The following is a 60948-nucleotide window of genomic DNA, read 5'->3' on the forward strand; positions in this document are numbered from 1 at the left end:
GTCCCACACAGACAAAAATTGAAGCATGTATGTAGCCTCAAGTGTAGAAGTTGCAGCAAAGATTCCAGCATTTGAAAGCCAAAAAAAAGATAACCACATCAGGCCTCACCCTGAATTATGTGGTAGCTGTTAATACACGTTTTCCTCAATCATTCCCAACAACATTCCACACATACTATGCTGTGAAAATTACTTTATTAATTGCTTGTTTTATAGCATGGTAACAAGCAAAACAGATATTACAAAGCACTTCTGATTTAGCCTAGAATAAATACACTGGCAACCTGGTTCTCCCTGGAAAACAGGAATTGAGACTGCTATGGTAGTAATAGTAGTGCAAAGAATTTCTCTCAAAAAAAAAATGAAACTAAACAACTTTTGCAATAATGAAAGCAAGAAAGAGCAAATTCTGAATATATATAATAAAAAGACAGCTTTCTTTTCTTCTTCACCAAGCTTGTGAGAGGTCAGCTAGCTTACTGCATCATTTCGGGTAAACAATGTAATAAAGTGTAATTGAATCAACTCAGCACAGTTGATAAAATAAACTGTTCCTTAAATTAAACCAAGAGTGGAATCGGTAGAATACTTTAGACCTTCCCTCATGTACAAACTCATCTTTCAGACCTCCCTTATCATGTACAAATACATCAGTGACATATTATCAGTTCTCCCACAAACATAATGAACACCCCAATACAGATGCAGGTAGCTAAAAGCAAGCCTAAATTTATTCAGCAACCTACTCAACATTGAAGCCCCACCATAAAATGCTCAAGATTCAGAAATTCTCCTCCCTAAAAAAATCCAACACTTAGCAATATAAAAAATAATATACATTGAGCACTAGGAAAAAAATTTTTCTCCCTAGTTTTTGAAAAAATGACTGAGTAGCTTAGGGTGACACAAAAAAAAAACCCTAAGAAAATAATGCAAAAGATACTTCAAAAAAATACCTAATTATCCTCTTTGTAAAACAGAAAAGAGAATAATATACTAAGCAATTTAAGAGCTTAGAGTAATTTAGCCCAAAGCCAAGGCACTGATTAACAGGAGGGGCTGATTAGTTAAAAGCAGCTGGAGAAAGACTCAAATAAGATTTTTCAAAAGAGAATGTTTAGGTCATGTTATGATTTCACAGGTTTTAAAGAGGTGAGTGATATGTTTTTATAGTTTAACATATGATAGAAGTTGAATACAGCTACAGTTTTTTAAAGTAGTAAACTATTGCTAAGGTTGTTACCAGGTCTGAGGGTTAGAGGGGTTTTTTAATGGTCGATAAAAACTCAGCCTTGTTATAAAAGGAAGGGTTCAGGGTACAGGTATTTGATTTAGACCAATAATTAGTAGAATAGGGAGGAAGAATGTAAGTGTGAATATTGTTGTTTTATTAATATACAACTCATAAAAGTAGCATGTTCTAGGTAAATACTCAACTGTTTCTCAGTTTATATATTTGGGACTTTATATTAGGTGTCTTGAGATTGTTAAGCAGATCTGAAAAAACAAAACAAGCATTCACATCTAGCAATTCGAATATATCTTTTTATTTTTCTATTGAATAAAATATTTTTTTAAGTGTGACAGGAATACACCTAGTTATTTAGGCAATAAAAACTTTTTGGCAAAACAGCAGTCTTCCTACTAGATTAGCTGTCCGGGTTGGTTTTTAAGATTGTGTTTAAAAAAAAAAAAAACCAAAAAAAAAACAAACCAGCTGTTTCCTGGAAGTGTTCTGGTCCCATTTTTCTTAAGAAAAATGGTCATAATTTCAAGTTTATGCTGTTGTAATAAAACAAATGTTGTACACTCACTAAGAATCAATCAAGGCTGACAGCCTATTTTTTAGTCTAGTCTACTGTCCTTAGTCTGCTAAACTCTTACCTTGCTTTTGGATTATCTTTTGCAACGAACAACAAAGTTTGAGTAGTAACTACTGCAAAAAAATAAAAACATCGTTTCATAAAGTCATTCATCATGTGTAAAACAAGGTCTCAGCTTTAAAAAAAAAAATGGAGCGGGATTTGCACAGGTGGTGTGTCCCTAATGCATGATTTCCATTGTTTTCACATTTCTTCACAGAAGTCCTCTTTACTAGATACATGTAATTCAGTATACTCAGCTTTTATTGAAAAAAAAACTGTAAAACCACCAAGTTAAGTCCCACACTATACTTAAAAGCATATTATATATTGTTTTGAATCAGTCTGCAAAGCCCAGTAGTACTGTTTACTCCCTTATTCTGAGTTAAGTCCTATTCTTGTCACATTTTCCTCTGGTGGAGGGAAAAGTTTCTGGTACCAAGTGACACGTTAGTTGAAGTACAAAAGTACAACCTAAGCCATGCACGTGGGAAACAAGCTTTGTTATATGCTTGGAGTACAGGTAAAAGCTCAGAAATCTAAAAAGCCCAGAGGCTAATTTGTTCTTCTGCACTTGCTACAGATAAACACAGTTTAACCACAAAATAAAACTGGAAAAGTGCTGGTAGTCTTTCACATGTGATGAGGCCTCTACGTTGGTTATGTGTGCTCAGCTCTCCATCTAGTGGGGAGCTGCTGATTTTGCTCCCACATTAGGGCAGACCCCAGCTGAAGCAGGAGGGATACCCAAGCCAGCAGTGTGGCATGGGCTAGGAGGGGTTAGCACTGCCTTGTTCACATGTTCTGTTAGCTGATCACCAAAGGTCATCTTGGTTTTGAGGCTAGAGTTGGCCACTTGGTTTTCTCCTCTCAGAAATGGTTCAGTTGATTTGTTTATTGCTTTCCAGAAGTCACTCCTGGCCTACAGGGAGAAAAGATACTCCACAAACAAGCTGTGAACACACCTTGTTATGGCTTTTTAGAACTATCTTCTCCCTTAAGTAGCAGAGTCAAGCAGCAAATGCCCTAAATTGGGATGTATATGAATGGCACACATAGCACACCTCCATCTGCAAAGGGCATGCTCCCAAGAGCTGTGCACAGAAGTCAGCGTGACTTGCTTTTCAATATAAAAAAAAATATCTGTAAGACAAGAAGAAAACCAACAGGCTCCAGACTAATAGTGACTATGTTCACAATTCTCTTGAAGGGAGAGAAAATTCTAAGCCAGTACTACTTTGAACAAGTTACAAGTAATTTCACTTGAAAACAAGCGGTCAAAATACTCATCAGCCTTGAAAAGGAACACCATTTATGTCACCATTTTGCTTTTCTTTTTCTGATGCTGTTGGACTAAGATTGTCAAGAATACTTCCATAGTTAAAAATAACATTATAATTGGGTCTAAACTCACTTGACAGTTTCTTACTGAGTAGTAGTGGCAAGGTTGCCTTGAAACAAGACACTTTTTAATGAATCTAGACAAGTGTTACAAGTATACCACGTGAGCATGGTCTCTCTGTTCTTTCCTGTATTAAAGAATTTGATTTGATAGCAATTACTTGCTGCTGTAAACTTATTTGAAAGAGCAGTGATGTGCTGTAACCCTGAGCTTGACATCCTGAAACCGTGTGAATTCCTTTCTTGAGGGATGTGTCTTATCATCCAACTTGGTTTTGTTCCTGTAACCAGTTAAAGAATTGAAAAGTATGAAGTTGCTTGGATCCAAGGTATGCAGCTAGATATGCAATTGTGTGAATGGAGTTTCCAAAAGAATGGAGATAACAAACCATAAAAGCCTCTGACGACTGAAATGTTTGTCGTGTTTTAAACATCAACAGCAGAAATGGAAAACAAGTAGCTAAGTCTATTACAATTCTGTGAATGTCAACATCACTAAATGTTTCATTTTTTTTAAAGAAAGTTACATAAAATGTTTGCTAATAGGAAATATAGGAAATACAGCTGCATGAAAATTCTAAGTTAGTTCCAGTACTAGGCAAATCCTTGTTGGTGAAATGGTGGCTTCCTCTACAACTGTTGCTTTCGTATTTAGATAGTTCTGAAATTGTTTTTTCTACCACATTGGAAGAGTGGAAATGAGTGAAATCTTGGCAATGAGTTGCAATAGGGCTACATTTTTGTTATTGCAAAACCATGAATTCACCTTCTTGTAGGATTCAACAGGTAAGAGCTTGTGCATCCAACTTAACCTTTAAATCCTTAAGTAACATAAGTTTCATGGGTCACTTTAGTACTCCAGGGCAAAAGGGAACATAAACAAAGTCAAAACATAAGTGATGATAATTCCTGGATAAGCCAGGCAAACAGTGAACCTGCTCTAAAAAAATGAGACAGGATGTCTGATCCTCTGTAGAACAGCCGTTAACCAAGTTTACACTGCAAATCTCTAGCTGTAATAGTATGACTAGCTAAGGAAGTGAATTTACCATTTTAATTATGAAGTAAGTCCCTGCACTTCAATGAACTGATCAAGAGGTTAATCACAAATTTTTGAATCATATATTTTTTCCTGCTGATATTAGATTAGATTACTACTTGAGTTATTACTAGATACCATGTATCTGTCTTGCACTGTCTACATAAATGTTTTGACACTATAGTTGCCTTTTAAAGTAATTGGGAGAGCTTAGAGGAAATAAGGTCATCTAGAAATAAAAGCTATCCAATGAATAGCCAAAGCCATCTCTGAGTTCTGACATTGTTGACTTGGAAAAAGCAATACAGCAAAGATGCATACAGAACACTTGGGACTTGCTCATGGTCAGCTTGGCTTTTACTGCCATCTACTGAAATACCAGCATCTCTCCCGTAGCCAATAAATTATTTACAGCTGCTGTGTTAGAGGGTAATGTCGGAGGTCACTTAGTAAGACAGATGACCCTTGTAGGCATTGGAGGTGACCATCTAGAGTGCCAAACATCAACTCTAGTAGACAGAGACCCTTATATTGGACTATGCCAGCCCCCACTGAAGGACAGCAGCCACTCAACCTCTATCTGTAATGAGGGTCTGGAAAGTCTTCCACATCTGCTCTTCTATAGTAAACTTATCAAGAGGCGGGCAGCTCCTTCCTGCTCCCATTGCTGCTCTGTCACCACCCCACCCCCCCCAGAGAAACTAAAGGATGCTACCAACTGGGAGCCATCGTAACTTACTTGGCCAGTTGTTTTAGGACTCAGAAATATCACTTGCCAGGTTGACAGAAGTCTATCCTATTTATGGATGATCCACCTTTCACTAGGCTCCCAGCTTTTCTAAAAATCTAGTAGCACTACAAATATAAATGCATAAACATGTTGTTAAAAAAAAAAAAAAGTCAAGGTATTAGAGCCGTGGATTGAGCCAAAACCTTTGACGTAAGAAGACATCAACATCCTTCAGATTTTAAGACAAAAAGACTAGCATGAACAGAGACCGAAAACAAATTAATCGTATTATTACTTGACTGAAGCGAAAAAGGAGCTAAGGTAATTCACATCAAAGCTGGAATTACAACCTGAACAAGATCACTTCAAACTAAAACATAACCTCTGGAAAAGAACAGCTATTGATAAAGCTCTGCTTTGGCTCTCCATTACCAGAGAGCTCTCTGTGAAAACCTCGGCAGCAAATCACACAATAAGACTCATATCTGGCAGACCAAAAGGATGGGTCGGGAGTGCACAACCCCAGACTGATAAACATCAGAAGGGCCACTTTGACACTTCATTGCTGTGCATAAGCATTTCAAGTTAGTCCTGCTTATCATGACATCTTTACCAAGTTGTTTCATCTCATTCCACACAGCATTCTCCAGCCACTCCAGTTTCAGAAAGTGTTTAATCTTTTGTAGTGCAGAATCACAGAACGGTCAGGGTTGGAAGGGACCTCTGGAGATCATCTAGTCCAACCCCCCTGCCAGAGCAGGGTCACCTACAGCAAGTTGCACAGGATGGCATCCAGGCAGGTTTTGAATGTCTCCTGAGTGACTCCACAACCTCTCTGGGTACCTGTTCCAGTGCTCTGCCACCCTCAAAGTAAAGAAGTTCCTCCTCATGTTAAGAAGGAACTTGGAGCCAGGCTCTTTTCAATGGTTCCCAGTGACACGATGAGGGGCAATGGGCGCAAGTTAGAACACAGGAAGTTCCATTCAAATACACGGAAACACTTCTTTATGGTGAGGGTGACAGAGCACTGGAACAGGCTGCCCAGGGGGCTTGTGGAGTCCCCTTCTCTGGAGATTTTCAAGACCTGCCTGGATGCAGTCCTGAGTAATGTGCTCTGGGCAATCCTGCTTTAGCAGGGGAGTTGGACTAGATGATCTCTAGAGGTCCCTACCAACTCTGAAAATTCTGTGATTCTGTGATTCCTATGTTCAAGTTTGTGCCCGTTACCTCTTGTCCTATCACTGGGCACCCTACCTGTTAAGAGTCTCGTTACACCTCCAGTTCCAAAAAAACACTGTAAAATTGTTGGAGTGGGATCGGATCCGGAGTAACGACACGCTCTCAATGTGAGTATGGTCGTTCTCATTTGTTAGCTATTTTAGCAGAGTATACATAGACTACAGCGCAAGCATGCATAATAAACAACACACAATTGGTTCAAGCCTTGTGTTCACGCGCAGCGCTCTGCAATATGATTTGCTAAAGTCTCTTGTCCACACGCATAGCATACACTGTTTCTTGGCTTCGATTCCAGGACTGAATTCCATCTTCTTGATAATTCAGGACTTTCTTCTTTCTCCTTTTACGAGTCAAGGCCAGTTAAAGACAGTGTTTCTAATTATGCTCTGAGGCCATCCCATAGGCCTCTTCTCCCAGCTCAAACCCGGGATTGCTCACATCGATTAAATCGTGGCCTTTTCCTTTCAGGAATTCCTCCACATAAAATTACCAACCTAGAAAATAAAACAAAGAGCATGCTTAGCTTACCTTCCTTGGCACGTACTATGTTCTCATCACTTACCATGTCACTGCAACAAGCTCCCTTGAGAACACTGGTCTTCACCCCATCTCTCAGCACAGATAACTCTGTGTCCTGCTGTACCAATGCAGGACAAGGGTCAGTATTTCCTTCAGTTAAGATTTCAGACGTGTTTTATAAACAGAGAAGAAGGAAAAAAAGCTGTTTTTCATTTAACATTTTCAGGGGCTGAAACTGACAATTTCAAAAATTCAACTTATTTCGAGTTACTGCTTAAGAAAAAAAAAAAAAACAGGTCCCTGCAACACTTACACCAAGTGGCTCATTCCAGCCTTTATTAGAATAATTACAACTAAAATAAACATGGCACTTATATTTTCACAGCAGAACAAGCATCCTAGGAAGTAATGGGCTACAAAGCTGTAGTAATACAGTGGAAAAAAAAAACCCAAAATTAAATAAACCAAACCCAAAGCTTGCTGCAGACATTACAGCTGCTTCTGCATGGAAACCACAACTTCCGGACAGCAGAGTGCCATGCAGAGGCAGCGACAGCATCATTCTATGCTCAGAGAACTGCGGGACTGTCACACCAAACATGGTATCACCTAATTGTGTCCTAAGCCAGACTGAAAGCAGAAGGTGGAGAAATGAAGGTGGTTCACAGTCCTACTCAGCTCCCTTCTTCCAGCACAGCAAGCAGTTGATTGCCTCCATTCAGACAATGGGTATGCAATCACTGAGCCATCTGGGCTTCCATTGCCTGAGCTGTCCATTCTGGGGCTGTCTGACTTATCTTCTCCAGCAGGTTGTTAACCTGGAAACACAGTGACTGAATTTGCTTGTCCCAAGTCGGCAAAGCTTCACGAGCTGGAAAATAAAAAAAAAACAAACAAAAACAACCCATACAAAACAAAGTAAGTCTTAGCAATTCCCTTGCCTTTTGAACTCCAACCTTTTCTTCTGCCATTGCCCTCACCTACCTCACAGAGAAAGCCTTCCTTGCAGCTACATCATGCTCATTTCTGTATTTAAAAGCTACAATGATTTTGGCTGTCTGTTACAAGCCTAACTCCTGCATTGCAAAGTAGAACTAAACAGAGAACTTTCTGGTGAACCTGTTCCTACAAGGAGACTGATGTAATAAATTCACACTTTCCTGTGGGTAAGAGAATGCACAGTAAGGAGGCTGGGTGAAGTGTGATCCTCCATTAAGGCAAACTCTGCCACCTCCTGGCCACGGCAAGACACAGCGAGCTCACTTCAGATGGAAAATAAACTTAATTTCCTTATCCTGTAAGGCAGCAACTCAAAAAGGTCACTCAGAATGGTGCTAAAATAAATAAATTACTGTGGTCGAACTTACTCTCAAAATGAACAATTCCGTCAATCTGATCAATGAATCCATTCATGCGACCCTCAGTTATCATCTGAGAAGCTATCTTTTCTGCCTGAAATAATGAAGAGAAAGATGTTAGAAACTTCTTCCACTCTGAAAGAAGTTAAAAATTAAGAATTCATAGTCCTTGTGGGTTTTTCAACATCTCCACACATGGAGGGGGGGAATCCCACAGACAACACTAATTATGAAATTGTCCTGGTTTGAGTTGAAACAGGATCAATGAGGGGAGCATCTGTCGGTTCCATCTGGGGTCCCCCACGTCCCCAGTAGCTGATTTGGCCTAAACCACGACAGAAATGATTAGACATACTATCAGAGGCATCTAACTCTACTATTGTTCATTCAACATCACATACCCTTCCTTCTCATAAGACGTGCTAGACATTTAACCTTCCTTATAATATGGAATATTTAATTATTTCATAATATTGAAAAAAAATTCCTAATATTTACCACAGCTATTATCTCATGTCTTTGATGCTCCTTGTTTTCACAAAAGATGTAGAAAACTGATACCTTAGCTGCAGGGATCTCTAGTAATGCTCCAAGCTCTTCAAAAGTAATGTTGTTGTAAAGTTTGCTCGCAGATAGTAAGTTGTGTTCAATAACAGCTCTGTCCAGGATACTGGATCCTTAGGGGTTAGATGAGAAAAAAAAAATCCACTATTATAAAGATTGAAATACTCGGTTTATATAGTAAAGCAGATGGAAAATGCTTTTTTTTCCCAAGGGTTATGTGTGCAGGTCAAGATGCATCTGCCTTGCATCAGTGTTATGCTATGCACAAGAAAGTGAACAAAAAGATGGATGGCACGTGGTTAACTTTAAGACAGCTAGCTTAAACTCTTTTACTTAACTTCTAGAATAATCAAGTGGAGCCCTTGGTTTTGCTACAAGACTTGAGGGAGTTTGACCTCCTGCGATCAGTTTCTAGTTTGCCAAAGGGAAAGGCCATTGCTTTTTTTTTATTTTAATTCACTACAGCTCTTAGGGGTACAATTAACCTCTCTCTTACTGTGCTTGTATGGTGATAAACTCTCATCTAATTTCTCTCTTCTTGATTTAACAATTTAACTCATTTTCCCATTAACCTCTACTTGAAAATAAGCACATTATTAAATACCAATTAACCTGCACTCTAGCTTATACAGACAAACAGTACAGTTTATAAATAAACAACAAACTGATCCAAGGAAAGGACTGTAGCTTATTGTTAGTAAGTACCTTTAACCAGTTTTCAACTCTGCAATAACACAGTTGTTTATTTGTCCTTAATCAAGTATTGTTCATCAGAAGTTTTTCCGGATTAAGAGGCATTTCGTGCTTATGTATTTTTTCACTTCAATATTCTTCTAATTTAGGAAATTAAGACCAGTGTGTTTAGGATTCCAGTGAAGTCATTAATTCACGTTATTTCTCACTGTTCAGAGGTTCCAGGAAGAACAGAGCTAGTAAGACGTGAGTGAGAGGGATCAGAAAACAATTTGGAGACAGTGTGAAGTCCAAGTCATCCTCTCACTACTTGTCATCTTCCTGTCAAGTCAGGAAGCAGTTCAAATAAATTTATCATCCGCGCAGACCATTTACAGCCTGCATGCACATCACGTGTTTCTAGGCATCCTATTTATAACAGTGCCTTAGAACTGGAGAAGCTCAAAAGGACAGAGACTCAAAGTGTAAGGCATGGTTAGAAATACTGGGAGGTTGTCAGTGAAGAGGACTGTACTTGGATAGAGAAACAAGATTTTTACAAGTTATCTTCTAGAAGAGTATTTCAAAACCTTAAATAGCCAATGAGAAAGATGAACTATGGCTAAGAAGCTTTACTATTAAATTATACTCATGAGGGTAACATGCTGGGAAATAATTTTAAAATAATCATATAAGCAATACTAAATTATTTTCCACCACACTTCTTGACTGCATTGTCAAGAAATCCAAATCCTGTGGATGAACACCTAGCATTACAAGGATTTAGAGGAATACGTACCATCGGCTGTAGTTGCTTTCTGGTGAGGCATTAGCATAGCTGCAAACTCTTGGAGTTGATTTCCACGGATAATTCTGTCGAGATACATTTTCTCCAAGATCCCATAGGCTGCAAGTTGCTGGCATCTCTCATCCTTGAAGAGTGTAGCAAGCATGCGAGAACGCTGCTGTCCTAGGAGAGTCACGAAGAATCCTCATAAATGATCACCAAAGCATTGAGTATTCAGAGGTAAACAACAGAAAGTCATCATCTTTTTTCTCAATATATGCAATTAACCAACAAAGCTCTACTAATGAAGGAACTCGGTTGTGTTCAGTTCCAAAACACTGTTTGCCACTGACTATCTTTTGCGTCTTTAGCCAAGATGTCACCTTATCACTGGCAAACACATGGAAGTAAACCAACTCTGAGTTAACAGTATGCCAACAGGTAATTTTGACACCATGTTCACAATTTCAGATTCTTCACCAAATCTTAGTGACAAGATTCCTCCCCACGAGTAATGCACAAGCTGACTTGCTTCAGGGGATATGAAACACCTATGTTGCATCTTTTATACCAAAATGTGTATTTTACCTGCTGATGCCAAAATAGTACAGTGCAAAGCATGCTTCAATGCCTCCAGTCGCTCAGTTTCATGGACTATGCTCTTATAGGAGAGTTCATTGTATCTTTGGGCAGCCTCAATGAACTTTCTTCTGTAATCAAGAACCCGAGCATAGCAAACCTAGAAGGAAAGTATGTCTCAAAAAGAAAACTAACAGGGGTGGCTGCATAATATAAGTGTATATAAATTGCTACATGACAGCTCTCATAAATATTGCTTTACTGTGTCCTAGGGAAATCTGTGTCTTTGAACAATTAGCTTGACTTGTAAAGCTGTTGCTTAAGTATACATGGAAAGCAACTGAAAGGGCATTTCCCAGCACTATTCACATGTTAAACACTGCAAATGTCTGAACACCAGAAACTAAGTAAACGAAATATTGTACAGCTGATATTTTACCTATGTAAGCTTCCCCTTCACTACTGACATTGACAGCTAGCACTCAGGTAGCAATTTACATGTTTCAATTGTTTGCTTTCCCCTTTCAGGGCTCTAACAGCATCTGGTATTTCTCACCTCCTTTCCTTTGTGTTTTTCTAATGCTTATAGAAAATATTTACACTTCCAAAGGAGCACACACTTTAAAACACAGCAAGCAGGGAGACAAAAAGGGAAAACCAACAAACCAAAATCACCACACCCTGAGTTACAGCTCATGGCACATCTGCTTTGTGTTGTAGAATTTTAAACACCACATTTGATTGGTACTGTCACACTATAGTTATCACTCACTGCTCTTCCTAGTTACTAAAATGGTTTGAGAAATTAGTGTATGAACTATGTATGCAGTTAACCCACAAATAAGCAGAAAGACCAGCAGTTACTTCACCAATTGAGACTGAAAGCTACTTTTATGGATGGGACTTACTATTTAATTACTGTTGGGGGTGGAGGGGTCTTCCGTTCTCCCTAATATTGGACATGATTTTTTTCCCTCTTAGATTTACAGACAAAGGTGTAGGCAGTATCAACAATATTTCAGGTGTTCTGAATCTTAAGTTGTATTTTCAATCAGTAAAGCTGGTATTTAAGGAACCTTTACAGACATCTCCAAATCATCAGGAATAAGCTGTTTAATTATTGCTAAGATGTAGCTCACAAGCTCCCAAAACCATTTAGAAACTTTTCCCTTTGCCTTTATTCTCATTATGAAAGTTTTAGTGTCATTGCATAAAAACATCTCAATGTGGAATCATCTCCCTTTAGAAAGAGAAAGCAATAAAGCAAGCTAGACGACCTTATAATGGATTTGCAGCTGTTCGTTAGTTGATTCATTCTGAAGCAGGGAAGCTCGATTAATATAAGCTTCTGCTTGAACTGGGTCATCATCCTCCAGATACAGCCTGGCAATTTTCAGGTAGGTCTCCAGTTTATAATCTACATTGTATTGTCTGTAGAGAAACAGAAAAGCAAGTGCTCAGAGTTGCTCCACAACTACCCTTGCTCTTAGCTGTTCTAAACATATATTAGATTCTTAAGCACTTGGCAACATTTGCTTTACCCTCCTTTCTTCTTCCCTAACACCAAAATTAGTGCTCCCTGTTCGGGGTAAGGAAATTTGAGATGAATACCAATATAGAACTGGCTCCTACAAATACCAGTAGAAATAATGCTGTTCACCAAGACACAAATATACACTCTAATAATCTATTTTTAGTGGATTGTAAGTTTGCCATAAGTGGTGAGCCACTTGAGTTAAGAAGCAAACTGGCAGTGGAACAAATAGGTGCTAAACAGGCAAAACCTACAGCAATTCCTTCTATGTGTGTACAGAGAAAGAGGATAGGAAGGACAGACAGAGAAAAGTAACAGCAAGGGTTCTAGGCTTAGAAAAAAAAAAAAAAAAAACAACACAGAAAACCCCACAAAAAATCTCAACTGCATTTGTTAATACCCTATTTCAAACTATGTCTGCATTTTGAACTGTAAAGGCAAACAAATGGAAGAACTGCCACTTTTCAAAAACCTTTCAATAACCTTAAAGGCATTTCTGTAAAATAGTGTCAAAAAGGCTTTTTATCAACAAGATTAATAAATAAGCAAAACTTCTGGTGCAGTATTCTGATTTACTAAAGTGCTTACTGCAACATACAGTCATCAAGCTATACTTTTGTCATCTGGCAAGAGTTCTGTCCTGAACTACTGAAACTCTAGGAAAATATGCAACCCCAAAATTCTCACTCGCTGGTCTAGTTAAGTACAAAGGGAGCAAGTATATTGAACAACGCATACTGTGACTAGCACAGTACTTACTTTTGCCCTGTTTCCAAAGGGATCCCCACCAATACTTGTGCTGCATTTCTCCAGTCTTCTTCTTTCTCATAGATTGATGCAAGATGTTGCCTTATTGAAGCAACCTAAACAATAATAAAATCAATAGCAAATGCTATAGAAGTTGAACGGTTCTGTATTAACTTCCACAGTATTTGTTCTTGTTCATTAATCCCCTCAACCCATACCTCAGCTTCACAGACACAGCAACCTGCACACACGCAACCATGTGAGGAGTCCTGCGTTGGACTCCTGGATCAAACTTTAATACCAACCTTTTTAAATATAAGTGCTGATCTGAAGCATTTCCACTTAAGCTTGTGACCAGATAAAAGGAATTTATGTTCAGGGAATGAGAAGTAATAACGTTTTATAATGCTTTTAAAAAGATGAAATGAGGCTTTCAAGAACTAGAGCACCAAGACTCACAAGCCATTTCTTGCAGTTATAATTCCTATCATGCCTGTGAGATATAAATGCAGGAACTTCTACTTTGTAGAGCAGCTGTCAACAGCTAAAATATCAGTGCTTACAATCTCGGGTTTATCAGCAGAAGTGTGGCTAAAAAAAATAAACCATCTGACGTCTTGGATTTAATTTATGCATAATCATAATAACATATAGACAAGCATATTCAGTTAGTACTTAGAGTAAAACCGGCTTAAAATGACAAGAGATAAAGACGAGCAAATACAAATCATGACAGAAACTGCCTTGCTTCTCAAATACTAGATCCTAAATGCTTTTTATATAAACATCTGTTAAGAACTCTCAGATGATGGTGAATACTCATATAGCAAAACCAAGAACTGAACTGAAAAAGAACTGCAGCACTTTCAATAGTTAACTAGAATTGGGTTTTCAAGAAAACATTGTTTTCATGGTGAAATGATTATGGCTAAAATACACACACAGATACTTATTTTGAAACAAAAGCTATTTGTCAAGATGCTTCTCTCTTTAAATCACCTGCTTGTTCCATTAGTTGGGTAAAATGCAATACAATGAGTACCAGTCTGTCTCTGGTACCACCAGTAGCTCAAGTAGCTACAGTACCTCCAGTAGCTCAAGTATTGTTTCATTGTAAGAAGCCATTTTCTGGTAGCAGAGGAATTACATGCCCAGCATCCTGACAAAGAGACAAAGTCTGTATTCTTTGCATAGTCCTAAGCTCAGGTTTTGCATGTACAGGAATGCAAAATGGGATGCTAAGTAGGAATATCTGTTTTGAATAGCTTTTTTAAAGACTTAAAATAGTCAGCAGATAAGGGAAAAAAAAAAAAACAAAGCCAAGCCTGCAAATCAAGAAACCCTCGCCATTGATCTCTCACCTGCTCTTCAAATGAAATAACTCTAGGCTGTATCTTTTCCAAGGTGAAGTGGTAAATTTCTTTGGCCGTGCTGTCAGGAAGACTCGGAAGATGGGTACAGAAATCTGTCAGTAACTGACGTGAGATCACTAAACTGACATTCTCATTCACCACTGGTTCAGAGACACATGGAAGAAAAAGACATAAGATAGATGCAACGCTTGTCAGTGCCTTCACTGTAAGTGATCATTTGATTTTATATTAAATTTGAATATTTCAAGTTTTTAAATCTGTATCTGTGATGGAGGGTTTTTTCTTTGTTTTTAAAAGGTGGATTTTTTTCTCTCGGGAACAGTTTGTTCATACTAGAAGTCACCAGAGTTCTAACCCCTAACAGATAATTATGAATTTCTCACTTTGATTTATAGTTTAGAGAGATGTTTCATTCTGAATCGCTGTTGTCAGTTGCTGAAACATCTTGGACAGAGTAAACCTTTATGCTAAATTTCACTAGGTTTATTCTCAATTTAAAAAAAATACAACAGGTATAATTTATAGAGGTATTCAATAAGCCAAACGTCCAGCACAACACAAAAAAATCCTAACCATTTCTTCTTGACAGTTTTTCAAACTAACTTGACACAGGGGAAGAAGAGGGTTGTTAGTTTAAATACCGCCTGGCTTCCAGTATCAATTTTAGCATTCAACAGAGACTACTTTATGTTTTCAACTTCCAACACTGTCACACTGACAGGTTGAAAAGTTATAACTTACAAAGCTTACAAGTCCATTCGCCCTTAACTTCTGAATGTGGTGATGATGGTTCCTCTTCTAGTTGTGTTTGAGTTCCAGTAGGACCAAATTATTATATATTTATGTAGCTTCACGTAGAGTTAACAAATATGCAATCCCACAGACCTCTGGCCTTCACTCAACGTGCAACCGATTACACCAGATGCACTTACTTGCTTCTACAAAAGCTTTCAAAGCTTCAAGTTGTTCTACACCCGGCAGCTGAATGGCTTTTTCCAATATTTGACGATATCTGTCCACAGATTTAAAAAGAAATAAATTTTAAAAAATCACTCTCATAGGGCACATTTTTTCACTACACGTTCTGTTTTCTGCTTATTTTCTATGTCAGAGACCTACTTTTGCTTATATTTTCTATACCTTTGAGGTGGCAATTTTCCAAAGTGTCTGTGCTGAAATGTCAGGAACATTCACCTGGAATTAGTATCTGGCTCTTTTTAAATCCCAGGACTAGATTCTCAGATAACATAGCTCATCAATTTGCTCTTTGTGTATGTGTGTAATTTTGAAGGGTTAAAAAAAAAAAAATCACAAACCTAGGATAGTGCACAGAAAAAGTAATGAAAACTACATGGCATGCAGATTAAGATTAATAAAGTTAGTCAAGTGTTCAAAATGCCATATTCAATAAGAATAAGAAACAGTGATGGGGGTGGGAAGTAAACAGTATGTTCTGGCCACTTGACATGAGCATAGGTACAGACTATGCATTTTTAAGTATTTATTCCTGCAAAAATAGCAATTTAACTTTGCTTGGGCCATAACCTCAGTGTGTGAAATACTGAAGTACTACATTCATGTTGAAGCCACATTTTGAGGTGAATGTTTCCAAGTTCTTAAATGAAACTCCTAAAAGTGAAGCAATTCCTCTAGAAAATAAGCAACTGGACTGGGACTTGAAGAATTTCAGTTGACTGATCCACATCTGACTGAACCCTCGGGGGAGAGTAAAATCTATGTTACACACTGCATTGTGAGTAGCTCAAGCCCCAAGGTTTGCCATCCAAAATACCCACCTAATGAAAATAATTAACAATAATAATGGAGTTACTGACATATCTACAGCAGTCGAGGAAAATAAACTGCCTGAGCAGTTTTCGGCTGCCTGCCCGTCGGCTGCGCGACTCAGGGGAGGCGGGCAGACACGAGGGAGCTACGGCGAAAAGGGCTAAGGCCCCACGCGGGAGACTGCGCTAGGACACCACCACCACAGTGCAATCCGTCATTAGAAATAAAAAGTAAATTAAAAATGACAGAATCACGAGATGAAATCTTTCTTTGTTTCTTCTTTTCATTTGAAGAAGCGCGGCCGTTGGGCAAAAGCCGCCTCGCCCGCCCGGGGCCTGACGACCCCCCCCCCACCTCCCCCCGAACGGCCGTAACCCTCACGGCCGCTCACCCGCCTCGGGGAGGCCGGCGCCGGCACTCACTTGCCCGCCAGGTCCTTGTGAGAGCCGCTGGAGTTCATCAGCTGCGCCAGGTCCTGCCTCACTGCGGCCGCCATCTTCGCCAACCCGCCGCCGCCCTCCTCGCGCGCGCCGCAGACCTCCTCCTACCATAAAGCAGCGCCACAGGCAGGCTAGAGGGGCCGCGCCGCGCAGGGATCACGTGGCAGGGAGCGTCTGCGCGGGCAGAGCCCGGCCGCGGGGATAAAGCTCGGACACACCTCCCCTCGGAGCCGCAGAGCGGCACGTATAAAGATATATACATATATAATCGCGCGTGGGTGTGTGCGCGTTGTCGGCAGTCGCAACACGGGGAAAGGCGAAGGCCTGTCCCTCGAGCGGCGCGCGCGGTCCCGGAAGCAGGCGGCCCGGCGCGGGTGGGGCGGTCCCGGAAGCGCGGGGCGGCGCGGCGCGGCGCGCGTGCGCGCGGCGCTGCGCCGGCGGTTGCCAGGGCGGCACGGCGCAGTATTATGGGATGCGGCGGGGGAATGGCGCGGGGCGCGTGATTTTGAACAAACACGGCGGCTTCGTCGCGGGCGCTGCCGCCGCCGCCGGGCGCGGTAGCGGAGGGGAAGGGGTCGGCGGCGGCGCGAGGCGCGGAGGGCGTGCGGCGGCGGCAGCGAAGAGAGGCATCGATAGCGGTGGAGGAGGAAGAGCGCCCGCCCGCCTGGTGAGCGCGAGGGGCGGGAAAGCGACGGCGGGAGGACGAAGAAGGGGGTGCGGGCACGGCTGCGTTGGCGGGGAGGGAGCGGCGGAGCGCTGACAGCCACCTGCTGCTGGGAAGGGACAGGCCCGGCTCTGCTGGGCGCGCTCCCCGCGGCGGGGCGGCCTCCCGGGCGGCCCCGCCGACCTCCCTGGGTTTGTGGGGACAGCTGTCCCGGTCGTCACTCCACCGCGGGGGATGCCCTCTCGGCGGGTCTCTTCACCGCTGCTCACTGAGATCAACTGCGCCCAAAGCTGCAGCGGACCGGCGGGGTTAAAACGGATCGGGGGGGTGGCGGCGAGGGTTCAACGGGGATTAGTTGAGCCCTCCTCGGATCGGGGGTCTATGCGGGACCTGCCGCCGCCCCTTTCCCTGCCGGTCCGGAAGCAGCCGGGGGTTGGCGGCGGGGCAGCTCGCGGGGGACGCCCCGCGGACGGCGGGGAGGCGAGGCGGGGCGGTGCTGCGCGGCGGGGGCGGGCCGTGAGGGGCGGTGGTGACGGGGTGAAAATGGCGGATCTTTCGAAATACGGTGGCGGCCGCTGACGGAGCCCGGCGGTTCCCGGCCTCCCCTGCGCCGCTCGCCGATGAGGTGAGGCCCCGGGGGGCGCGCGGAGTTAACGGTCGCCGGGGGAGGGGGCGGTGGGCAGCCGTTGCCGGCGTCGCCAATAGTCGCGGCCGCTGAGGCTCCCCTCGGTGGGCCTGGGGCCGGCGGGGCCCGGCTTCTCTGGCCCACGGGACACCGCATCGGGCGGTGGGGAGCCCTCGGGACCGGGCGGTCCCGGACCCCCGGCTGTGGCGGCGGCGGGACGCGGTGGCGACTCGCTTAGGCCCGGGGAGGCTCTCCTCGCCAAACTTGCCGGTGTGGGCCGCCGGAGGGGACCGGGCTGCCCCCTGATGACCTGCCAGGGCCTCGCCGGACTCGGTCCGCCGTGAGGACGTGCTGCCTTTGTCTGTGGGGATGCTCGCTCGGGCTCTGCCCTGCAGAGTGAGGTGCGGTGAAAAGGGTGTACCATGTTTTCCACACTTCCTTAACTTGCTCAAGTGCGAGGGCGTACCTGTGCCTTCAGCCTGCTGCTGCGCGGCCGTGGCCAGCCTCCGAGTTAAAGTGAGTTTAGCTGGACGATATTCTGGGATAGTCCCAGCTTCTCTCTTCATTACTCTTGCACATCATGAGGCATACTGGCGGTCAGAATGTGTTATTAATTATTTGTGGCTTTGACTTTGAAGCACATCGTGTACTAATTATGTAACATCTGGTACGGAGGTTTCGAGTTGTGGAAAGCACTGTGACATTGAGAGCATGTGAAATTGTCCACTGGAACACAGTGTGAACAGGAGGAAAGCTCTGACTTAAGATTTCAAGTGAAGAAAGAACAGATATTTAAATTATCTGTCATTAGTTTCATCCTTTTGAACAGTTGCTTGAAATATATTACAGTTATTGTAAAAAATACTGAATATAGAAAAATAATTTGGAATATTCTTTGCAATGTTTACGTAAAGCTGGCAATAACAAGCAATGCCTCGTGCATGTTATATACTATATGTATTTATTCACAATAGGGTTTTGGCTTATTGGAGGCGAGAGTAGTGGATTATCAGCTAAGAATATTTCTTATGTCAGGGGAATCTTTTCATAAAATAAAATGCATTACACTTTTTTTTTTTTTTTTTTTGTTCCCCAAGACATCCAGTTTACATATGCGTCAGCAAGTTATAAGTGTTAGTTACATGCCTTGTACAGACTTGTATAAACCTACAAAGAGATGTGTGGCTGTGATGTCTGCCCAGTGCTCTCTTAAAGGCTGGCTTGGAGAATATGTTAGAAAATACAGCCCAGATTCTCTGATGGGATAAAAAAGTACTTCATGCTTGTTGTAATGCGGTAAGTTTCAAAAGTTTGTTATGCAAGGTTGATTGTTTAGGTTATCTGTGAAGAACTATATGCTGTTACTTGGTTTGCTTGTACTTCTGTGATGTCTAAGCTGAGATAGTTTGTGACTGAATGCTGTGAATGGTTCAGCTAGAATTCTCAAAAAGCCTTAACGGTTTCGGATTGAGTATCTGCTAACCACAGGTTAATTTGAAATGTGGCCATGAAGAGTGCTGTCAGATTTCAGCCTCAGAGACATTGTTCTCTCATATGTTGAGTTAGCTTTTATTTTAGGTTTAGAAAAGCAGTCAAAGTGCCTTAGATTCTTTTCCCTTACACTTGTTTGAAAAATAATTCATAGGGGGGAAAAAAATCCGAGTAAGGTAGATTAGGGGGGTGTGTTTTGATTTGTGCTTCAGCAACAAACTGTGCTTCCTTATGTGTTGCTTGGCCTGCTTGTGCTTCTGTTCCCTTCCTGTGCTATAGAGGTAGTGCTTTCTTACTTCACGTGCTGTTAGAAACACATCTTAATGTCCTACACAATTTGTATACTATACACTCTATATGTATACTACACAAGTACCTGGGAGACAAACTCATGGTGGTTGTGTTTGTTTTTTTTAATTTTAGCTGCAGGAGCTCCCAATAAGAAGTGGAAAATGTTTCTTGAACTCTTGATTCAAGTGTTTTTTGCCAGGCCTTACATTTGAGTAGCTTGGTTTACTCAGTTGGTTAGAAACCTGGTAAGTAGCATGTGGCTTTCAGTACAACCTGTAACTAGGGTTGCTCACTTGACAACAGTAGAAAACATAAAAGTTTTTCTTGCATGAGAAAGAATGGGACTGCCATAATAATCCGTTGACCAGTGATGGGGGTGCACAGCTACATGATGAGAGATATTCGGGTTTCTCATGTTCCAGATACAGATGTAGTTTAGTGGCTCCTTAAATCTTCCAACTTGTGTGTCATTTCTCTTTGCAAGATGTACTTCTGCAATCAAACATGTTGCGACCCACATGAGGGTTATGTCCTTAGTTTGGGGCTCTGCTGTCTGTTGTACGAGTTTTAGGAACATACCCAATCCCCATCTCTGCTGTTAATCCAAAGGAAGAAAAAAAAAAAAAATCCCAGACCACAGTTTCTGCTATGGACTCAAGCCTATCTGAAGAATGTTTTAGAAACTTCTTTAGATGAATCTGTTGTTCCTGTGAAACAGGTTTGGGTTTCGGTCTTTTGTTTTTTTGATCTTGTTTGTTTTTTATATTATTTTTATTAAAAGGTTCCCAATCTGCTCTCCCCCTCCCCCCAAATTTTTGAATGGAACAGGAGACACAATCTGCAAACAAGTGTTTTTAAATCTAGTTAATTGTTAATATTGTATTTGGGCAGAGCTTTCCTGACAGCTTTTGTAGTTTTGTACTTGTTCTCAGTGTGTTTTTCTAAATGTTACTCTCCAATTTATTTCAGACATGTGGCTGTGCACTGCTACAATACCATGAGCATTTGTTGGTGCTTTGCTGGTGAGGCTCTTCCATGCTTTCCCCTTCTCTTGTGCTTTGTAAACACTTTAGCTGTGGTCTATGTGTAGCTGCTTAAGACTAATCTCCATTAAAACTAACCTGGCTTTTGTTCTAGGTTAGAGTAAAGCTACACAAAATGGCCTAATGTAGTCTAGTGTTCTGCTACCACTGAAAGTTGGTTGTACTCTTCACCTTCCTTCTGTGGAGGGAGTAAATTCCTAGCTGGGAGGGGAGGGAGGTTCCTAGGTTTCCCCAGCCCCCTAGCCCAGCTGGATTAGTGGCTGTGTTGCGATTCCTTGGTGCTATTCTGGTGCTCATAGACTTTGAACTGAGCTATCTCAGCACGCTGACACGTTAGAATTTGCTCACTACTTTATGGAGTTTTCTTCCTGGGTTGAACACCAGCATCAGCAGCATGGAGAAAGCAGGGCTGTGACAGCCCCCAGTTTGGTTTGGATGGCTAGCTTTAACCCAGCTTGGTTTCTTCATCCAGGCTGCCCTTGCAGCTATATAAATGTTTGCTAGCACAAGGAGGAGGGAAAATGTTTGTATGGAAATGAATAGGCAGATGCCAAAGGAGGACAGGAGAGCTTTAGCAGTAGTGCTGGCTTAATACGCACAGGGAGTTGTATAAGGAAAGTAATGCTGCTGATCAAGTACACAGTGGTCAAAGTAGCAAAGGATGCTATATGTTTTTCACAGTAAATCCTAAAAAATCATAGCAGGTGCTTGTTTTATTAGTATGTAATTACCAGTTTGTTGACAGATGAGGTTTTTTAGCTGTTGTTTCTCCTTTTAAAATTATGATGGAAGCTTAAATTACCCAGAACTAGCCAAGGGAAGAAGGATCTCCTCATAACTGGTATGTGGGCAAGTGGTTGGTTTGTTTGAGTTTTTTTCCTCCAGCCATTCTTAAAAAAACAACAACAACAAAAACCAAACAAACAAAAGAAACCAGCTAGATCCTCTATTATAAACATGGCTGTGGTGGCATGAGCTTAATCTTTCTTCCCACAGGGGAAAAAAAAACCCACCCCAAGCCGTTAACTGTGTAATATAAAACTCTCATGTCCGTATCACTTGATAACTGTTACTTTAAACACATAGAAGCTGCTAATTTGTGTACTTTGCCTGTTCCTCTGATATGCTGCACACAGTTTGTATGTATGGTGGGGCATCATGTAGGGAGCGTTCACTTAACAGAATGTAGAGTAATAGGAAGGTAATAGTGTGTGTTGGTTGAGTGAATTATGGTTGCCTTGGGAACTATTATTTTGAATTTTTGACTGTAGACAGTTAAATTTGTGGTGAAGAACACCTGATATTTTCTTAGTATTCCTTGTTACCAATGAAAAAAGACTGGATACTTACACTAGTTATGCATTCAGCATTTTATAAGGACTAAGGATGGGTTTTTTTCCTTGATGTAATTTGCCATTGGTATGGTTTTTGATAAAAGTAGAACCATGATCCTCTGGGAAGCATGCAGACAAACTGCATCCTTATCTTGTCTTCTGTAGAGAATGGGGAAGAAAATGGAAATTATTTTGTGTTCCACATACATATTTTTACTGGGTTAAAACAATTTGCTTTCACTCTGCTGTTACATATGCAAACATGGTGAGTTTGCAGTCTTAGATGATTAATTTTTCCATTTACCTTTGTTAATCATAGCTTTCTTACAGTTTAATTTTTTGTTTGTTTGTTTCATGACATATTTTTTAAGGCAACCTCTAGCTCAGTAAGCCTAAACAAAAGAGACCCTGTTGAAAAAATGCAGTGCTGAGTGATTTTGTAATTCTTTCCCTTACAACAAAACAAACCTTTCAATTTTAGAGACAAAACATAGAGTGTCAGAGAGTAAGAAAACGGGGAATGAATAAAATGACACTTATTGTTGAAATGGTTGCAAATTTTTAAGTATGGCAATTAATTAGGAGAGTTGTAGTACAGTAAGATCGCCTATTTGCATTTGTGGTCTTTCATTTGATAATATGCCAATAGTACGGGACAAATCTTGGGCATACATATGCTTTTGTGAAGGCTTTTCTAGCAAATGAGAGAAAACTTGTTCAGTGTCAAGAGTTTCTTAAGAAGTTGGCAGCCTTCGAGGGGGCCTACAGGAAAGAATGGGGAGGGACTCTTTATCAGGGAGTGTAGTGATAGGATGATGGGTAACAGTTTTAAATGGAAAGAGGGTAGATTTAGATTAGATATTAGGAAGAATTTCTTTACTCAGAGGGTGCTGAGGCACTGGAACAGGCTGCCCAGAGATGTTGTAGATGTCCTGGAAGTGTTCAAAGGCCAGGTTGGATGGGACTTTGAGCAACCTGGTCTAGTAGAAGGTGTCTCTGCCCATGGCAGGGGGGTTGGAACTAGATGATCTTTAAGGTCCCTTCCAACTCTAACCATTCTATGATAACTGCATTTCCTATCTTTTTGTGCCGTTGATCTTTGTGAATTTCAGTTGCCTGGAATAGTTGATGTGTGATGTATGTACTTAGCAAAAAGTGATGGGAGAGGACAGCAAACAAGGAAATGAACCAGCATGTTCTTTATTTTGTTTTGGTTATAAAATTATTTGTTTCTCTAAGATTTTTTTTTTTTTCCTTTGAAATCAACTTAGGCAAACAAGTGACCTTCACTTTTTTAACTGTATCTTGGTTCTGCTTTGCATAGGTAGGTGCTCTGTTACTTGCACTAGCAAACAGTCAGGAATCTGTGGGGAACTACAAACCTTATGTTTTTATGTGGTGTATTCACTCTCTTCTTGAAATAAGTTTCTTCTGTTTGCTAGGTTATATGTATGAAACACTAAATGAAGAGTGGGTTTTTTCTGCTTGCAAAGAATAATTCTGGTGCCAGTGCTGCAAACTGGCCACGGCAGGACCAACAAGGTTGTAGTCAATTTGGCAGTAACAATGATATTAGCAAAGGTTGAGTGTCAGAGAGTAAGAAAATGTAATGAAAAATTGTTTCCTGTGAAGAAAAAAAAATAAAAATTGCATATGAGCTATGGATTCTCCCAGGAGAGAAGCAGAAAACATGAAAGAGGGAAGCTACTTGTGAATTTTTACCATTGCTACTGGGCAAAATAAGAGCTTATTCTCTCTCTTGAATGGGAAGGTGAGTTTTGGTGTTATGTCAGAAAAAAAAACAGAGGTTGAATAAAAACTTTGACAAGTTGTTTGTCCTGGATCCTTAACAAGAATTCTTAATGACATTGTTACCATGAGTTGTTATGCTTCTGCTTCTAATATTTGTTCATGGCCGCAAAATAAGCTTTGTCCTTGGAAGAGAGTGGTTTTTAGTTGTCCAGAGCAGAAGAACCTAGACTACCCTCAACAACACAGATGCTATACAGTTTTGCACAAGCTCATCATAGTCACTTATAAGTCATATTGCTGCTGCTCTGTTGGTTTTGATAGACTGTACAGTTTGATGCAGCTGTTTGCGTGCGTGTCCTGAGCTGGATTCTGGGGAAACTTGCTCAGGTGCAGAGAGATCCTCTTATTCAAGTACATCCAGCTCACTATGGGTATGTGGTGCTTTAACGCAGTGTAGCAATTGACTAGGGCAGCTTAGTAACAGCAGATAAGCTGTCAAGGCTACAGGTCAGCTTCCTGACATATATAACAACACGGTTAATCTCCAATCCCCAAAATTATAAATTGACAGTTGGCAAAAACTTCTTTTGTGTATACAAAGTTGTCTTACATGTAGTAAAGAGGAAAGCTATGAGCTAGGTGATCTTGCAACATAAAAAAAAAAAAAGAAAACAACTTTTTCCATGGAGAAACACAATTAAGGCTTTACATATAATTGGTTCTTCTCTTATTAATTCTGAGAATGAGATGAACCTTCTGGATCCGTTTCAACTCCGACAGTGTAGCAGTGACTTGTCCAACTGGTGGTAGAGCATGTTTGCCATGGAAATCAAATTGGGAAGGGTATTCTGTAGGGACAGAAAGGGATACAGTGAGCAGCACATAGGGTGCATGCAAAGAACTCTTTCTTCCAGGTGGCCTTGGTACGCTGTCTGGAATAAAGCATGTCCAGGGTTAGAGAAAGATACAGTAAATATCTCTATGTTGCTTTCAGGATATGGAAAACAAAGGTTGTAAGAGATAATGTGTGGTCCTAGTTACTGACATGCCTCTCCCTGGCTAGTCCTGTCTGTAAGATATTTTTTTTTTTGAGGTGTTTATCCAAAAGCTTAACTGCTGGTTTTCTGATGTAGACCTAATGAAACTTACCAGTTAGTGTTTCAGAAGCTCTTCAACCTTTTGTGTTACAATAAATGAGACTTCAGATGTCTGAGAAGCCTGTGTTTGAAGAGGCCCATGTGGTTCTCAAACAGAGATGAAGATTTCACTGAAATTCCCATTTCTCCTATTGAATTGATTGAATGGAATTTTTTTGCACAAAAGCCAGTCAGCTATTGCACAATCCTGGTTATTTAAATAAGTTTTCCCCAAAAGGAATACAGAAGTGCTTTATGTAGACAGTAGAGTGGGAGGGAGGGGGTAATAGTGTTTTTTGGCATTTGAACCAAGTCACAGTTTGCATGGAGGCAAGCTATTTATCTTCAGCTCAGTCCTTCTGCAAGGAAATATATTCTGTACTTGTTAAGTGTTGTTATTTTTAAGGCTGGTAGAGCTGCTGTGACCTGTAGATAGAAGCATGTTTTCTGGCAAATCACTGCAATGTAACTGTTTGAGATACTTTTGCTTTTCTTTTGATGCTTCCTTGGACTCAAAAATGAAGAAAGCCTAGTTAGATTTCTAGGCTAAGTTTAAAAAGCAATAGTGGCCATAACAGCTTTCACTGCTGTCCAAATCTTGACAGTACTACCCTGAAAGCATTGTAGTTTATAGTCTTAGATTTTTATCTGGTTTCATCTCTGCATTCTTCTAACTTTGAAAATAATCATATGATTGCATAAAACACACAAGGAATTAAGATTTTAGGACAAAATGCTTTTTCTGTGCCATGTTAGTATATTTTTGGAAATGAAATACCCCACTGAAATCAGTGTTGTGTATGTGTGTTTCAGTTGTTATGAACTTTATGTATTGTACCTTCTGACTGGGCAGCACTGCTGAAGTATACATGTGATGCACCACATAATCATTGCGCTTCCTGATTTGCAAAGTATCAATAAAATTGGTAGATTACAATTCTGTTGTGATGAACCTTTGCTCATAAATGCAGCACTAAAATGCACTCTTGCTGAAATTGCTGGCAGCAAGCCTAATCTTAAAAGGTGCCCAATGTGATAACGCCTGTTAAAAGTCTGTGGAGAACTCGATATGAAGCCTATGATGGCAGTTTTCATGCTTGTTGTTTTAAAGAGTGTTCTTGGTGTGGTATAGCTGTGTGTTCTGAATTCTTCTGTAGACCCACATTCAAGAGGCGTCCAGAACTTGGAAAGCAAGACCTTTATTTCAAGCTATATTTAAAAGACCAAAATCTGCCTTTCTTGGGACTAGTGATAAGTACTCTTCACATTTGTTAAGTTTTGGGGTTTTTTTCAGTCAAGCTATGTTCACTACATATATATTCATTTTAACTTCAGATTCTTAATGCTTTAATTTCAGCTTCCTCAAGATTACAGGAAATAAAATAATTTCAAGTTATTTTAGGGGTTATTTCTTTTGGTCTCCCCACAAAGTTTGCATAGAACGTAAGGTAAGAAATACTTCATTAAATGTAAAGGCCCTGGAATCTACAAACCCAAACATTAGATAGTTCATGGCAATGAACACTTTCAGAGTGTGTTTAATGATCTTAAGGACACCTGTGCTGTTTTGTTTTTCAGCTTTTGAGCTACTATGTGTTGTGAAAATGTCAAACTGGCATGCAAACCAAGGGAAATGAAGGGAAACGTTCTGATTTTTGTTTTCTATTTTATTTTTAGTTTGCATGAAACTCTGCTTGAAAGTAGACCATTGTTTCCAGTTACAGAAAGCAAACTGAACTGCTTTGAAGTGTTCTGCTGCGATAAATGTTACTTCCAGTTCTTTCCTGGAGAGGTGCTTTAAGTAAGTTGTGTGCTTAAACTAGCACTGTTTAAGACATTAGTTGTACCATGATAAAGCAGCCTTCAACACCCTTTTTAAGAGAAAAGGATGATGTATGGATGTGTATGGAATATCTTTCTGTGGTTGACAACATGCATTTGTTGGTAATCAGACCATAAATGGCTCTCCTAATTACTACTGTTTCTGCCTTCTTAGCTGGGACATGCCAGTGACTTAAAAAATATACACATATCAATGTTCTTTTACTTCTGCAGAACATTGCACTGATAGATCAGCGGGCAGCATTCACATAATAGTAATGCCTTTGCTCTTCAGTGCTCACTGGAATTTACTCAGCACCGGTCAGGATTAGACCCTTTAAGGGCACTAAGTAGTTCTCAAGAAGCAGATTTATCAAGAGCTTGCTGATCCTTGTCCATCCTCAGAAAGACATGGAAGTCTAAGTTTTCAGCTTGCTGTGGGCCACAAATAGCAAATGCTGAAAGCGTCGACTGATGATTGAGACAGATATCTATGCAAATTTGAAATGTAGACATGGCTTCAAATGCAGACTAATAGTAAAATGGCATGGGTTTCCCCCTTCTTAATGGATGGCTAACTAGCATGTGAGAGCTAGGTAACAGGTCTGAGCCATGCATGGGAAAGTAATATGACATTTAGGTGTTTAGTTTTCTACATACTAATGATACTGGGCGACTGCTTGGCATTTTGTTGTTGTTTTTTCAGTAATACTACTCTGTACCTCACAATGGCTAGAATGTTCTTCCTTACAAATCTTGTTTTGTAATTGATGTTACATTTGGCGATGTAGTATTTTCTTCTTGTGGTGAAAAGAGGGTTGTCCAATCCAGAGTTAGATATCTGTATGTTTTAAAATGCTAGTTTCCTACCAAGCAATGCACTTACATGTACATGTAATGTAATTCAGCCATTTACACTTTGTATGACATGCTGCTTTCATCAAAAACTTAGTTGTGGATTTTTTCCTCTTTCTCTCTAGCTTCCATTTTGCCTGAAAGGTTCTCTGTGACTCATGGGGATTTTTGGTTATGTACTATATCTAAGGTCTTTGTTAGTAAAAATTGCTTTTGGTACTTGGTGTGTGTAATCTAATTTCTGTGGTAGCATGCTGTGATTACTTGTATGTAAGAATTAATTTTGATGTGAAGAAAACAGCTACAGATCACAGGATGGCTGAGTCTTAAAGTATATTTCTAACAGTGGTTGTGGTGAAGGAAGAAGATGCAGTCATGTTGCATGCATCTCTTCTAAAGCTTTGGGTATGATCAACTAAAGATTTTTGTGGTGAAGGTAGTGTATTTTATATCAATATATTGGCAAAACATTTCTGCTTTGAAGGTAATAGGGCAGAAATTTTTGATAACTTAAGTGAAAGATTATTTTTTTTTTTAACAGCATGCCTACAAAGAACATCTGTGTGTTCCTCTATGGGTTTTTTTTGGCTCATTTTGTGTTAAACTGTCCTTGTCAATATTGTCAATATTTTGTAGTGTTATCTGTCAATGATAGCAGCATAGAGAGCTTGGTAACTGTTTCATGGTTGAATAATTGCAAGATTTTTTTTTTTTTTTTTTTACCCCTTCCATACCAAGAGCTGGCAGATTAGGAAGGGGAACGGAAGCAGGTGTATGAATTGCTGCTCCAGTGTTCCCACTGGATTGTACTTGGATCTCTCCTTTGTGGCAGCTTCCAACTACTCGAAGCCTAATAATTTTAAACTGCTTAATCTTGAAGTATTAAGACCAAAAAACATGGATTTTTTTCAGCTTAGTGGTGATATGTAAACTCCAGAAGGCTGCCATTGGAGAGGAAAGATAAGCAGAAGCTGCAAAATTTGAAAAGCATTCAAGTACCTAAACTTTGATTGTATGTGGCTGACAGGATTTCATGCTTCTCAGATAAATCATCATGGATCTATTCTGTATTTCCCCTACTTCCTCCTGCACTTGCTTTTGTTCTGATGAATGGATTTAGGAATTAAATAAATCATGTTTTTAAACTTTACTAGTTGAGAGATACGCTGACTTTATGAATACAACTTCATATGAATATTGTGGGATTTTTGAGTTTTAAAATCCTCAGTTTTGAGCCACAGCCTGCCAACAATACCCTGTTCCACTTTTATTTGAAAGAGAAGTGATGGTGTTGTCACATCTTTGTCTTGGCAAAGGGAATGCCAAATGTTACCCCTTTTTATATTGGCTAATGGGCAATACTGTAGTACTTCGTTTTTTCCCTCCACATTTGCGTTTAGAGTCCATTGTACTTGCAATGAACAATTATTTGTTAGGTTGTCCACTATTACTTTTCTGCCATTCATCTGACCCTAGTTTCCAGCCTCACTCCAACCTGCCCAGCTTACTAAATCACTTGAGAGACTGCAACTATTGGTGTTCTCCCTTCTGCTTTGCAAATTATTAGGTATACACCTTGATTCTCTTAAAAGCTAACTATGTTGTCTTACCTTTATTGATTTTTGGAAAAGACTGGGCCTTTTGCGCCACCAAGGGTTTGTGGAGATGCTCATAAGTCCCTTAATGTAAGGATTTTGATTTACTGGTTTTCAGGACCTGCAAAACGGTATCCTGTGGTACATTCCTCAGGAAGAAAATTGTAATAATTAATATATGGTCATATATCCATCTTCTTGTGGTTAGTGATGTAGTAACTATTTTCACATATGCTAGACATGTCCATGTGATTTGTCTCCTGGAGAGCATCCCCAGTTGGGACTTCTTGAGGGTAGGGATTTTTTTGTGGTGTTTCATGGTTCCTCTTCACACTTCTTAAGAGTTTTTGCAGTTCCCAGCTCAGGAAGTTGAAAGTATTTCCCTTGCTGGCTCTTAATAATGTTTCGCTTAAGTGTGTGCATCTTATCCCACCTTTAAAGAACTACTAGCTGCTGTATCTGGCAAAGATACTTGGTTTCAGTTAACATTTGCTTAGCATGCAGCAACAGTTTTACTGATCCCAAGAGAATCCCTGCTATTTTGGGGGCTCTGTTGAACTTAATACATTTATGAAGCTTTTGATTTTGGGGTGGGATTTTTTGCACTTTGAGGTAGGTGCTCATACAAAAGCTGTTATGGATTTGATTTCCCTATGTTCTGGTGAAAGTGACACTTCAGAATTTAGTTTAAAATGAACATTACCAATGACTTAAGGCAGGTCTGGCTAATGTTCTTAAACCTGTCAAGTTATATCAGAGTCTTCCCACGGCTGAATGTCACCAGTTCTGTGCTGTGTAATGACAAGAGAATGGGAAGGGGGCCACAAATGGTGACGAGTCCCTTAGTCCACTGGTTCGTTGTGATAACCTTGCTAACATGCAGCACCATTCCAGGACATCCTGTAAAGCTGGTCTCAGCAACCTTATTTCCGAGTTATCTGAATTTCTGAACAGTTTCCTTGTAGTACATAGCCTCACTGATGGTTTTGTTACATATGCTCATGTTAAGTGCTACACTCGAACTGCTCGTGGTTGCAGACTGGAAGGTTATTTTAGTGAAATGGGGGCATTTCTGGAGATGTAATAGGATGCAGTTAGTTACTGTAAAATACAGGCATTGTTGTATGTTGCATTTTGTTTACTTGTTTGCATATCAATGTGCTTTATTGATTCTTTTGATTTTTCCCATTTAGTGTGGCTGTTTGGCATGTTTTGTCAACGAAGGTGTTGATTTAATCAATCTCAACACTTTAACAGTGTTAGTTTCTTAAAGATTCTGCACTGACTGACATACTAGTGACAGAAAAGGAAAAAATAGATGACAGTTCACAGGTACTTGTCAGGCACCATTCTGTATTTTTGACAACAATGATGGCATTCTTTATCCTCTTCCTTATAACTCTCCTTTACTGTTTATGACATTATATCTGTATTCTTTGTGAAATAAAGTGTAGAGATCTGTGGTATGGTAAGATGATCACAGGTGGTTCACTCAAGCTGAGCTTTTGTCCCTGTCTTCCTTCTAACAGTACTCAGCATTTTTCGAAGTTGTTGCTCCAAGACTTTGCTGATGGTATGCTTTAGTCCCTTATTTTTTTTATGTGTTTGGCTGGTTGGGTGTCCTGAGCTATGCTGGGACAGCCTTTTTTCCAAACAAATCTTCATTATGTGAATTTCTTCTTGAGCTTTTAATTTAGTTGTATGGCCATTATTTTTGTTGGCTAAAGTTATCTATTTAGTAGTCTGATCCTAGAATTTTTGTGGAGTTCCCCGGTCTGATAGTGTGTTTAGCCACTTCCTTGGTTTAGATTGTTTTTTCTTCAGATTTTGAGCTAAATAACCGTAAACACTTACTGATGCAACATTTGGGGGCATTGTAGGTACAGCTTTTGCATTATCAAGTGACTCAAAGCATAATTGCTGATATGAAGGAAATTTTCAAGTCTTTTTAAATAGTTAAAAAAATTCTCTACCCTATCTTGAAGATCTCAAAACTGGTAGAATCTTAAGAGGTTGGCATGCTTTTACTGTTGGAAATTACTTTAGTAGAGGAGCTGGAAAAATGGAAACAGTGTCTGTTTGGTGTAAAAGCATTAGAAAAAAATAAACAGCTGTACTGTTGAGAAATCCTGGTTAAATACCTAGAAGTCTGATGGGATGTTGAAGCTGCCTTTGACAACAGCAGCCTCTCATATAGATACATGAAATGCAACAATGAAAATATCCTAGCTATTTCAGTCATATCCAATAAGCAATCAAGAAATAGAACAAATGGGTTGTGTTGTGGTTCTTTCCTTGCTGTTTTTGATGACACTAGCCTGAATACATTAATGGAAGCCAACTGTAAAATGGTGAGACCTAATAACTGTGAAATCTTCCAATGTGATGGCCATAAACTGTTAATCCAGTGACCATGTGTAACATTTCTTTTCTTTCAACTAGTCAGTTTCTGATTCCAGACTTGATGTAATGTATTTCTTTTCCTTCTGCATTCTGACTTGGAAGTGGTTTGTTTGAAGTGAGAACGCTATTTAAAACCCTGACTCCACGCATTTAAATATAAATATCCTTTCAATTAGCTATAGGTATTTAATAACTGTTTACTGCTTTGTAACATAACCAAATGGTAAGAATGAAGAATATAAATAACTGTTGAACTGTATAAATACTTAAATATGTGTAAATACTTTATGGTCATACTGCTAAAAGATTATAAGAATGACCTTTGTTTTAGGGAATAACATGTACAAATGCAAACCAAAAAGCAAGTAATTTACAATTATTTGTCTTTACCGAACCTGGTGATTTTTCCATTGTCTGATTTAGATTGTTCCCTCCTTTTCAAACGTGGAGGCAATCATTATTTGGATTGCGCTTGACCCTGGGAGTCTAACTTCTGGATCTAAGCTCCTTGTGCTTGTCAGTGTAGAACAGGATGATGGGGAGCAGGGTTTCCTAAAATAGTTCCAAGTTGTTAGATCTAAGACACAAGCCCATGCAGGTTGATGAGGAGACAATAAAGCAACACGGCTCAGGAGGAGAGCTAGTGGCCTTAATATTTGCTGAAACAGTCTGGCTGTACTACTCCTATTTTTGTGTAATCTTGTATATAGTTAACTAATTTGACTTTAAGACAGCAATGCAATGCTGTTACTAATGTGTCCTTAGGAGTAAGCTGTTTTGTCTAGTGCTAGTTACTGGGGCTGGCATCACTGCAAGCTGTACTGACATTACTTTGGTAGAAATGCTTTCCAAAGGAGGTATTTCTGGCAGTGATATCAGTTAACTTTGTATCTTTAAATGCCTGCCAATAAGTGAGCTGTGTGTGAGCTTGACTGTCAGTCATCTGGACGAATCCTTTCACAGCTCAGGCTTCTTTGAGCATCATGGCAGTTTTATGTGGCTTGTACTCTGGAGGTGAAGGGAATCAGGATGTCACCCTTCATGATCAGGAAGGCCATGGACTGCTCCAGCTCAGGCTACTGAGCTTGGCATGGAAACTAGGTAGATTATAGTAGGTTTTTCTCCCCCTCCTTCTACTTAGCAAGCAAAATGCAGCTGTTCTGTAGTTAGCTCCTGTGCAAGATGGAAACACAATGACTCCAGAGGAATTAATGTCACCACAGCATTTGGTCACTCTTTTTAGTGGCACAGTTCCTTAATTATGAATGTTGTTTAGTATGAATAACCCAGCTAGCAAGTAGGAAACTGAATTTGCAAGGATCCTGTCATCCTGAGCTTATAAGTACTCAAGAGTCTGTACACATACCAATGCAGTGTGGCCGCCCGTCCAGTGCCCGAGCGTGCTGATGGGGTCAGGAAGTGGGGAAAATGCCTTATTAAACTGATCTGTTTTCAGCCTCTGACAGTGATACAGTTTTAAGTGGGAATGGTAGTTGTGACCATTTCCAGCAATGTCTTTAAGGTTTCTCGAGTGGGAAGTGACTCTGGCTTTGAATCTCACTGTTTGGGGTTTTTTTAATATAAATTGGTTGCTCATACTACTCAGCTTGAAAAAAATCTGTTTTATTTCAAATGGAGTGTTCTTTGGTTTGTGTTTAGAACATGGTTCAAATTAATCGTGAATTTAGGCATTATATTTTCTTGTGAGTATTGAGCAAAAAAAATGCTGAGCTGTTCTCACCAGCATAGAGGAATTATTTGTTCATCTTGGAAGGGCAGGTCTTTGGCTTGGTCCTGGGGTAGGCAGGCTGTTGATTGAGGTTGTGGGTTTGTTAAAGCTCATCACTAGACAGCTGTTTATTTTTCTGAGATTTCCAAAATGAGAATTTGGCAAAAATGAACCAGTTATGTACGTCTGGTATGGATAACAAGTCTCTTGAGGCAAGATAATCTGCTAATCAATGTTGACGTATATGAGAAAAGCCATTATCTGTTGGATTTTTAAAGCTGTTTAACTCCTGCTTTATATTTCAGTGAGCTTAAATGTCTGTGAACATGGTGCTCATCTCTTAGGGGGAAACACTACTTCTTTGTGTACTGTGTTGTCAAGGGTGGACTGGTAATCCATAGCAAGTCAGTTCCTTGATTTGATTTCAATGGATCATGCTCAAGAGGTTTGATATAAATTATTACTGAGAGTAAATTCAGCTTAAATATGTTATGTTTTGATAATGATTTTTTTTCTATGTTCCTCCTGTGCATGCACAATACCTTCAGTGTGAAAAAACTTCTGCAACTATATTTTCTTCTTTGGTAATATTATTCATAAAGCTTTGAAAATGTATGTGTTCTGGAAGCCAATAACTTTTTAAAATATTATTGCAGTACCTGCTCTGGTCATCACTGCCACAACTGCTAAAATGGAGGTGGTTTCAGCAGAAGTCAACAGCTTGCTCCCTGAGGAAATAATGGACACTGGTATGACTCTGGTGGAAGACGACAGCATCGAGGCAGTTATTGTGTCATCCCCAATGGGAGATTCTATTCCCATGGAAACCGAACTGGAAGAAATAGTGAACATAAGCTCCACCAGTGACTCCTTAGCTACGACTACAGGCTCAGTCACCACAGAATCAGTTACTGCACCCATCAATCACTCGGGTGATGTGACAGTGAACGCCACAACCCCAAAAACTGATGTGAATGCAGTAGTAAAGCCTACCTTTCCAAGTGGCCTCCATAAACTTGGTGCTCAGACCCCTGTCACTATATCAGCCAATCAAATTATTCTGAACAAGACCGCTGATATTAAAATAGGGAATCAGAGTATTAAACCGGATGGGCAAAAGCTAATTGTAACAACTTTGGGCAAGTCTGGCCAGCCTATTGTTTTAGCATTACCCCACAGCCAGCTCCCGCAGGCTCAGAAGGCCACATCCCAAGCCCAAGGTGGAGACTCCAAGGTACAAGGCCAGCAGATCAAAGTTGTTATTGGAGGCCGGTCAGAAGTGAAACCTGTTGTTGGTGTCTCAGCTTTGACACAAGGAAGTCAGCTGATAAACACTACAGCCCAGCCTTCTGTTTTGCAGACCCAGCAATTAAAAACAGTACAGGTAAAGTGAATTATGCTGATGGAACTTCTTAAAGACACTTTGGTTGCTGCAACTGTTGTCCATTTCCTTCATTCATTGACACATGGTTACTTTCAGCCTTTGCATTTATTTCTTGTATTAAAAAATACAATGCTGCTCTTAGCCCATGCTTTCATCTGTGGATGCATTTACCATTTTAGGCCCTTTACCTCAGCTACTGTCTAGAAAATTAAGATTTGCCTCAGAGAAAGTGAGCTATTAAAATTGAGTAAATTGAAGAGAATTTTCCCTTTACTTTCATTCTATAAAAATAAAATCTATATGCTTTCAGGAACACTGAACTGAACTCTGTATGCCTCTTGTTCTTTATTCAAAGTGTACGCTGCTTTACTCATTTATGAAAGAGTAGCTTCTGCCTATTACGTTTAGTTTTTTTAAATAAACTCTCTGGAAAAAAACCTTCCAATATTTGAAAAAGAACAGAAAGATATCTTGTCTGCCTCAAATCTAGTTAAACTTGTTAATAGATACTGATTGACTAGACGCTATCATAAGCTCAACACTTCAAGATCTTGTTCCCAATCTCTAGCATGGATCTTGAGATATTTGAAACCACAGCGACACTGCTGGCATCTGAAAATATGTTGAAAAGGCTTGGGTTGTGACCCAAAGGGTCTGATTTTTATCTGGTATATGGCACAACTAAATGTGAGTGACTTTGTTCTAGTTGGCAGTGAGGCAGAAATAAGACCTCATGAAAGTGAAGGAAAAGTAGAACTCACTGCAGGTTATGATGGAAAAATATTTATTTTACAGTCTAAATGAAATGAGAAATTAAACTAAGTATGCTAATAAATCTAATTTGCTGCACATGAAAAATCACAAACTTTAAAGCATGTTATTAGCAGAATGCTTAGTTCCCCAACTAGTATTTCAAGGCAAGCAAATAGGAGCAACTTTCAAGATGATTTGTTTTGAAGCTGCAAATGATCCCTGCACTAATTTTTGCTTTCTCCTTTTTTTGTTGATACATCATACCTGTGAAAACATGTTTAGTAATGGCTGTTTGAAACATATCCATTTTCTTAAGTGACTTATTTTTGTACGTTGATTATTAATGATATGGTCATCATTGCAGCTTTTTTAAAAAGCCTCTGCTGTTGACTGAATTAGGAACATCTAAGAGTGGATCAGTTCCTGTTACTTGGCTTCAGTTACTCACTGCCAAGTGACAGATGCAGGAAACTGAGGAGAATGACTTAGCTGTGATGTGCTTTTGCTTGCATGAGATGACCTGTGCCATCAGTGACTGAAATATAGGGACTTGGGAATTCTACAGGTTCCTTAATAGAAGCTCTTCCAAATGGACTTGCATCCATTTGTAAATCTAGTTAATTGCAGTTTGAGTAAATTTGTTTTGTTGTGGTCTCTTTTTTTTAAACCTTTGCTTCTGTTTGCAAAACATTGAATTGTTAACACCTGGCATTCCTTTCTTTCCTCTGAGAGGAGGAAGTAGAAATGAAAAGCAAGAAGGCAATGTTCAGTTGGTTATATGTACCCAATACTGCAGGGAAGATTATTACATTAGCACTTCCCAGACAGTGCTTTTCCTTGTACGAAATTACTAAAGTATCAGAGGGATATATGAGGGTAGGTGAGAGATTCTTGGGCTGCCCTGTCATGAATGACAGGGGAGGTAACACACGCATTGAGTCCCTGGCTTAGAAAATGAAGTCATGCATTTACCCCATCATCTTGAACAAGCTTCTTAACCTTTCAGTGAGTGGAAAAGGAAGCTGTGAATGCCTCCCTGCCTCCCAAAGGTCTTGTGTAACTGTGAATCAGGCATTTTGGATGCAAGGCAGCACAGCAATTCAATTTGGTGCTGAAAAGTGAATTGGTAAAAGATTAAATGACAAAGAGCTCTCTTCGGTTCTCCTTACGTCCTCGCTGTTGTAGGGGCTTTGCAGGTTATTAGAGAAACTCAGTTAGCTTTGCTGTAATCTAATTGTGACATTTGACATCTTAGCACCTCAGAAAAGGTATAATTGATAGAGTTAAGCAAAATGTTCCTTGGAATCTGGCTCCATCTCTTATTACACTTTGAGGTATGAGGCTGTAAGGTATAAAATGTGGCAGGACCTTTGGCTTCCTCTATATCCAAAGGTTTATTATTGTCCCTTGGCAGCTTGTCCTGATTTAGTTGAAACCACTGCCCTTGGATGAATGGACAAAACTACTGAGCAAGTGCATCTGCTTTCAGCCTGTGGCTCCTGCCTGCCTACAGGCTTAAAAACAGTAATGTGCCTGCTGGTGCACTACTTTAGTCCAAGTGCATTAAGCAGGAGTTTGGCCTTGCAGATGACTCTCATTGTGATTTCTGTCACGAAGGTAGTCTAACTTGAACTTGTCATGATGTGGTAACTGGCTCTGTGTTCCAGTGGTTAAATCTATGTGTCCATAGCATTATTGCTACCATGGCAAGACAACTGCTAAGCCATCATTGTGGCTTCATCTCATCATGGAAGAGTGACCTTGTGCACTCCCTAACTTCAGAGCAAACTCCTATTCTTATCTCAGTTTCTTCATCTTCTCTGAAGTACACTGTTCTCCTCTCCTATTTCTAGAGTCCCTGATTTTTCATATTATGCCAAATATAAATTGCATAGGGCGTGGCTACGTGGACAAGCATCCATGACCTCATCTAAGGAGTGGCTTTGTAGTATGTTAGCTCCTTCATAGTAGTTGACCATATGGGTATTCAATACATCAATAAATGTGAGGTATGCATGTTACCCTTTCTGTATGAATAGAACATGGTTTGACAGATGAAAACAAAGTCCGAAACTTGCTCATTCATCTTGTTTAGTGGAGAGTGCTTAGGAAGACACAAATCGACCCTTTAAATAAAAATGCGGATAAATCTCTTTACTTCTGTAGGGGAAAGAAGGTTGGTGTGTGCTTCTAAATATAATAATTTTCTTCTGGAAGAGCTTGTTGCCCCAGGAAATATTTTTGCAGTCTAATTCAAAGTAACTTGTAGAGAGCATGTTTAGCTTGCACAGGCAGAGGAATAATGTTAAGCTTCTAGTGATTGGTACAGGCAATGGCAGAGGGCTCCAGAGGACTTGCTCTTTCTGAAGCATTAAAGGGGCAGTCTGTCAAATCTTGATTATTTCCTCTGGCTTCTCCAGCTCTACTGAAAAAGCTAGTGAGTTTCCCACTGATGCCTAGAAGACTGTCACAGGTAGCTGGGGTTATCGGCTTCAGTGGCAAAAACCTCAGAAAGGCTCTCTTGGCAGCAAGTAAGGGCAGGAATGCACTGCCTCCCCTTGAGGGCCAAGGGCTGTTCCTCACCTATAACCAACAACATTTGAGTTTTGTTATGTTTCCTAAGCCCTGAAGGGATTTGCTCATTTGTTAGACCTCCTTCATAGACAAACAGTTCACCCAAAAAAGCAGGGGGGAATTTATCTGAGGAGGATATTGCAAGTTGAGTCTGAGGGAAACAGGGCTACTTATGTTGACCAGCTATCAGTTTGGGATTTTTACTTTTTTTTTCTGAAATACTGCATGTTAACAGGTAGCTAGTATTTTACATGTGTTCATGTAAGTTATCTAAGCGCATTTGTTGACTATTACTGGGAAACGACTGCTGTTGTCCAGAGCTGACTGTTGATCACATCCTAAGTCAGACTTTGCCCTCACTTCAGAGTTTGAAAGCAATAGCAGTTGAATTACAATAATACCTTATGGCAGGGCAAGATTAATTTCAGCAGAACGGAAATCTCAAATCAAGCAGATGAAATGTGGGGTATTTATCAGAAATTAAAATGTGTGCAAATTTACAAAAGAGTTTACTGATAAGATGCCTGCTCATCTATCAGCTGTGTATGTGCTAAGAGAACTGAATCCTTGAAATGTTAAAATGGCTTTTATTTAAATTTGTAAACTGGTCTGTGAATGAAATTTCCTTCTTCAAACAACTTGTTTCAAAGTTTTTAAGTAATATGTCTTCAAAAAGAGTGGGGGTTTTTCTTCTCAGTTTCATTGTGAGCCTTGACTATTGTATACCACCTATAAAGCAGCTAATGAGGCCCGGGTGTAGCATATTTGGGCAAATGACCTTCACCTGCCAATGGTCTGAGGTAGTTTTCCTCTGAGGGACACTTGTATTGTAAATGTGGAGCAACACGTGACCTTAATGAGGACCTTAAATGAGGTCTGTTTTCTGGCACTGCCAGGTGTTAAAGCTTCTCATTGCTGGCTTCCCTTGGCTGAGCACAGCTTAGGCATGCAGAGGCAGCGTTTGCTTTCCACGGGAGGCTGGAAGGCTCCAGTGCCATAGCAGGAGTGAGCTCCAGCTTCCCCAGCAGTGCTGGGAGTGTGCTGCTGGGAGCTGAAACAGCCTCACAACGTGCCCTTTGCAGGGCAGCTGAGGAATTCATTATATGCTACTGAATACTTCAAATGTTTTGGCATTACTCTACTTTAAAGGAGGTGTTTTCAGTCAGCAAATTATATAAATAGGGGGTTGTGTAGGAAACCATAACATCCAGCCTACTCAATTGCTTCATTTAAGCACTCACAAAGTTCTCAGGCTGTTAAAAGTAGCTGTCATCTCTATCTCTTTACATCAGTGAGATTTCTCCAGTTAGCTACTTGAGTAACAAAAGTGGTTTTATGCCTTTGAGAGGTGGCTCCCCACATGGATGCTGATGTCGTGCCTGGATATTGTTGGAATTGGTGGCTGGTGCCCGTGGGATGTGGCTGGGCATGTGTGGTGGAGGAGAGGCAGTACAGGCCTGACCTGTGGGGTGGGTAAGTGTAAGGGCTTCAGTAATGCCTTCCAGTGTGCTCACTTGGACTCAGGGAAGATCCTAGTCATAGTCCACATCTTCAGGCAGCCTCTGCAGTCGACAGGTTAAAATAGTCTTTGGAAGATGTCTGCCTGTTAATTAAACTGTTCACCAGCTGGATTCCAGTGTATAAAAACTATTAAGATAAATGCATCTGGTAGTTAACTTCTGTCAGTGTTGAAAAGGGGGGAAAAATATTGTTTAAGAATTTTAAGACTCTGAAACCCTGCTTATAAAAAAATCCAAGTTGAAGTGATCTGTCTCGTTGAATTGCATGTATGTGTTCTTGGTTTAGCTGTGTTTCAGGAGACTGGATCACAGAAGGAAAAAACCACTCCCTTGTACTGATTTGTTCCCCATTTGCAGGGTAAAAATGTGCTGCAATGTCAGAATAGGTCAAGAGATGTTTCAGAACAGTAGTTGTCATTCAAATCACTTGAGGAACAAGTTTTGTCCTAGTTTTCTGAAAAAGAAGTAACTTTTTTTTAAAGCTTCAAATATTGAGAGTTATGCATTTAATTTTAACATTTTTACATAGACCAACAGTACGTAAGAAATAATTTCAGCATCTTGAAGATTAAGTAAGTTTACATAGAGAGCTTACAAAAATGCTGCAAGGGATTTGGCTATCCTGCTTTGGTGGCTGGTTTTCTAAAGTGGCACGGATGACATCCTAGTTCTCTCCTGAGTGAGAAATGGAGCTGAAATGCAAGATAAGCAATTCTTTTAATTATGTGTGCAAATACTGGCCTTTTTATTTTCTACTGTACTTAGCAATACAATAATTTAGATCCAAAATGCTCAGGTTACTTTAGATCTTTTTTTTCTCCAACTTTCAGATTGCGAAGAAGACCCGAACCCCAACTTCTGGCCCAGTGATCACCAAGCTGATCTTTGCAAAACCAATCAATAGCAAAGCTGTTACAGGGCAGACCACTCAAGTGTCACCAGTCATTGCAGGTTGTACTACTTTGACTTGTTTTGCTTTACTATTTTTTAAAGGCTGTTCAAAGACATGGTGATTTAGAAATTTTTCTGTCTTGATGATTTTACTGTAGTTTCTGTTGAAGTAACTTAACTAATTGAAAAAAGAAATCATCAGAGTGTTGTGGTAGAAGCAGATAAATGCAGTTGTTGGTACCTTTACACTTTGGTCGTTTAGAATTACCTTTGTGACTGTAGAGTTTGATCATTTTGCTTTTACTGTAAGATGCTTTTCCTTTTCTGCATTTTGGGGAGGAGAAAAAATACCTCCCAGCCAGAGAAAAGGCTACTTGATAAACAGAAAGTATTTGTAGATATATAAATACACAGGGGAAAAAGGAGACACGTGCTCTTGTATTACTTTAATCTGCTTATAGTTGGACTTAAATGTAATGCATCCAACTAACAGGAAAAAAAACGTTGGGAAAAAAGTGGGAAAAAAAGGTTAATAAAGCTGTGTTTCTTCTGTTAAGTTGCTCACCTACTTCGAAAATATCACAGAAGAGTCTAGGAAAGTAATCAAGGCAAATAAGAAATTGTCTTTGGAAAACAGATCTATGTTTGTGTCCTTTAAAAAAAAAAAAACATCAAACCCCACAGTATAATTATTTGTTTATTATCACAGTGGGACTGACGTGTCCCTTGCTAAACACATTATTGCATATATGCAAGTAACATCTGAGACATGTAAATTATCTCAAAAGGACAAATGTAAGAAGCCAGAGTCGTCTTCAGAGCTTTGAAGGATGTCTTCAACTGCTTCCATATTGACCAACCCAAGTAGGCCTAAAATCTTTTCCACATATTTAAAGTTAAGCCTTTACAGAACTAGGACTTGAGCTGGTTTTAAAAAGAATGTAACTGTCTCCTGTATTCAAAACTTTGATAGATACAGCTGAATGGCACATAACTGAAACATAATCTTTTCCTTGTCAGGCTGCCTGCACCCTGAAGCCTGACTCGTGTTTTGGTGAAAGAGGGATTCCCCATCCCACTCCCCAGTTTTTCCCCTTTTTCAAACAATTGTGCAGACCTGTGAATAAGAAGATTGCTTCACTATGTTTATAAATATTTTAATTAAGCTGTTTGTGTGTTAAAATAAACAACAACAACAACAAAACCCGCAACTCTAAACCATTAAAAAACCTGAAATCAGCCATTTGGAGCTGCATTACATTTTCATCTGGCAATACATGAAAATTGGTAAACAGAAAGGAACCACAACAAAAATAATACTACTAAGAGCATGTTTTTATGTTTGCTGCCTCCAGAATGAAGGGAAGTGTCCAAGTCAAAGCATATCTGCATAATATTGACAAGCAGATATGTTATAAAATAATCTTCAGCTTTTAAGACAGTATGTTGGAAAATCAAGAGTACCTGTCCCTAAGCCTGTGAGAGAAGCATTACTGGGAGGTGAAGATGGTTCTGTAATTGAGAGGAAAATCTTTTTAAACATCTGCCTTTCTGCTCACCATCCCAAACAGCCAGCACAGCTTGCCAGCTTTGAGAGGCTGGCATCATTTGGAGGAAGGTGTAAGACTGTGTGTTGTGTTTTGATTTTTTGTGTGCGTGTGTTTTTATGAAACTGATAAATATTTTTAATTGCCTGGGATTTTCTGCAAACTGAGGTGGAAGATGTAAATTTGAAGGACTTGTCAACATAAGCAGCCAGATTCTGTTTAGGAAGCTGATGCCAAGGGGTGCAGAGGGGTTGTAGTGAGAAAGGGAAAGCTGTGACCAGGAAAAAACAAACTCAAAGCATTGAATACTGTAGATGGTGAAATTCCCACAGACTTTGACATTTTTCAGGTTGCATGTGGCATTGGCAACTATCTGCACTGTTACTTAGGCTGCACAAAAGTGAAGGTTATTTTAGTGCATGTGGACCTCAGAGGAAGGCAGCTTTCTACAAGGATGATACTTTTTCTTGTTAGTTCTAGTTGACTTAATTGTCATGCCACTGTTTGGTTTTGGATGGAAAAGTTGTGCTGGTGTTTGTTTGTTTCTTATTTTTATAAACGTAGTACAAGAGAATGGGTGACAGCAGCTATGGCAGAAATGAATCTGAGCCAAAGTGCAGCAGAGGAAAGCTCAGTGGTCAAGCACTCTTTGGAAAGAATCTTAGAAGTATGAAAAAAAGAAAAAAAAAAAAAAAAGACTGATTTCATGATTGGGAGCTGCTGGTTTTAATGTTTAACCTTTTTTGCCATTGTAAAAGCAGATAGTTTGTAGAGTTACACCGCCACCCATATTTTCACAGGAGTGTCATATATTCTGTTAGGCAGTGGGGAAAAAAAAGAAAACACAAACAAATGCCAACACAGAAAGGAAAAAGAAAAAACAAACAAACAAACAAACAAAAAAAAAACACTTAAGAGTTGAGTGTAGACAGACCAAACACCTTTTTCTTGGTCACTGTAACACAGCTAGTTTCTGATGTCTGTGGTTTTAAAAGGAGGTAGCCCCCCACAGATGCTCAGTTTCTCTGTACGTTGGCAGCAGCCCAGGGAGTTCTAGGAAACTGCCAGCTGGCTGGGTGTTTGTGCACAGCGCAGGTGTATTGGAGGGCTGCACACCTCGGGATGCTGTCCTGGCTTAAAGAAGTTTCAGCTGAATGTCACAGAAAGCCCAATGTACATTTTGGCTTTTTTAAGCCCAAGTGAACTGTCTTTTTATTTGCAATAATGCCAAATTATTTTCCTCTCTGTTGTTAAATCTAACTCTCAGAAGTAGAGAAAACTTTGCTTTAAAAGTTAAACAGACGTAACTTGAGCTGATGGTATCTTCATTGTTTATAGGTAGGGTTCTTTCACAATCTGCTCCAGGAACACCACCAAAGACAATAACGATCTCTGACAGCGGAGTCATTGGATCATCTTTGAGTACAACACAACAGACACCGAATAAAATAGCTATCTCACCACTCAAATCTCCTAATAAGGTAAGGACCTTATTCTGGCTGCAGCCTTCTATCCCTCCTGCACAAGAATGGAGCTTGCTCTGTCTTTACTACAATCTGCTCCAGAGTCTCCATTGCACATCATAATGCTCTGTGGTAATGGCCTAAGCTAGATTTTTTGCAATTGGCTACCTTGCTGTGGTTTTAAGTAAATATGCATTACTGCACTAGTCTTATTCCTGCCATTTCTTGGCATTCCCTAAGCATCCATTCCAAGAGCAGCTGTTCTCTTAGCCAAGTGCTCAAACAGTATTTTTTTTAATGCCTTCATAAAATGTTAATAGGCTGTTTAAGAGGAGACCTCAATGATGCTAATATGTCAGCACTTATTAACCGTTGCCTGCTGCTGCATAGATAATTTAGTCTTCCCCAATCACATCTGAAGTAAACGAGGTTTGCAGTGGTCCTTGACAAATACAGAGCTGGAGATTGGCACAGGTGGGCAATACATAGAAAAGGTAACTAATCCATTGTAAACTGCGTTATAGATGAGTGTCATGGTGACGCTTGTATTTTAGACTTGATAAAATTGTCTCGAGAAGAGGAATATTGCTGGAGAAAGGAAGAGTTGGAGGGAACAAGGTGCATAGTGCATACAAACTAAGTATCATGTATAAAAACTAGTTTAAGAGTAGAGAATTCTTAGTTTGGCCATGCTTTAGCTATGTAACGTTATACAAATGGAGTGAAGGACTTGTGTTTGAGAATTGTTAGTGAGAGAAGCAACATGAGGAAGAAGTAAAAAAAAAAATCTAGAATCAAAAGTAACAATGAGTGGGGGTTACATGTTGAAGTTATTGTAGATAAGTAATTCTAAGTATCTTTTAAAAGCAAATGTTTTCAAATATTGGGAGTTTTCTTAAAACATAAAGAAGGGAGTTTAGAACAAAAAGTAGAAAACCAACCTTGGAGGAGGTGTGGCTATATAGAATAACAGTATTCAAACACTGCAGAAATGTGGTGAGAAGACTGGATCTCTACATGAATCTAGAAACTAGATTTGAAAACACTGACATTCTTATACTTTGGCTGAACCAGTACTGTAAGGTGAAACTCCCCTTGCCGCCAGCTCTCCTGTAAAATTTCCATTTATGATTACATAGTCATGGTACTGATTATAAAGCTGTTATTCAGAAACATCCATCCTGACAATGGACAATAGCTTCAGTGGGCTAGTTTACTTTAAAAAAAAACAAACAAACAAAAAAAAAAACCAAACAACAAACACACACAAAACCAGAAGCAGTGCTAGCTTTCTGCAGGGGCCTTTTGGTGCTGGAAACCAGCAACGCCTTGAAGTTTCTAACATGTCGATGTGCTGTTGTTGCATGGTTGGACCCATGTGATTCGTGATTAAATACAGCACCCTTGTTCGCAGGAAGAAGTCTTTGTACTGGTGGAGAACGTTATTTTCATGAGAGGAGAAATGTGTATGTACAGGATCTTGCATCCTGCGCAGAGATTTAAACTGCTTCTTTGTTTTGCCAAGCAGCTAACAGTGGTGTCAGTGGCCTCCCAGCCTCCCAGCTCCCCCCAGAAGACGGTGGGTGTCCCACTGAATGTAGCGTTAGGACAGCAGATCCTCACAGTGCAGCAGTCAGCACCCTCCTCCCCTGGGAAGGCTATAGTCAACCACACAACTGCCCAGGTACAGACTGACTTTCCTTTGTCTTTTCGCGTGTCTCTGTCTCATCACTTGTGGGAAACTGGAGTGTTGAATGGCAAATTGGCAGTGGTCAGTCCCAAGGTGTTCTGGTAATGGTGTTTGCTTAAGAATTGGCCAAAGCATTGTCCTGAGGAGCATGCACTTCAGTTGAGGGGTGCAAACCATTGCAAGCCTGTACAAGGGCATGCTGTTAGAAAGCAGCTTTTGGACCTGGAAAGCCCCACTGGGTGCAAGGTCTTGTGTCTGTATACTGAATCTCCCAAGTCATGTGAAAGGCTCCTTATGACACAAGGAAGAGTTCTTTGGGTGGTTCTATCTCTTGTACCAGTGTTTCTAGGCCACTGACTAGGGCTCCAGGTGTTTCTGAGGTTTGCAACAATGGAATTTGTATTCTTGTGATAGAGGTCTGCATAAGTGAGACACTATGGTCAGAGACCTACAGAATTAGAAATTGTTAGTTTCCTGTGTCTTGTTTCTAGAAAAATATCAAAGTTTTCCATAATACCTTTGATAAATTGATTTGCATTAATGAGTGACAAGACAAAACTGATCTTTCTTGCAAAGTACGGTTCTTACTTTTTTTCTCTTTTGTAATCTTAAGTGAATCTTTTCATATCTTAATGTCTGTGTTCCTGTTTTGGTAAACATGAAGGGATGTGTGTGACTAAATAACTAGAGTGCTTGTAGCAGGGAGTGGTCACAGTTGCACGTACAGCATGAGACCAGAGATTTAGACATATCTTGTCTTACCAATACATGTGATAACTGGAATGCTGATATGGAGATGTAGACACCAGCATGATTTGATTTTCTTTTTCTTCCACCCCAGAGTAAAACTGGCAAAACTGTCTTTTTGAAACAGTTATTAAAAGGTTAAGTCACTCTAATGCAAGCACCCTAAGTGACAAAGTGGAGATGTCTTATGTGGTGTACATACTGAGATCTGATCCAAAGCTGTCTTACACAATGCAAGGGTTTCACCTGTCTTCACTGGGCTCAAGAACCTGCCCTTAGAAGAACCGTCACTTGAATTTTACAATTTTCCCAGTTGTCCTTGGATGGCAGCCGCTAATTTGTGTGCTAAAGGGAACTTTGCTCATGTTGGTCTCCCCGTGATAACACTTAGGTTATGACTGTGCTTGCAGGTAGAGCTTATTTTGAATTCCTCTGGGTTGCTGAGGTCTCAGCATATTAAAAAGAAAAAAATCCCCTGAAAACACCTTCTTTTAAAAGACTGGGCTTATATTTCCAGTGAAATATGAGATTTCGTTCCTGTAGTTGCTAAAAACCGGGGAGCTGGGAAAATGTTCTAATAAGAAGTCACATCATGCTATCAACCAAATTTAATATTAAAACTTAATGCCAAGGACAATGATATGTTTAGTATCAATATTGAAAGATACTGAGAATAAAAAACTGAGCTCCAAAAGAAGATAGATGGAAGGAGAAAAAGCAGGAATAAACTAAGGTTTGAGGTAGTCAGCAAGGCTAGAAATAGAGGTTGTTATCAAACTGATAGACTTATGAATGTGTATAAATAAAATAAATACTTGCTTGTTATCAGTTTGTAGTTTGAAAGAAATTGGAAAGATGAAGTCTTGAAAATTCAGGATGTACTGTTATTCCAGCTGTGAGGTAGCACAGGTCTGCTGAACTCCCTTTTATTCCGCTTTTGCATTTTTTTTAATAAATTTGGTTTGCTACTTTTCATTGTTCTTGCTTCTTTCATTTTTCAGCTTGTGCCCTCTTTCACGTGTCTTCAGCTATCAGTTTATGGACTCTGTTCCATTTCCTTATTAAGGGCTGCACATTGATTTCTGTGAATTAATCACAATCTGTCTTACAGGATGTATCTGTACACACAGATAAATCATGCCACAGTCCAGCACAAACAGTTCTGCAAGTTCTTACCATGTGTTTTTATTAGTAGGAATATTTCTAGGTTTGTTCATTGCTTGATTTTGAATACAAACTAAGCCATGTTCTTTGTAGTCACCTGAAGTGTTTTTGGCAAACATTGTATCTGGGGTAGACTGAGTCACCCTGCTCACATTAATATTCGTTTGCTCTGGTGTTTGGTATAGAGCATTGAAAATGGAACTTAGTTTGCTCTGAGCTGTTGAGAGGCATTTAATCTCTTCGTATTTGTTTTACTTTCAAAAAAAACCCCAAAGAAACAGGATAACTGACTTGCTTCTCAAAGATATGAATGGATTGAAGAGTTGCTCACTAACAAGTTGAGGAATAAACACGTTGATGTTCTTTCTGTCTTTGTACAAGTAACTGCTGTCTGCATTGGCTTAACAGGCTGTGAAATCAGCAGTGCAGACCATTACTGTAGGAGGAGTGGGTACGTCTCAATTCAAGACAATTATTCCCTTGGCAACTGCACCCAATGTTCAGCAGATTCAGGTACCTGGAAGCAAGTTCCATTATGTCAGACTTGTTACTGCCACAACAGCCAGTAATTCAACCCAATCAGCCAGTCATCCCAGTACAAATACACAACCTCTTCAACAGGGTAAGTGCTTGTACTAATGTGTTGTTTGAAATAAGTTTTTCTTGTTTTTTTTCTTGTTTGTTTTGTCAGGATTAAAATGAGAACATAAGAGATCTGTCAAGACTGCCAGATGTACAGATGTAGGTTTTGTGGTAGACTCCTATAAATTTCATATTCTATTGTTACCTGTGGTTTGTATGTGGAAATGCTCCTTTATGTCAAATTCCTCTGTAGTTGGGCCTGAATCCTTGGAGCATTTTGGGTTGCTTTTCCCTAGTTTACCAGCTTTGTGGGTGACTCATAGCAAGTCCTAAATCCTCTGTATGAAGAGAGTGAAGCCAGGACAGCCCACAAACATATTGCCAGAACTCCCGCAACATGAAGATCCTTCCATGTAAAATGCTTTAGAAGCACCAGATGTTTTTGCTGATTTCTGTCCATGCTTTCTGGAGCTGCAATGGAATAAAAGATTTTCAAACCAAGCTGTTGGTTTTGTATTCTCTTGCCAAGGGAAATACAGTGTCCAGAGGAGCTCTGCACCCGAGCTGGTTTTTAAGCCATTGCTGTGAAACGTGTGCACTCACTCTTGTACCAAATACCTGTTTACAAAGGTGTTCTTTAGAAATAAGTGTTACGCACCATTAGTTTGGTCAGTTAATCTCAGTCCATACTTATAGTATTAAGTACCTTTGCATTACACACATGTGAAAGTTTGGAGGACTGAACTGTGGAATTTGAGCGAATAATGTGTGTTAATGTGATGTTGTTTCTTGTTACTAGCTAAGCCAGTGGTGGTGAATGCAACCCCAGTGCGGATGTCTGTTCCCATAGTGCCAGCACAGACTGTGAAACAGGTGAGATAAATGTTAAGGGCATATTTCTGACTTATTTTGGCTGGACGGAAAAAAGGTCCAGTTTCAGCACTGTAATGAAATGCTCTGTTAATAAAATTGCATTTTGAATCAACAAAACAATGATTTCATAAGGACCTCTTTTCTCTCCAGGTAGTGCCCAAACCGATCAACCCAACCTCCCAGATAGTTACTACTAGTCAGCCCCAACAAAGACTTATTATGCCAGCCACTCCACTGCCACAGATACAGCCCAACCTCACCAACCTCCCACCAGGCACTGTACTGGCACCAGCACCTGGCACAGGAAATGTCGGGTATGCAGTCCTTCCAGCTCAGTATGTCACGCAGGTATGGTATTAACCCAGAGATAAATAAAGAAATAGTGCTGTTGTGGAACATACTGTCTTCCTCTTAAAGGTTCTTGATCCTCAACTGTCACCTGACACTAAGGGGACAGACAGTATCTTTTAGGGAACCTTGGCAGAATGATGACGGCACTAAGTCATAATTACAATTAAAGCTTTATTGTCTTAGCATGATTTTTTTATTAGCATAGAATTTATAATCAAAATAGCACAGGATTTCTATAAGCATAATCAGTGGACTACAGTTTTATAAGTAGTGTAGTACAGAATTTGTAATACAATTTAAATTACATTTTCAAATCATCTAGATCTTAACGTACAATTTCTAATCACCAAGACCATCTGCAGATCGGGTCAGATCTTTAATACATCATTTGCTTTATCAATATAAAAATCATAATCTAGACTCTAAAATCATAAAAAGGAGTATGAGTCAGTCACTTAATCCTTGGAGGAAGCAGATGTCAGTGGAGGTGTCTCTGGCTACCGGAGTGTCACGGGTCTCACTGTCCAGCAGCGGTGCTGGTCCAAGTTCCTCACTTAAGACTTGTAACTGCTTGATTTTATAGACAGTGCTCTGTGTGGTGTTACACTTCTCTTGTTCTATGACAGTCATCACCATCAGCTGGTTGTCCAGGAGTTGGGGAGACCTTCAAAGCCAGTAAGGAAAGGAGTAATTGGTCTGGTGCCCAGGAATCTTGAGGCCAGTAGTTAGGGGAAGAAGAAATCTGTTTGGTTTGTCTCCTTCCTTCACAGGACCTTCAGGGCCTGATAATGAGGGGAAAGGGAATGAATATGTGACCTCCTCAGTTACTACTGGCTGCTTACATTATAAAGTGGTGTTAGTTACATTAAACACATTACCAGGGGTCAGGAGCAAGGGGTACCACTCATACCTGGGTCTAGGGATTAGTTTTTTGCTCTTTGTCAAGATCTGACCAACATTCAGAGTGAAAAGGGGAATAAATGAAACATTCTGCTGAAGAGTGACCATCCAGTCTGTACAAACAAGGACTCTGTCAGCTTATGGCATTACTGGTACCAACTTCATTTCTGGTTCCCTTCTGGTTTGTCACAGCTGCAGTTTGACTCTGAAAACTCTTACTGTGGCCTTCCAGTCCACATCCACAAATCACCTTAAACTAAATAATACCATTTGTTGGACCTCTCCTCAGAGGTTTTGTTCCAGAAACAATCTGGCCCCAGTAGGTCCCTATCTTGTTATGTGTCAGTCTGTCATCGGAACCTGTCCCAGCAGGAAAAAATGGCTGTGCATAGGTAATACAAAAGAAGGTAGCCCAAAACACTGTCGTTTGGCAGGTTCTTACAAGGTTTTGTTGTTTTAATGTGAAAAAACAAACTGGGGGTCCAGGTATGCAGAGAAGCTGGAATGTAAATCATTTTACTCGCTTTTATTTGATTCCGTAATAAGTGGCTTGTATATTAAGGAAGCTACTAAAGTTATTTGTACAAGAAGCAACCCTGTTCTATTGGGGCAGGGTTGCTCAGGAAAAAAATGATGAGCATGATTTTAGGAGCTAGAACTGTTCGTGGTCTGAACATTTCTGTGTGTAGTCTCTGTGTTATCTGTGTGGCTGTAAACACTGCAACAGAGAACAAAAATATCATCTAAAATGCTTTTATGCTAAGTATGGAGGCAGGAGGTTGCTGCCTGGTCCAAGTTCTACAAATGTCTAAAACAAGCATATTAATTTTATAATAATATCTGGAAAGCTAATTAAAAGACCAGCTACACATCCTCTTATGTATACCTTAATTTCTTTGATGTTACACGTTAACTTGTTTGTTTTGTTAGCTACAACAATCATCGTATGTGTCTATAGCAAGCAACACTGGCTTTACAGGGACATCTAGTATCCAGTCCCAAGCACGGCTACCATTCAATGGGTGAGTGTTTTGGAGAAAAAACAACGAACAAATAAACAAAAAGAACCACTGCAGTATAGGCTGCTGAATGGGGGAGCTGAGCTGTTAGAGTTTGGTTTGAGGGATTTTTCTAAGAAAATCAGGTATCCTCTGGTCTGGTTATTACCTCTGACAAAGGACATGGTTCTGTCTGATAATTGAGCCAGTCTCTTGATCAAAGGTGTGTTTTCCTTTCTATTTTTTGAACTTGTAGCAAGAAGTCGACCTGAAAGCTCCCTGCTGCTCATTCTTCATTTTGCACCAGCACCTGGGAGCTACAGGCCTCAACTGTTTCTCAACATTGCTGGGAAGAGGTGCTGAAGGATATAAGAGCTAGATGCTTAGCACACGTAGAAATCCAGCTGAAGAGCAAAATGGAACTAAAGCCCAACCTGGATCCTGATAGGAGGCTTTGTTTTTTTCAGGCTTGTATTTTTCCTTTGAGGATGAAAGTAACCACTAAGATATTACTTTTCCTTTTGCCAATACAGCAGGCTTAGCTGTTCTGCACAGTCCTTTTGTGTTATTGTTTGCTGGAAATTGTAAACACCAAGATGCTTTTTGTTGCTGCAACTTCAACTGATACAAACTAATCCCAAATCCAGATGCAGCTATTCAAACAAATGGGTTTGATTTAATCTCCCTAGTATTACGTGCAGAAATTGCTGGATAGGGATGGAACAAATCTCATCAAAAGTGATTAGTGACACAAAATCCGAGTTTTAAGAGCATTTAAAGACTCTGATATAAAATTTATAGATAAACTGAATACTGCGTTTTGGGTTGCTTTCCCATTATTCCAGAGCTTTTTTTCTTTTTTTTTTTAATTCCAACTAGAACAAAAGAAAAGTCATAATCGTGTTGTGTTAACTTTGGTTGGATCTAGTCCCCCTGCATGTAGAGAGGTTCTGGGGAAGTTTTCCCTGATTCCAGTTTTCAGTTATGATGCTTCCTTTAGCTTTAAGCCTCACTTCTGCTTTAGGCATGCAGCCAGATTTGCAGCAAATAAACAATCTCTTTCTGGGTTGGAATGGCACTGTGTATATAATAGTTACTTAAATGCAGTCAGCCAAAAACCTAATGCAAGGGGAATATAAAGATTTTTTTCAAAGTTTTTATTATGAGCTATTTACTTGAATTCAAAACAGGAAGAAACTGATAAAACAGTGTGTGTGTGTGTGTATATAAATGCGTTTTCCCCCCCCCCACAGAATAATTCCTTCTGAATCTGCAAACCGCCCCAGGAAGCCTTGCAATTGTACTAAATCTCTGTGTTTGAAATTGTAAGTACAGCTTGGTTTTGGTTTTGTTTGTTTTTTTTTTAAGCCTTATTTTTGACATCACAAATTTATGCCAAGTATCAGAATATAATGTTTTTAAATATGTCAGAAATGTTACGTTTTGATGCTAATTTAAGGTTGCTTTTGATAGTGGTGGAGATGTAGTGCCTGTGTAATTTTGCAACTCCTATGAGCTATATGGACCCTAACATTTTATACATTTCTAACTTCACAGCCTTGTGTGGTAGAGGCAATTCTACTCAACAGCTATCATTGTGGTGGTATTGTTATGAGTGAAATGATGTGCCATGGTATCCTCAGTGGGCATCTGCTGTACTTTGGTGAAGTGCATCAGTAATACCATGCAGAATTGAGTACTTCAGAAAAATTGGGCTGTTTATCTTTTCTTAAATGACTGAATAGACAAGTGATTCTTCACTGACAGGTGTGAGTCTTGCTCGTCCTCATGAGACATTTTGCTATTCCGTTCAATGTCTTTGTATGAGTTTGACATAAAAGCATTTTAAGATGAGGAGATGCTAAGTTTCTTCAACTTCAGGCACAATCAGTTTACAGATTTTTGGAACAATAACAGGAGGAGATACTGAAATTAAACTGTGGTTCCCTGAACCCTAGGCAATGAAGAGGAGATTGATGGTTTGCTACTCAGAGGGAAAATGATGCAACAGTATCTGAACCCAAGTTAAGAAGCGCGTGTAAATTTTTCAGCTTGGGTTTCCTTTCATGGAATGCATCCCACCTCTATGTGGGGATGTGCACCCTGTGCTTCCTGCCTCAAAATTGTCTGTTGCACCGAAGATGTTGTAAATGGGAAGATGTGTAGCTGTTTGTTCAGATATTTTACAACATACTTGACTTGTTAGATGCTTAGGGTTTTCCAGTTACTTTAGTCTTTGGTACCTGAATGCTCTGGAAATCATGGGAGAATAACGGCATTACTGGTGATGCTTTGCACCTTCAGAATGCTGTTTGGAAACAAACTTTTCTTGTAAATTACTGTAATTATATCTTTAAATGGCTAGGCATTGGTGCAGAGCAAATGGCTAACTCGCTCTGGCAAAGGTGTTTTCTCACTAGTAAAACTTTTTCCCATCTGGAAGGGGAGTTGCGTTTTTCCAAAAGAATGTTGGAGGTAGGCACATAGCCTGTTACACAAAGAAGAGAACTCAGAGAAGTTATTTGCTCACTGATGCTCTGGGTTGAGGCTGGTGCTTTTTGTCTTAGAAACCAGGACTATTCCACTACTGAATTCTGAACAGGACAGAAAGGAGAGCTATTGCAGCTTGTAAAAGCTTTTGATGTAGCATTAAGGATGCTAAAAATGCAATTCAACCAGATAAAGGGTTGTTGTGGACTCCAGGGCAACAATAATCTAGTTGTTGTAGTGGGCAAGCCACAGGAAGCCAGTTTTGCAAGAGGTTTAGGCTCCTAAAAATGAACATACACTCCCAGCAGGATTTCAAAAGCACCTGAAGAGGATCAGCAGTTTCCATCAGCTATAGCTGGAGGTGGTACTGGAAGCATTGAAACATGCCATAGTTTGTTGTGGCCCAAAGCTGTGTTTCAGCTGAGGTGGTGCTTCCGTGTATCAGATCTGTGGGATGGTGAGATCTTGGTTTTGGTGGGAAGTAGCAGAGGTATGTAAGAGGCATGGCAATGTGATTGGCTCTTTCTGTCAATGGTTTGCTGCTTTTTATTCATATACTTGTCCCTTTAAAGACTCTGTGATAAGTACAGCTTCATCCTCATTCAGATCCTTCCCCTAGTTACCAGTGCTTCAAAGTCTACGAGGTGTACCACTTGTTATTCTTTTTCTATCCTTCTATCCCTGCTTTGGTGAACTCTGCCTCAGTTCACAGCTGCAAACACCTTGTGGGAAAAACTAACAAAAAAAGGCTTGTTGCTGTATTAGTCAGTTTGCCTTTTGATTCGTGTGCCAATCGCTTGCCTTTTGTTTTGGCTGTATGAGAGCTCCTGAAAGCTGACTTGAACTGACTAGGTCAGAAACTGGCTATCAGGTAGCTGCAGCAGGATGGCCCTCAATATGTGGCTCAGTCACCCAGGAGTCACCCTAGGAAAAAAGTCTCATTAGCTTCTCTTGCAGCTGTGGGGACCTGTGCTATGTGAACATCACCTCAGATGGTCACCCTTGAGCTATACCTATGTCTTTAGACAGCAACTAGACCTGCACTAGAGGATTTAGGCCTTGCAACAAGGCTGATACCACTTGTACATGTGGAGTTGAGCACAGGGTGACCCTTACCCTTATTGGTGCATAAGCATATCACCAGACTAGGAACTTCTGCTACCATCATCAGTACTGACACCAATGTAATGGTCATGTTTACAAATGCCTTCTGCATCTTCTGTTTCAGGTATTGTGATTGTTTTGCAAACGGTGAATTCTGCAATAACTGCAACTGTACAAATTGCTATAACAACCTGGACCATGAAAATGATAGGCAAAAAGCAATAAAGGTGAGGGGCCTCTTCCCTGCCCCAAGGATAAAAGCCAGTTAGCTTGTGTCTTCTGAAGCTATGGCATGGGGCACAGTGGGTGTATAATGCCCTGATCTCCTCCCAAGTGTGCAAGGCTTAATTTCTTTTATTGCACCTCTAAATTCTGCTCCCTGACTCTTTGGGTCTGCATTGACAGGCCTGCCTTGACAGAAACCCTGAAGCCTTCAAGCCAAAAATAGGGAAAGGAAAGGAAGGAGAATCAGATCGGAGACACAGCAAAGGTTGTAACTGTAAACGTTCGGGATGTCTCAAAAACTACTGTGAATGTTATGAGGTATGAAGCATTATCTCATCTTAAAGATACTGGCTTTTTTCCTTTAGTGCTGCAACTTCTTTGATTTGCTTTGTCTCTTCTTTGTATTGCTGTAATGTTTTCTCTTCCGTTCTTTTCTATTGCTATAATGTTATCTCTTCTTCCAGCAGTTTGAATGTAGAAAGCCGTGTGGCAAAATTGATCACTTCTGTTATATAAGTTTAATTTTAAACCATATAGCAAATTTGAATTCAGGCTTGGATTTGTCCTTTACTGAAAAGCAGTATTTCCTAAAGAAATCTACTGCACTGAGACCCTAGGAGGAGTTGAAGCAGTGTCCCACAGATGATATGGGATAGCACGTATCTGTGGAAGACAAAAGCAAAAGTTGTTGTGTCTGATCAGTCTGTGGATGTAGAGACAGTGGCAGACTGACCTCTCTCATAGCTCAACCACCTAAATTCCACTGGTGAAGAAAGGGATGGTGAAGAAACTATCAATTTGCATGTAATTGAAGTATACATTCTGGGAAGGCATCTCACTTTGAGTTGAGAATTTAGAGAGAAGACTACTTGGGGGGGGGTCTTCTAGTGGCTAATTGATAAGAAATTAAAACAAGATCTCCTTTTTGTTGTGGCTTGACATAAAGGGAGTCAAGCTTGCAACAGGTTTCTCATGTTCTGTTTGTTTCTTTCAGGCAAAAATTATGTGTTCTTCCATATGCAAATGCATTGGCTGTAAAAATTTTGAAGAAAGCCCGGAGCGAAAGACATTGATGCATTTAGCAGATGCTGCAGAAGTTAGGGTCCAGCAGCAGACTGCTGCAAAGACCAAGTTATCCTCCCAGATCTCAGATCTGCTGACAAGGCCAACACCAGCACTCAGCAGTGGTGGTGGGAAGTAAGTTAATGCAGCACCCTTTTTCAGTTGCTTGTAACATGTTTTTTCTGATGTATGTGACAGGTATGTCCCTGTCATCTTTGAATGTTATCTGTGTAAGCTGTAGAAGCAGGACCCCTGAGGCGACTGGAGCTTTTTCTTCATGCAACCATGCTTTCTGTGAAACCTAGGGTATGCCAAGCTTAGCTATGTTCAAGCACGTAACTAAGAGTTGTCTCCTCATGGTTGCCCATGTGCTCACAGAAAGCATGAAGTACAAGTGTCCCATTTACTGAGAGGATGTAATCCTTGAGCTGCCCTTATAGTAAAAGCTGGAGAGTTGTTCTATGTACCTGAGCATTTCAAAGTATATTTCAAAATGTGTATCATTGGAGGCCGGCACAATGGTCCACCAGTTCATTTAACTGTAACTGTAGCTTATTCACTCCCTGTTGGTTGTCTAAAGGCTCTTGGAAGCAATGGAACAGATGTAATCTCATCAGTTCTTGTACTGAAAAGTTGCGCAGCCCTGGAGTTAGGTGCATTGTGTGTTTTTGCTGAGAGTGACTGGATCTTTCCTTGTTTCAGGCTGCCCTTTACGTTTGTAACCAAGGAGGTAGCCGATGCAACCTGTGAATGCCTTCTCGCACAGGCAGAGCAAGCAGAGAAGATGGGCAAGTCAAAAGCTGCAGCAGAGCGCATGATCCTGGAGGAGTTTGGACGCTGCTTGATGAGAGTTATTAACTCTGCGGGGAAGTCCAAAAGTGACCCTTGTGCCATGAACTGCTGACTCGTGCACATGAGCCACAAAAAAGAGGACTGAACAGAACACTTAAGGCACAGGGACACTTTGGTTTGGCATAGAGGATTTAATATTTGTTAATTTGGTGCTTGTAAATTGACCTGCGTAAGATTGAAACAAGAAAATCTTTTATAACAAAATGTAGAGCCTTTTAAATCTTAGCTAAATCCTCTTCTACTTAAGACAATGCCTAAGGGTCAATTCTTCTTCCTGATGTACAGCTTTTACCTTGGGTTTCTTAAAAATTAGATGTGTTCTCCCCTTTCCGCCAGAAAAATTGCCTGAAGGGCGTATATAAATTATTATAATATATTATTTACAGCGTATGGAGTTGCATCACTTTGTGCATACAGGAAAACACAGGTGATGTCAACAGCTAGGTGATGCTTTTGGAAACAGGCCCGTAATAAGGAAGTATCAGCGATGCAAAATAGTTCTGAAAAGAAGTATGTAAAAAATGAGCATCTAAACAGAAGGTATACTTGTATTTAGGACCTGACACAGCATGTTCCTTTAGTGCACGGAGCACTGTGAAATACACAGGCAATAATACAGAGGTGTCGCTTACAGATTTAGCGTTGGGCAAGTGGTGGAATCTCACTGGAGCAGGGCCCACGGAGTTTAGAAGTGAACAGAATTAATGGGGAATTTTTTTATAGGAATGTGACCGAGAGCTCAGATGTTTCTTAAGCTGGAACTTGAAGGCTAAGACAGTGGCCTGTTCTCAGAAGTGAGGAAGAGCAGCCATGCCACAATGCTGGACTCTCTGCCCAGTGTACAGCATTACCTAAGTGTGCAGTGTACAGTGTTACCTAAGTGTACAGCAGATGGATGCTGTTGCTTAGGAGAAGCTTGTTTTTTCAGAGGTCTGCAGTAGCCTAATCCCTCACTGTAGGTAGGGCTGTGCAGTCCGTTGTGTTTTCTAGAATCGAGGTGTAACCCTGGAGAGGTGTTTTAATCTGAGAAGCTGAGGTCGTGCGAGATGGTGGAACCACAGTGGTCTTAATGAGGACTCAAGACAATCTGTATCCGAATCAACTTGCAAACGCAGGTAGGGATCATGTTCAGCCTGGTTGTGGGTCTTCAGGATGTTGCTTCCCTGTATGCTGACAATTTATTTCGTGTAAGTTGTGGGTTTTTTAGTGTTGTTTAGAATGACTGTGAGAACTGTGATCAGAGGGGATGCTAGCACAGAATCAGGATTGCTACCAAAACAGATGCACAGATCCTTTTACACAAAGCAGGGAGGCAGGGGGAATCAACTATAGCTGTGTACAGACTAGGACAGGGGATTTTTTCAGTATTTGTTATGGGCAATCTCAGATCACATTCTTGATAGTGGAACACATTTTCAAAATTAACCTGGTAGGTTACTTACCCACCATGAACGTCAATAACCATGTTTAATCACAGGCGTTTTTATTACCTGTCTCACTGCAGCCTGAAATAGCTAGGTTTTTCCTAAAAGGATTTTGTATTCCTTGCGTAAAACTGTAAATACAGAGAAATGCAGCAGAGCTCTTCTTCCAGGTTTTCTAGCAGGACCAGGCTGGGGAAAGGTAGGGTCCAGGCAAACCAGCAGCAGAGCTAAGTGCCTACATGTGTGATGGCAATAGGATGGGAGGATGCCTCCACTCCTGTCTTCACCCCACAGTCCTGTGCACTGAGCAGAAGGCCCTTTCTTCTTGACCCTTCTCTGGTGCCTCCTTAAAATGCCTCGGGGACATGAAGGGCCTAGGAGGTGGCCAGCAGCAGCGGCCAGCCCACTGAGTGGCCATTGCAGAAAAGGTTTGATCTGCCAGATGCTGTCTTAAGAGCCCTCTTTGCCATTAACATCTCCCTGAGCATAAATAGCAATTATATTTGTGCAAATCTCTGAAAAGGGAATCCACCTCTCATGTAAGTAAATACTGTTTTTTTCATAAGTAGGACTTGGATTTACTAAAAAAATCAGTGCAGTAACTTTACATGTAGATAGTGCGGATATTAAGTTTACTTCTAGTGACCTAACATAATATGTCCAGTAAGATTTGTATAAATGTAAATTAGTGTAAGTGAATAAAGTAATACCTAGTTATGTTATTTTTCAAAGATTGCAATATGCCTTCTTTTGTTTAGACTTCAATCCATGTTAATTTTGTATATATTTCATGTCTTACTCTAAATTGCACCTTTTGTGATGTGTATTTATATGCCGTGTGCAAAAACACTTGTGAAATTTAGATTACAGTTGTAATTATGTATGATGGCATTGCTTGAGAATATTTTGCTTGTAAAGACTTTGAAGCTTCAATCAAATGCTCTTAGTTCTGCTATTTTGTTTTGAACAAGCTTTCTCAAATATTAAGCTTGGATTCCTATCTCCCCTCTTCCTGGTGTAGAATCTGTGAATTGGTTTTTGTACTTCCTTAGCCATTTGCATCAAACTGCTGGACAAGATTTACAGTCAAGTTCATCCAGTTACACAAAAATAATTGGGAATGGGGTAAGGGTTCATTTTCTAGTTCTGTTTACATCTGAAATTAGAAAGATTAAATTTATATTTACTAGACCTATTCAAAGAATACACTTTTCTATATTGTACAAATAAATCACAGTCAGATAAATCACAAAGAAAAATAAACATTTATACTATTCTGTAAATACGATTTTTTTTTTGCACTCCTCTGCTTCAGCACTGACAAATATGCACAGAAGATTTTCACTGAAATATCAAAATAAATCTGTGAACACTAGGCCCATTTCTGATGCAAGTACTAGCCAGGATTTTCAGTATGAGATCGAATCCTACCAGAGATGAACCCTTGGTTACAGGCATAGCATAGCAATTCATGGTACATTGTGGCACACTTCATAAAAGGCCAAAATGTGTCAAACAAGCCAGCACCAGGTAGTTGAGCCCATGTGATAATTTCTTTTAAACTCTTTAATAAGAAAGCATAGTTTTTTCATGTGCCCTGGCTGGGCAACAGTCGGACTCAGACTGAGCAGAAAGATGTGCAAGGCCATTCTGCAGCAACCCTGAAGTCAGCAGGGTGCTACACAGAGCTCATTGAGGGTCCCAGGCAAAACATTGAGACAAAGCCTATCCAGATCCTTAGACTGCCTGATAGCAGGACGCAATGCACTGTTTTCTTGCAACGTTTGTGTCTTTTAATGTCTCTCTTGGGGTTTGTGAGTACCTCTTGCAAAGCTATATTACTCAGTTGCATTAAGGAATACAAGTCCGTTAAGAGAGCTGTTTGTTTCTGCAAAGCAAAACCTGGTTTTATTGTTGTGCATCCAATTTCTAGGTTCAGCTTTTTTTAGCAGTTTGGTAAAGGTAGTATACAATCAATGCTCAGGGAGTCTTAGGAGTGTTGTTAGGATGTTGAACGAATGAAAGATGTTACTGGACTGAGCTTTTGCCCCCTAGCACACCAGCTGCTGGGAGAGAAGGCTGTTAGTTAACTTAGGCTGCAGTGGAGGACTGTAGAGAAGGAATGAGGTGCTTAAAGTGACTTAGGGGTATGTTTGGACCTCATGGAGGGCATTGTACTAGCAAGAGTGAGGGTGTTTCAGAGAGAGATGGTGAACATCTGAGCAAATAGTTGCTGGGAAGAGAAAGCAGTGTCCAAAAGACACTGTGGGAAAATGAGTGGTGCAGAAAATCACTTGGTCACAATTGTGGAGTTACGAATGCTGAAAAATTCCACTGAAACCTGACAGTTGCTGTGGTGTGACTATAGCCAGCAGTATCTGTTGTGGGCAACAGCAGGTCTGTATTTCTGGAAAATAATGGCAATTGTTACAGGGTTCCTATAACAACTGTCAAGCTTTCTTGTCATAGTGGATAGCTTTGTTAATTAGATAACTGCTGCAGGTTTTTCTAATAATGTGCTTTTACTCAAACGTCATTCTACTAAGCCCTGTAAAACTTCCTTAATATCTCTTGAAAACCTGTCATCAATATTTCAGTGAATTACAAAAGGATGTGTGAACTGTGGTGGTCATGGGGACGGGCACGTCAGCCATGGGAATGCACAGAGCCCAACATCAGTCAATCTGTGCAGCAGTTGCCAATTGGTGAACTGAGTCAGCAACTGCTGCACAAAACACATAAGAAATTCAGAGATGGGGGACCCCTGGGTGCAGCACCCCTGCTATGTTCACAATGTCACACCAGCAGCCAGGAGGTCATGTGTGCCTTCATGCACTCTCTGTTCAAGAGGAGGCTCAGTATGAATCGAGCAAGACAAGCTCACTCAGATGTAAACAGGAAGTGGCAGCAAACTTATGTCCAGCTGAAAAAAATGCACAGTGAGGAAGTGCCTGTTTCCTACAGCTCGTCTCATGTTGGGGCT

General features: G+C 40.3%; 2 protein-coding genes across 3 annotated transcripts; one reads left to right on the forward strand and one right to left on the reverse strand.

Moving 5' to 3' along the window:
- Nucleotides 1-7112: 7112 nt before the first annotated feature.
- On the reverse strand, nt 7113-16965 carry COPS4 (COP9 signalosome subunit 4). The gene is made up of 10 exons (XM_082482779.1): nt 16615-16965; nt 15337-15416; nt 14393-14544; nt 13044-13147; nt 12028-12181; nt 10760-10910; nt 10184-10354; nt 8710-8825; nt 8158-8242; nt 7113-7661 (listed from the first exon to the last, which is right to left on the reverse strand). The coding sequence occupies exons 1-10, from the start codon at nt 16686-16688 to the stop codon at nt 7528-7530; spliced, it is 1221 nt and encodes a 406-aa protein (XP_082338905.1). The 5' UTR covers nt 16689-16965; the 3' UTR covers nt 7113-7527.
- Nucleotides 16966-34027: 17062 nt separating this feature from the next.
- Nucleotides 34028-59240, forward strand: LIN54 (lin-54 DREAM MuvB core complex component). 2 transcript variants are annotated; one of them, XM_082483023.1, is made up of 13 exons: nt 34028-34755; nt 40433-40553; nt 43379-43521; nt 45029-45187; nt 47513-47726; nt 48486-48559; nt 48710-48907; nt 50741-50832; nt 52062-52133; nt 54527-54629; nt 54808-54945; nt 55622-55824; nt 56392-59240. In XM_082483023.1, the coding sequence occupies exons 1-13, from the start codon at nt 34063-34065 to the stop codon at nt 56591-56593; spliced, it is 2412 nt and encodes an 803-aa protein (XP_082339149.1). In that variant the 5' UTR covers nt 34028-34062; the 3' UTR covers nt 56594-59240. The 2 variants fall into 2 exon arrangements, with proteins under 2 accessions (XP_082339149.1, XP_082339148.1); XM_082483022.1 differs by having other exon boundaries at nt 45032-45187.
- The last annotated feature ends 1708 nt before the right edge of the window (nt 59241-60948 follow it).

This window comes from Vanellus vanellus, assembly GCF_965231255.1.
Source record: "Vanellus vanellus genome assembly, chromosome: 4".
In the NCBI taxonomy this organism is placed as follows: Eukaryota; Metazoa; Chordata; class Aves; order Charadriiformes; family Charadriidae; genus Vanellus; species Vanellus vanellus.

What these genes read in the sequence shown, in the direction of transcription:
- LIN54 (XM_082483023.1), top strand. Translation starts at nt 34,063, where the DNA reads ATGGAGGTGGTTTCAGCAGAAGTCAACAGCTTGCTCCCTGAGGAAATA. An exon ending in CACTCAAATCTCCTAATAAG is followed by an intron (nt 43,522 to 45,028) that starts GTAAGGACCTTA and finishes TGTTTTGCCAAG; the next exon opens with CAGCTAACAGTGGTGTCAGT. An exon ending in TACACAACCTCTTCAACAGG is followed by an intron (nt 47,727 to 48,485) that starts GTAAGTGCTTGT and finishes TCTTGTTACTAG; the next exon opens with CTAAGCCAGTGGTGGTGAAT.
- COPS4 (XM_082482779.1), bottom strand. Translation starts at nt 16,688, where the DNA reads ATGGCGGCCGCAGTGAGGCAGGACCTGGCGCAGCTGATGAACTCCAGC. An exon ending in TTATTTCATTTGAAGAGCAG is followed by an intron (nt 13,148 to 14,392) that starts GTGAGAGATCAA and finishes ATTATTGTTTAG; the next exon opens with GTTGCTTCAATAAGGCAACA. An exon ending in TACTATTTTGGCATCAGCAG is followed by an intron (nt 10,355 to 10,759) that starts GTAAAATACACA and finishes TGACTCTCCTAG; the next exon opens with GACAGCAGCGTTCTCGCATG.